This window comes from Akebia trifoliata, chromosome 8 (genome assembly GCF_017979445.1).
Source record: "Akebia trifoliata isolate Shusen 1 chromosome 8, ASM1797944v1, whole genome shotgun sequence".
Classification (NCBI taxonomy): Eukaryota; Viridiplantae; Streptophyta; class Magnoliopsida; order Ranunculales; family Lardizabalaceae; genus Akebia; species Akebia trifoliata.
In genome coordinates this window covers 4,809,116-4,862,220 of record NC_141382.1, presented here as the reverse complement: position 1 = coordinate 4,862,220, position 53,105 = coordinate 4,809,116, and the positions used below count along the sequence as shown (strand labels likewise).

Sequence of the window (53,105 nt, the reverse complement as noted above, 5' to 3'; positions counted from 1 at the left end):
GGACATGTATCATAATCAAATCCATATCCCAAATATCTGGGATTGGCTGAATGAATTCCATTCTTCCTACAAATATTAAATTTGTATACTCTGAATTTCCATAACCAAATACACAATAGAGCTAGATTCATAACCTTAAGTTTCTCCACCCTCAGGAGCAAACATATTCCATTCCATGTCACCAAGTGATAATTATGATATTTTTTGCCATTATTTCAGTCTCTAATAAATTTTTCTAGACTTTCTATCAACGTGTTAAATAGCATATGCCATGGTGTGTGCCATGCGCATATGCGGCGATGGCATAATAGGAAGAAAAGTTTTTTTTAATAAAGAAAAATAAGGAAAAAAATACAAATATTATAACAATCATAGAAAAATATTCTTATAAGCTTTTATTCCCAATGTGATTGTAATTTACATTGGCATATATATAACAAGTATTCAAGTGGTGAGCCTTTGAGTGTATGTGTGTGATTTGGAGGGTATTAGAGAGAAAATGTGTGCCTTTAGATGCTTAGAGATTATAGGAAAGGGGGAGGAGGGAATGGGGTGTTTATAGCAGTGTTTGAAGAAGAAAACATAAAAATAAAAGTTAAAAATAGTGCCCAACAATCAGATTTTGACTATTGGATAAGTAAGCTATCAGATACTGCATATGCGATTGCATATTGCAGTATGCGATCACATATTACAATATGCGATAGCATATGTGTCTATGGCATGTTTTCCGCATAAGCCATGATGGCATGTGCAAAAAAAGTTTTGTCGATGGCATATGTGACCGCATTTGACAACAATGCTTTCTAGAATGGGCATTAGTATGGAGAAAACAAGAACATGAAATAGAACACAAATACTGTAGTGTATTCATAATACACACAATCTTCCCACCTTTGGAAAAGTAATGGGTCTTCATAGGAAGCCAGACTATGCCCTAATTTGTCTAGGATGGTATTCCAAATAGCTTTGGTTCTCTACTTAGACCCTTAATTATTGGGAGATCCTATTGGATTACAGGAGATGTGTAAACCTTTAATGAGACAATAATATATTTTTCTACATCAAACAAAATATTGGAAAATCTTTCCTCTTACACCTCTCATACACAAATTCAAAAGTAATTGTTAGTAAACAAGAAAAATTAAACATGAATTTCAAAACTACCCATCAAAAAAGAAAAAAGAAAAAAAGAAAAAAAGAAGGGTTTTGTTTGTTAATCATGAAAGATAAAACATGGGTATTGTTAGTTTGATCGAGTGAGATAAAGTGAACAACGATGGTTACCAGAAACGAGAGGTGCAGACAAGAACAGCCCAGTTGTTGGTGTGTGTGGTCGATGAAGACGATGAGAAAGAAGAAGAACTTAAAGCATTCGTTTTGCTGAGATGGATCGAAGCCAAAATCACAAACATCAACAATAACACTTGGTGATCGAAGAACCATTGCCTGTGTTTTGATGAACCCATCTTCAGACCCATTTTGCTTTCTTCGTTTACGCTCTGTTTGGATTGAGAGAAGAGAAGAAAAATAGAGGGAAGAGAAGGGAAATTTATTTTCGTTCTCTCCAAAAGTGGAGAGACGAGGAGGGAAGAGAAGAGAAAGAAATTTTCGTTCCAAGTTTGTCCTCGTTAATTTCAAAGTTTCCAAAAAGAGTTAATATTGACAGGTCTGCTATTGCTACTTACACCCCAAGTAAACAGAAATTTATTTTCATTCTTCATCTTCACACCTCAGAGAACTCAAGATCTTAGCAACTATTTCACTCATCTCCTTCAATCTCACCCTCAGATATCTTCAATCAAACAAATTCATGCTCGAATCCGCATCGAAGGATATTCTAAGAATAGTTTCACAGCAACCCATCTCGTAAAATACTACGCCAAGGAAGGAAATATCGACGTAGCTCGTCTAGTGTTCGAATCTGTGCACAGGAAGAGAGTGATTCTCTGGAATTCAATTATAAGGGCATGTAGTCTAAACGATTTTTGGTTGGAAATTTCCGAACAGGAGAATGGAAGAACAAGATGTTGAACTTGATAATTACACTCTACCCTTTGTAATCAAGGCGTTTTCGATTCTGTGTTATGTTGAAGAAGGGAAACGAATTCATAATCTTGTGAATCGAGTCGGGTTGATTAGAAATGTTTATGTAGCAACAGCTTTGATTGAAATGTATGTAGAGTTTGATGAAATTGAAGTATTTGATAGAATGCCTGAACGAGAAGCCGTGGCTTGGACTTCAATGATATCGGGTTATTTTATTTTCCCATTGAGGCAGAACCTAAACTTATGTTCAAGAGATAGTTGTCCATACCTGATAAGGGATGTATGGGTTCTTGAGAAGAGAGAAGCTGTGGTGTACTTGATGTTAGCTCGCTGATTGGTTACGAGTTTGTTGCACATTGGACTCTTCCTTATCTCCAGCATCATGTGCTTCTTTACTCCCCCTCATGCTGAGGTGAGAAGGATGAATACCCACTTTGAATCGAAGATCACAAAAACATCTCCTGGAAGCGGTTTGGTTAAAATATCAACAAGTTGATGTTGGGAGCGAACAAAACGAGTAGTGAGTAAACCTAGTGCCACCTTTTCATGAACAAAGTGGTAATCAAGCTCAATATGTTTCGTTCGAGCATGAAACACATGATTGATTGACATGTACAAGCACTGACATTATCACAGAATAAGGTAGGTAGTTGAAGAAGAGGAATACCAATACCTTAAGTAAAAAATGACTACCATGTGATCTCCGCAACAGCATCAGCCATAGAGCGGTATTCAACCTCGGCACTAGAACAAGCCACAATAGGTTGCTTCTTAGCCCGTCCAAGATATCAGTGTAGATCCAAGAAATACACAATCCGGTCGTTGAACACCTAGTAGTAGGACAACCAGCCCAATCTGCGTTGGAGAAAGCATACAAGTCAAAAGAGTTATGACGATGAATATAAATCCCAAGATCCAAGGTACCGCGGATATCATCAGAAGAAGCTTCACAAGCTGCATGTGAACTAGTGTGGGGGCATGCATATACTGACTGACGAGGTTCATCGCATGGGTTATGTTTGGGCAAGTAATGGTTAGATATTGTAAAGCACCAACCAAACTACGATAAAACTTAGTATCTGGGAAATGAGCACTTTATTGAGCACACTCAAACTTAGTGACAAGAGGAGTAGAGATTGGTTTACAACCAAGCATTTCAGCGCGTGTGAGAATAGTATGAGCAAACTTCCCTTGAGTAAGAAGTAAACCAGTAGATGTGGGTTGAACTTCAATTCCTAAAAAAAATGTTAATTCCCCAAATCCGTCATGGCAAATTCTTGTCCAATGCTTTGAATAAAAGAATCCAAGAGAGAAGAGTTGCTACCCATTAGGATGATATCATCGACATAAAGTAGCAAGATAATCACACCTTGAGAATTATGAAGTTTGAACAATGATGGATCATGTATGCTGCAGTGAAACCCAGAATGAAGTAGATATTGACTAAAGTGGTCGAACCAAGCTCTAGGAGCCTATTTGAGGCCATAAAGATCACATCGAAGTTTGCAAACATAATGTAGTTTGACAGGATCAATGAGACCAGGTGGTTGTTCCATAAACAGACTCTTTCAGAAAACCATGAAGGAAGGCATTTTTGACGTCTAATTGCTTGATATGCCATTGCTTGGTAAGGGCGATGGAGAGGATAAGACGAATAGTCTATGGTTTAGTAACCGGACTAAAGGTTTCATCAAAATCAACACCGGGTACTTGATCAAAACCCTTAGCAACAAGATGAGCCTTGAGTCTTTCCAAACTACCATAACATTTTAACTTGATTTTAAAAGCCCAACGACAACCTACAACATTCATATCAGGGAGTCGTGGTACCAAGTCCCATGTCAAGTTATCATACAAAGCTTGTATTTCCTCATGCATGGTGGAGAGCCATCTTGAATGAGTAATTGCAGACTCAATAGTGGTTGGCTCAACTGGAATTGAGATGAAAAGGAATGAAGAAGACCAGCATGAGCCTTTCCTCGAGTATTCATACAGTGGGTGTTAACCCTCAAATGATGACCAGGATCCTTGGGTTGAACGATGGCTGGACGTTTTTGACGTAAAGGCCTACAAGTCTCAAGAGTGATTGTAGCAGAATCTTGTGGTGCAGAGTCCATTATAGGTCTAAGATCAATAGCAAGTCGATTTTCATCATATGGACAAGAGGTAGAAGGGGTGATAGTGTTGTGGTTGTAGTGTCTTCCATAGAAGAAGATGATGTACCTGGAGAGATGGCTTTGGCAAGCAAGTTTGTAGAAGCAACTATTGATGGATTTGATGCTCCTGATGAGGCATGATTAGTGAGATCATAAGTACTTTCATTGTTGTAGTTGTCTTGTTCCATAGGAAAAAGTACACATGGAGTAACAATAGGTCGTGCATCATCATCAGAAGGTGTGGCTCTAGTGTAGAGATCATTTGCCCATTCAGAGTAAGTAGAGAAAATAACATGTTCCCCCTGTAAAGAATCACCACTCGTATTCGTAGAATCATTAGAGAAAAGGAGAGTCGTTTCATCAAATATGACATGCCTTGAAATATAGACTCTTCCTGTCTCGAGAAAGAGACATTTGTATCCTCTGTGAAGAATACTATATCCGATGAAAACACATGAAGAGATTTTGGGGAAAATTTATTTTTTCTGTATTCTCGCAAATATGGATAACAACGACATCCAAACACGCGGAGAGATGTGTAATCTGGATGCTTTCCTAATAAAAGCTTAAATGGTGAATCCATGTTCAACTTTCAAGATGGCAATCGGTTGATGAGAAAAACAGCTGTATGAAAAGCCTCTACCCAATATTTCTTAGAAAGACCACAATGAAACAGCATTGATAGTCCTAGCTCAACCATATTTTTATGTTTGTGTTCAACAACACCATTCTGCTCAGGTGTTTTAGGACACAAAAGTTGTCTCACAATGCCATTGAAATCTTTTTATCTTTGCAAGAAATTGAATTTCAATCATATTCTTAAAATTAATAAAGCACTCAAGGAAGTCAGACCTCAGCTTCAAAGGAAACATCCAAATGTATATTGAACAGTCATCCACAAAAGATACATAGTAACGAAAACCTTGAACAGAAGGAATAAGTGCATTATCCCAGAGATCACAATGTATTTTCTAAAATAACTTGTCTGAGCGAACATGAATAGTAACAAAAGGAAGTTTACTAATTTTTCAAAGCTGACAGCTAGAAAAAACTGAACCACTCTTATTCCATTCAGTTACTGAAACAAAATTCTTAGAGTTTAGAAGACAGATCACTTTCAACCGTGGATGACCTAACCGTTGATGCCAAACATCTTTCGAAGTTTTCCTTTGCCTTGACGAATAAAGCGCCTTATTTGTTGCATTCCTTTCTAAAGTATACAGTCATTAGGGACCTACAAATATTTGAGTACCTATATGCACCAAATTTTTTTTTTTTTCCAATCGTAAGCTGGGGTTGATGGGTCCTCCCTTTTAACTTAGAAGGAATAGACCTTTCATCCTCAGTACTAAAAAAACACATACACACACACACACAGTGATAGTCCCACATCGCTTGGGTATCATAACCTTGGGCTTCTTCATGATATCAGAGTGGGCATTTTTCTTCTCTTTGTCACTCAGCTCATATCTCCACGTGTTTGGGCCCAGTCTGACCCATACTTGTGGGGCTGCGTTGAGTTTAGTCCCACATCCAACAGTCATTGCGTTGTCACTCTCCTTATAAGCTCCTGGGCCTCTCCAGTCATTGCCAATTGGTTTTGAGTTTGACCCTCAAATTTATCACAATCTTTACCTTATTAATTGATTTAAGATGTATTTTATACAAGTTCAATGAATCATTCAGTGGTCCACAAGGCTATAGCACACATGAGAATAGAAAGAAAAAGTCAATAAAGGACCACTGGGTTCAGGAACCGAGAAGGCAAGACATTAGGCATCATGGGCTCAAGGGAAAAAAAATAGCTGCAAACCCAACTACCAGTTATCACCTCTCATCCCCCACCCCACCCCACCCCACCCCACCCCACCTACCATATTAAGTCCTACATTAACAATAACCACACCTAAACGAATGGTTTTTTGCTCACAGAATCCTCAGCGCTTGCCACGTCAAGCATACCGGGGTAGTTTTGTAACTAACAATGGTACTTTTGTAAATTAGGAATGCCATTCAATACACGTGGGTACTAGTCATTGGTTGATCCCAGATTTCTGTGAGCAAATTTTTTTTTTTCCCACTTAAACTAACTCAAACACCCAAAAATTTAACAGTAAATGTGCCTTGAACTTGCCCATGAGAACATACTATGAGTGTTAGAATTGAAAGAAGTTCAATTTGTTGATTGCCCTTCCGAATCTCTTCAAATCAGGCTTAAATATTTCATCATTCATGCATACGGATTATTAAGTTTTTAGAAGGAGAAAGGCCGCTTAATTTGTCATCAGGTGGGATAGAGAAACAAACATTAAGCACTCGATCATTTCTTCACATTTTTTACTTATCCCTTGTTAAAGTATAGGACAAACAAATTTCCTGAGATCCCAATCGATGGCCTTATAATACAAGACATGAATTAAACAAAGGGAAAATTACACTTTGACCCCCTAATGTTTTGATAATTGCACTTACCTCCCTTATAGTAATCTAAGGGATTCATTTACCCCCTTCCATCAAATTGCCGTCAACTTATCAGTTAAATTCTTCTTATAAAGACCATTTTACCCTTTTTAAAATGTTATTCTTTTTTATAAATAAAAATATGTCTGAAAAAATGAGTTCAATGCATGCCTTGTGTGTGTGTGTGTGTGTGCGCGTGCGCGTGGGGGGGGGGGGGAGGGGGATTTTAATTATTGTTTTTATAAAAAATATTTAATAAAAAATAACATAAAATAAGAGGGGGAGGGATTTTAATTATTGTTTTTAAAAAAGAATTTTTTTTAAAAAATAACATAAAATAAGAGGATAAAATAGTAAAATAACATCTAAATTTCAACCGTCAGTGAAAGGGGAGATAAGTGCAATTATCAAAATGTTAGGGGGCCAAAGTGTAATTTACCCTTAAACAAAACTTAGTCGCATGACATGGCAAATATGGATGATCTGGAAGGGATGACGTCATAAACGGCAGTAACAATAAGGCACAGTAGAGTCCTTCACACTTCAACTTCTACTAATTGCTCACTTGTCCTTACAAAATTCACATTTAATTAGTAATTAAATGTCCTTAAACTTGTTGCTAAATGTCTATCACTTGCTAAAATTGATGGAACAGCTGTCCAACACCTAATCACCATTGGATTAAGATCGACGTTTAAAATGTATCTACGCTGATCACAGGGGCGGAGCCAAGATTTTATTGTGGGGGGGGGGGGGGGGGGGGGTTGAACCATAATTAATGGTACAGTTGAAAAGCTTGAATATGAATAGTTTTGAAGAGAAATTCAAAGATTTTTTATTGGAAATTGAAGAAAAGGCTATTTAAGTCTTTTCCAATTAGTCCATGAGAGAAGGCCCGATCAAGAGACAATGTCATCTTCAAAAACAGTAAGGGGGCTGGGGGGAAAAAATTGGAGGGAGATGATGGGTAAGGGAAAATAAGGAGGGAGATGAGGGAGTGGGGGCAAGTGAGGCATGTATTTAGTTGAAAATATAGGACTGTCTCAAAGTTCCTTGGGGGCAATTGCCCCGACAAGCTCCTTACTAGCTCCGCCCCTGCTGATCAGGTATATATGGTGTAAGATATTTTCATTTAATTTATCTTATTATTCTAATTGGATTTAGGTGGGTAAGTTGAACAAAAACCCTTGACTCACAATATGTCCACATTTTGATCATGACCATCAAATGAGATAGTACCTAATCATATATTAATATTCAATTAGTAATAGAGACTTAATGGATAATATATCCCATGCAATGAAACTTACATGTTTGCCTTTTCTTAGGATAAAGTTTAATATGGGTAAGGTTCTCATGAGGTGTATGGTTATTAATTACTTTGATAAAGACATGAACAATTATATAAGAGTTAGGATCTAATACGGTGTCCCGTTTGTATAAAAATGACTAGGTGCCTACATGACACGTTTTAGTTGGTATTTAAAACACCTTGGCTCCTTAATCAAGCCGTTCACACAGCCCAATGTGTTTATTTCCTAATCAAATTGTGTCACGTAGACACCGTTCGTATATATAGAAATGGGACACCGTGTGGGATCTCGACACATTATATAATAACTGACCTCTTAATTAATTATCTAGAGAATTGGAGGAAGATACCTTACCAAGTCCCACTTTAAGAAGCTGACAAGGGTGAAAGAAGACTCATGTGGGAACTCTAGTAAAATGAAATTTGAGGAAAGTGTGTGTGAATGTGTGTGTGTGTGTGTGTGAGAGAGAGAGAGAGAGAGAGAGAGAGAGAGAGAGAGAGAGATGGAGTACTAGTTTTCTTTCTCACTAAGTTTCTTAATTTCCTATCCTTCTTAGAATATTTGTCTCACTCTATGATCTATTTAGATTAAAATTTATATAAATTCCCATTACATCTCTCAACAAAAGACACTAAACACAAGTCTTCCTTCTTCATCATCACATCAATATGATGCAATCTCAGCCTCTTCAACCCTCCTGGCCATACTATAATAACATCACAAACTCATCTTTTGATGAAGCTTGTCTACATGGTTTAGATATGGATTTCCAAATGGGTGACTGTGATTTCTCTTCTTCATTCACCACCACCGAAGACTCCTCCGATGGCGTTTCTTCCATCCTTTATTTTCCTACCATGAATCCTGATGAGTTACTCAATCTGCCAATTTACACTGATCATGATTTATCACCCATGTTTCCTCTAGAACAATATTCACCAAATTTCGAGGATTTGTGTCCTATTTCGAATTACCAAGTACTATGTGATGATGTTATTGAAGAGGAATATGAAGGAAGCCTAAGGTCATCATCGATGGAATATAACGACACGTGGCAGGACATAGCAACGGTACAACAAGTGCTAGTCTTGCCAAGCGACGAGATGGAGATGGATAACAAATTGAGCATTTTTCATCTGCTAAAGGCATATGGTGAGGCAATGGAGAACAGCGAGGCAAAGCTGGTAGATGTGATCTTGAAGAAGATAAAGGAGAAAGTTAGTCCAAGAGGAGAAACCTTGGAGCGTCTCGGGTATTACTTATTTCAAGCCATGGACAAGCAAGCTGACTACCTAGAACAAGAATCAAGCAAGAACTATGAGGCAGCGTTCAGGGCCTTCTATGAAATATTCCCATACGGAAGGTTCGCTCACTTCACCGCAAACTTGGCAATCCTCGAAGCCATTCCAAAGGATGCTGAGATGATACATATCATAGATTTCGATATGGGTGAAGGTGTTCAGTGGCCTCCACTGATTGAGGCCATAGGGGGACGAAAATCGGTGAGGCTGACATCGATAAAGTGGAAGGACACTGATTGTGGTAGCGTAACAACTCCTCAATGGAGTTTCGAGGAGACAAGGAGGCGACTTTACGATCATGCACACTCTTTAGGTCTAAATTTGGAGGTTGAAGAGATGGACATGGAGGAGTTGATGAGGGAGAAATTGAATATGAAGAAATTGGGTAGAGGAAGAGAATGGATGGCGTTCAATTGCATGGTGGGTCTCCCACACATGAGGAGTGGGAGTAGAAGAGATGTAAAAGAATTTCTAAAGGTAGCTAAGGATTTGATCAATAACTCTATTAGTAATAGAGGTATTATTACTTTTGGAGATGGAGAAGATTTGGAGGAGAGAATGAGAAATTGTAGTGGGTTTGGTTCTTTCTTTGATGGGTATTTACTACACTTCCATGCTTTGTTTGAATCAATGGAGTGGAATTTTCCTACCCATCTTATAGAAGCAAGAATGGCCATGGAGTGTCTCTTTGTGGCACCTTATGTATCTTCTCTTGCATGCTTTGATAGTTGGGAGGAGAGTAGTGAAGGATTTGCTCTTCAATCAGGAAATTTTTTAGAGGGTTTGAGATTTAGCAAAGATAACTTGATGCAAGCTAAAGAAATGGTGAAAGAAGGGGAGAGCCTATATGGAGTGAGGGTCGAAGGAGATAATATGAATGTGATGGCCTTGGAATGGAGGGGTACTCCTTTAGTGAGAGTTTCTACATGGAGATGAAAGAGAAACCCACAAACAAAGTATAGAGAAAACTGTGATGTACATCTAGTTAGCTAATTCAATACATATATGCACACACACTTTTGCTTTAATTGATTATGTAAATATTATACAAGGGAATGAACAATGGGTATTAGGCATTTTTTGTGGATTAATTGTTATTCGTTACACTTACATACACCTTATAAATTATCCTACTTGATTGTTGAAATAGATCATATGTATATTAAAATTTTCAAAGAGTATCTTGGATTGTTTCAAACCAGACAACAAGATTTTTCTCCTATCCGAGGCAATGCCTTGAGATGAGATTTCAAGGCTAATTACGAATCGATTCATTAGATCTAGCTAATATTCAATAGTTGAAAGAAAAAGGGCATTAAGCACATCAAACATGGAGAAATATCGGGTGGGTATGGATGAATGTTTTAACAATGTCACATCGAGGAGGCACCTTCTCCAACTAAAGGGCCCTGATTGATTAACTTCTAGGCCGCTTGTGTGGTTTGGTGGGTGGTGTAACTTGAGGATGATATATATTTTCATAATGCATTGTTTCTGTCCTAAAGTATAGGTGCTGGTCCAGCCAATCCCCTTCACATGCATCCAACGTTGGTAGCATTGAAAGTCATCTCACATGAAACAGGGGAAGTAAGAACAGAGATAGGAGTTCAAATTTTTTGAGAATTCGATTATCTTAACCATGTAAATATGTTATTTTCGGCTAAGAAACAAACCCAATTCTAAAAAGGGTGCAAGAGATTGAGAGAAACTGGAAATAGTGCACACTACTTTATGTGGTCTGATGAACATCACTGCGAGAGGAGGTTATAGGTATTTTATTGGCCTCACAAATGATTTTTCCACTTATCATTATACCATCATAAGTTTGATTCTTTTTTAAAAATATCAAATAATTCAGGTTCGAGGTGAAGAAACTGATTGGAAAATCCGTCAAGACAATTCAATCTTGGAATATTTGAAAGATAATGGGATTGTCTCGTAATGGACCACTTCTAGAGAACCACAATAGAATGATTGATCAAAAGTGGCCAAACTTGTTTCTAAACACCTATCACTAGCTAGCTAAAATTGATCATATGGATGTCAAAAAACTAATGAACACTTGATTAAGTTCTCACAATGATCTACACTGAAATATGGTGTAAAAAGTTTTTATTACACGTATCTTATTATTGAATTTGGCCTTTGGGTTATAAGTTGGACAAGAATCCATGACTCACAAACATTTTGGTCATGACCCATTGAAAGAAATTATTTACATTAGGGAAGGTCATGTCATAATATTCAAATAGCAATAGAGATTTAATGAATAATACATCTCATGTAATCTAACTAATTATGTATTGGCCTTTTCTTAGGATTAAGAAAATGTGGTCAAACTTGCGCCTAACGCAACTTATGTTATTATTCTATTTTCTTTTGATAGATAAGTTAGACAAGAACCCATGACACACAATATGTCAACATTTTGGTCATTGCCATTAAATAATATTAGGATCTAATCATATCTTAATATTCGATTACTAATAGAGACTTAATGGATTATATATCTCATGTAATGAAACTAATGTATAATATGGGTAAGGTAGATGTATGATTATTAATTACATTGACAAAGACATGAACAATTATCAATAACTATTGATTAATCTAGAGAATTGGCATGAAGACACCTTGCAATCTCCCACTCTAGGAAGCTGCCAAGGTAGAAAGAAGACTCAGGTGGGAACTGTAATAGAATGGAAATTTGGAGAAAGTGTGTGAGAGAGATGGAGAACTAGTACTCTACCTTACCCATTTTATTTGCTAACTCCTTAGAATATTAGTCTTACTCATTTAGATCAAAATTTATATATATTCCCATTACATCTCTCAACAAAACACTAAACACAAGTTTTCCCTTCTTCATCACATCAAGAAATATGATGCAGTCTCAGCCTCTTCAACCCTCCTGGCCATACTATAACATCACAAACTCATCTTTTCTACATGGTTTAGATATGGATTTCCAAATGGGTGACTGCGATTTTTCTTCTTCATTCACCACCACTGAAGTCTCCTCCGATGGCATTTCTTCAGTCCTTTATCTCCCTACCATGAACCCTGATGAGTTATTCAATTTGCCAATTTACACTGATCATGATTTATCACCCATGTTTCCTCTAGAACAATATTCACCAAATTTTGAGAATTTGGTCCCTATATTGAATTCCCGAGTACTATGTGATGATGATATTGAGGATGTACAAAACTTAATTAAAGAAGAATATGAAGGAAGCCTAAGGTCATCATTGATGGAATACAGTGACACATCGCAAGACTTAACATTGGTACAACAATTGCTAGTCTTGCCAAGCGATGAGATGGAGATGGAAAAAAATTTGAGCATTTTTCATCTACTTAAGGCATATAGTAAGGCAATGGGGAACTACGAGGCAAATCTGGTTGACGTGATCTTAAAGCGGATAAGGGAGAAAGTTAGTCCAAGAGGAGGAACCTTGGAGCGTCTTGGGTATTACTTATTTCAAGCCATGGACAAGCAAGCTGAGTACCTAAAGCAAGAATCAATCAAGAACTACAGGGCTGCGTTCAGGACCTTCTACGAAATATTCCCATATGGAAGGTTCGCTCACTTTACTGCAAACTCGGCAATCCTCGAAGCCATTCCAAAGGATGCCGAGATCATACATATTGTAGATTTCGATATGGGCGAAGGTGTTCAGTGGCCTCCATTGATTGAGGCCATAGGGAGACAAAAATTAGTGAGGCTGACATCGATAAAGTGGAAGGATTGTGGTAGTGTTAACCCTCCTCAATGGAGTTTCGAGGAAACAAGGAGGCGACTTTACGATCTCGCACACTCTTTAGGTCTAAATTTGGAGGTAGAAGAGATGGAGATGGAGGAGTTGGTGAGGGAGAAATTGAAGATGAAGAAACTGGGTAAAGGAAAAGAATGGTTGGCTTTCAATTGCATGGTGGGTCTCCCACACATGAGGAGAGGGAGTAAAAGAAATGTAAAAGAATTTCTAGAGGTAGCTAAGGGTTTGATCAATAGCTCTATTAGTAGTAATAGTAATAAAGGTATTATTACTTTTGGAGATGGAGAAGATTTGGAGGAGAGAGAATGAGAAATTGTAGTGGGTTTGGTTCTTTCTTTGATGGGTATTTACTACACTTCCACACTCTACTTGAATCAATGGAGTGGAATTTTCCTACCCATCTTATAGAAGCAAGAGTGGCCATGGAGTGTCTCTTTGTTGCACCTTATCTATCTTCTTTTGCTTGCTTTGACAATTGTGAGGACAGTAATGAAGGTTTTAATCTTCAATCAGGATATGGGTTGGAGGGTTGGAGAATTAGCAAAGATAACTTAATGCAAGCTAAAGAAATGGTGAAAGAAGGGGAGAGCCTATATGGAGTGAGGGTTGAAGGAGATAACATGAATGTGATGGCGTTGGAATGGAGGGGTACTCCATTAGTGAGAGTTTCTACATGGAGATGAAAGTGAAATCCACAAAGAAAATATAGAGAAAACTGTGATGTACATCTAGTTAGCTAATTCAATACGTATATGCACATACACTTTTGCTTCAATTGATTATGTAAATATTGTACAAAGGAATGAACAATGGGTATTAGGCATTTTTTGTGGATTAATAGTCAGAAAAAAAGGGTGTTAAGCACATTGAACACAGAAAACTATCTGGTGGGTATGGATGACTGTTTTAACAATGTCACATCAAGGAGGCATGTCATCAACTAAAGGGCCCTGATTTATGTGCTTTGGTGGGTGCATGTGTGCATTGTTTCTTTCCTAATGTATGGGTGGTTGTCGCAGCCAATTCCCTTCACATGCATCCAATGTCAGTAGCATTGAAAGTCCCACATGAAACAGGGGAAGTAAGAACAATTTGAGAATTCGATTATCTCAACCAAGTAAACACAATGTTATGTATCTAAAATGAGAAACTAAACTCAATTGGACTTGGTTCATTCGATTTTACATTGAGCACTTGTTCTAACATACTTGTGGGAACATGCATTAATAAGCATGACCATTTACACTCTAAACTGAATTCTATTGAAGTTAATACTAGTGGTTCATTGTAAGTCGTGGACCAATCATAGGCCTAATTTACTATAATCGAGGATATGTGATCTTCTTTTGTGCATGCTAACAAGATATTACTCGATTAGTTGGAATCTTAGATTTTATTTTTTGTCTGTTTGATATCCCAAAGAAACAAATAAGGGTATTATTTGGGAAATGTAAGCAATGATCGTAATTTCTGAATTCTTATACGTAATTAATCCAGTTAAAAAGCACTCAATGACTGATCAAAAGTGGTCAAACTTGTTGCTAAACACCCATCACTAGCTAAAACTGATCATATAGCAGTCGAAAAACTAACAGCCATTTGATTAAGGTTGGAGGATCTCATAAGGATCTACATTGCGACCACTTGATTAAAGATCGAACGTTTTGAAAATGAATCTACATTAAAATATATTGAAAGCGATTTAATTTAAATTTATCTTATATTCTAATCGGCTTTAGGTAAGTAAGTTGAACCAGAACTCTCAGACTCACAATATGTCCACATTTTTTGGTCATGACCATTGAATGAGATTAGGACCTAATCATATCTTAATATTCAATCGATAATAGAGACTTAATGGATTATCTATCTCATGTAATGAAACTTACTCTTAGGATAAAGTATAATATGTGTAAGGTTCTCATGAGATGTATGGTTGTTAATTACTTTGACAAAGACATGACCAATTATATAATAACCTCTTAATTAATTATCTAGAAAAGTGGAGGAAGAAACCTTACTACCTCCCACCCTAAGAAGCTGACAAGAGAGAAAGAAGACTCAGTCGGGAACTTTAGTAAAATGAAATATTGAGGAAATTAAGTATGTGTGAGAGAGAGGGAGTACTAGTATTCTTTCTCACCAAGTTTCTCAATTTCCTATCCTACTTTGAATATTTGTCTCACTCTATGGTCTATTTAGATTAAAATTTATATAAATTCCCATTACATCTCTCAACAAGACACTAAACACAAGTCTTCCCTTCTTCATCACATCAAGATATATGATGCAGTCTCAGTCTCTTCAACCCTCCTGGCCATACTATAACATCACAAACTCATCTTTTCTAGATATGGATTTCCAAATGAGTGATTGTGATTTCTCTTCTTCACTCACCACCACTGAAGACTCCTCCGATGGTGTTTCTTCAGTCCTTTATCTCCCTACCATGAACCCCAATGAGTTACTCAATCTGCCAATTTACATTGATGATGATTTATCACCCATGTTTCCTCTAGAACAATATTCACCAAATTTTGAAGCTTCGGCTTCTATTTCGAATTATCAAGTACTATGTGAGGATTTTGAAGGTTTGGCGTTTCCTTTAGTAAACTTAATTGAAGAAGAATCTGAAGGAAGCCTAAGGTCAACATTGATGGAATATAGCAACACGTCACAATACATAACATCATTGAGCATTTTTCATCTACTCAAGGCATATGGTGAGACAATGGAGAAAAGCGAGGCAAATCTAGTAGACGTGATCTTAAAGCGGATAAGGGAGAAAGTTAGTCCAAGAGGAGGAACCTTGGAGCGTCTCGGGTATTACTTATTTCAAGCCATGGAGGACAAGCAAGCTGACTACCTAAAACACGAATCAAGCAAGAACTACGAGATGGCATTCAGGGCCTTGTACGAAATATTGCCATACGGAAGGTTCGCTCACTTCACTGCTAACTTGGCAATCCTCGAAACCATTCCAAAGGATGCCGAGATAGTACATATTGTAGTTTTGATATGGGCGAAGGTGTTCAGTGGCCTCCATTGATCGAAAGACACAGATTGTGGTAGCATTATAACTCCTCAATGGAGTTTCGAGGAGACAAGGAGGCGACTTTACGATCACGCACACTCTTTAGGTCTAAATTTGGAGGTAGAAGAGGTGGAGGTGGAGAAGTTGGTGAGGGAGAAATTGAAGATGAAGAAATTGGGTAAAGGAAGAGAATGGTTGGTTTTCAATTGCATGGTGGGTCTCCCACACATGAAGAGAGGGAGTAGAAGAAATGTAAAAAAATTTCAAAAGGTAGTTAGGGATTTGATCAACAGCTCTATTAGTGGTAATAGTAATAGAGGTATTATTACTCTTGGAGATGGAGAAGATTTGGAGGAGAGAATGAGAAATTGTTGTGGGTTTGGTTCTTTCTTTGATAGTTATTTATTACACTACCATGCTTTGTTTGAATCAATGGAGTGGAATTTTCCTACCCATCTTGTAGAAGCAAGAATGGCCATGGAGTGTCTCTTTGTGGGACCTTATCAATCTTCTTTTGTTTGCTTTGATAGTTGGGAGGAGAGTGATGAAGGTTTTGATCTTCAATCAGGATATGGGTTCTGGGTTTGAGATTTAGCAAAGATAGCTTGATACAAGCTAAGGAAATGGTGAAAGAAGGGGAGAGCCTATATGGAGTGAGAGTTGAAGGAGACAATCTGAATGTGAGGGCCTTGGAATGGAGGGGTTCTCCATTGGTGAGAGTCTCCACTTGGAGAAGAAAGGCAAACCCACAAAAGAAATAAGGAGAAACTAAGAGATACATATCTTATTGTATAATTCAATACATACTCATACAGATACTTATGTTTCTTTTTAGTGATTTTGTGAATGTTGTACAAATGGAAGAACAATGGGTATTAGACATTTTTTGGATTAGTGATTTGGTTTTGTTATTGGTATTCCTTATTAACTTATAGATAATTCATAAATTACATTATTTGTGTGTTAAAATAGATCATATCTACATTGAATGTGTGGGGGATTATCTTGGATTGTTTTGGTCTAGACTGTCCCAATTTTTTCCGAATAGATATAAAAATTCGGCGAATAAGGGTGTACTTGATCAATCTCATACTTGCTTACCTATGGATATAAAGATCATAACCATCAATACATAGTTAAAGAAAGGTGATGGTCCCACCAATCTCTCTCTCTCTCTCTCTCTCTCTCTTGCATATCCCATGTTAATAGCAATGAAAGACCCACTGAAACAGGGGAGGTACTTTGAACAGAGTAATATCAGATTTCAATTATTTAAATCATTTGAATGCAGGCCATTTTCAGTTAATACAGACCATGGTCTGATGTCTCGTATTGGCCTTTTCTTTTAGAGTTGTGATTTTTTGACATACAACCCTGACATGGCATGTGCCAGAACCATTGATTTTTTTTTCATCTGGACACACAACTTCACATCCCCATAAATATGTGCAGTTCTATATCCCGAGGAAAAAATTTATGGCTCTAACATGTTCCACATTAGGGGTGAATGTCAGACGGGGGTGTCAGTTTATCATTATTTGTTCTTTAATTTTGGAATCCAAACTTACTTGAATTGTCAAAACTGTGAAGTTCTATGGGCCATATAAAAAATGTGGTCTAATAGAATTGTAATAAAGCCTGGACTCTGGACATTGTCTTCACCATTGTGCCTTAGATAGGTTTAGCCCACCATCTTCATAGAAGAATAATGCATGAAAACAAATATTCAATAGACATCCTAAAAGAAAAAAGAATCATACAATCTCTCAAAGTAGAAGAAGTGAAAGGAGAAAATATCAATGAAGAAGAAAAAGAAAAGTAAATAGATGAAGAAAAAGAGCTTTTTGAAGAACCATGTGTAAATAATTAGGAGGCAAAATCATTGTAAGCACAAGAGAATTCTTCGGAGAGAAGGGACAATGTGGTACATATGGGAGTTGGTCCTCTATAGTGTTTTTTTCATGTAGCTCATTGTATTAATTTTCAACGAATGAGAAAATGCCACATTGACAACATAACTAAATTCAATCGTTTAAATTTGAGAATTTAGTGGCCATTGAATTTCAATGCTGTCGATTTGACCTAAAAGAGGTCTTTTTTATTTGACTAATGATAATTTGACCCCCCCCTTTTCGTATACTATTTGTACGTTCACTGCTTGACAGTTCACAGAGCCATAAATCATTTTTTTCTTGTGTATCTCAAAGCAAAGGATCTATGGTTCTGTGAAGGGAGTGTGAGAATCTCTTTGTATTTCTCGAAAAATTCAGCCTCCTTTTTAGAAGTTCTTCTTCTCTAATATCTATTCACAACTTGGACTTTGAACACCTATAAAATAAAGGAAAAATTACTTAAAAGACTCTGACAGAGGGATTTCTTTTTAGATACTCCTTAAGTTTTGGGCGATAACTTGATAGTCCATTTAGTAAACTCTTTATTTCCTAATAATCCCTCATTATTGTCGATCTCACCAGTTATTATTGTTGAGTTCACCTCTTTTTATTGTTGAGTTCGACATTTTTTATTGTTGAATTCGACAATTTTAAAAAAAATGTCAAATTCGACAATAAAAATTAGTGAAGTTGATATTGGTAAAATCCACATGTTTTCATTTTTTCAAGTTTTTTCAACTAAATTACATGGAAAAGATCGACTAAAAATTTGACATAACGACATGTCTAGATGATTTCAAACCAAAAGAACCATCCTTGATCGATTCTCATTAAAAAACGAAGCAAGAAAATTGAAAAAATCCTAATTTTTTACATACGTATTCAAAATGCTTGAAAATGACTTTTTCTTCCTTCTCAAATCCTTTACATCATAATAGAATCTTTGAAACTTGATTGTGATGCTGAAAATCCAATTTTTTTGGATGAAAAAGGTGAATTAGAACAGTTAGGGCACATTCGACATTTCAATAGCAAGAAATGTAGGGAGTAATGTTCATGGAGTGATTAGAAAGAAAAAGTTTTACTAAATGAATTATTAAGAAAAGCCATAGAACTTAGGGACTAAATAGAAAGAAATCCCTTTGCCAAGGTCATTTAAGTAGTTTTTCTTGAAATAAAATTAAATCAATTAGACTCATGAAAGTTCATTAGTATTAAATAATAAAAATTAATTGAGGAGAATTATCACAACTTCATGGACCGATCAGTACTCTACTTTTTAGCAAAAAAAAAAAAAATTCTTTCATGCCTTTCTCTTCCTTATTTTAGGCCTGTAGCTGCTGCCTCTTTCAATCTTTCTTCTTTAATATATCATTTGCTTACCTAGCATGGTTGTCAAACTTGGTTTCGAGTCTCATCTTGTCCTGGTTGATACCGAGTTGTCTCGGACGAGTTTTCTGATACGTTTAAGACATCTCATTTAAAAAATAAAAAAAATTGAACTTGAGTCCTAAATCTCAATAAAAAAAGTGACATTGTGTGTTGTTCTCATTCAACTCCGATGCCGAGTTAACTCAGGCAATGCGTCTCGGTCTCGGACGAGTTTTAAAACCATGTTACCTAGCCAAATAAATAAATAAAAAAAATTAATTAGAAAGTAGCTTATAAGAGGAAACTTAAAGGCTGGGCCAAGCCATGGCTTGGCAATTTGCGAGCTTGGTTTGGATTAGGAATTTAAGGCCTGATGAAAAACACCAATCCAGTTATGGCCCCAACTAAACCCCATAATGGGCCCCAAGGACGTAAAGGATTTCTCAAGCCCCAAATTAAGTTTTGGATAAAAAGCCCAAGTCTGAATATGTCAAGGTGATCTAGATTAGGCTCTTGGCCCACAAACTAACTAAGACATGTGGGTCCATAATCGGGTCTACAGCTAGACCCATCGGAAATGGGTCAGGCCTAGAACCAAATAGTATGCTCATTGGCTCCACATTCAAGGGGATGGGTGGGTTCCACCAACAGTAGTCCTTAAAAGAACTAAATTGAAATGAGACTAATAGGACTCTTAAACCAATTAGCAATACCATCCAATTATAGGGGTATAATTGGAAATTTTACCTCACCTAGGTTTATAAATACCAAAGACAAGGTCATTAGAGATAATTTTCCCCTAAGACAAGCTTAGAATACCTTCTTAAATCCGAACTTCATTTTCTTAGGAAGCTAATTGACATATCCCTTCTTTAGATCTTTGCTCATTTTCTTAGAAGACAACATAATAGGATCTTCTTTATATCGTGTATAATTTTTCTCACAATGATTTGGACTTCTATTCTAGAAAAGTTCAATTAATGAGTTATACTCTAAAAATAAAACATCATCTAAAAAATATCATGCTCATAAGAGCAACTCTAACACAAATAGGCATATTTTCTAGGCATTTTATTGTGCATAGTGATGTTGCATGTTCAAGGGATCTTCATTTCAACTATTTCAACCGTACTAACCAAAATGACTCTCCACAAATTGAGTTATAGTAGAATATATTACAACTACCATCGTTTTTTATTGTCAAGACGTAAAGTCTCTCTCCAAAATATTTCAAACTAGAAAGCCAGAGCCTGAGTGTGTTGGAGTGCTTTCGGAGGGCTTTAATTCTGTAAAATGACAATTGGGAGAAAATATAGAGCTCAAGCCTTAATGCGTTGGAGTTGCTCTAAGTCTTTCACTAGACAGAAAACCACCTTCTCATTTGATAAAACATGAAGTGTAAAAAATCAAATTACATTAAATGCACAAAGCCTTTAGAGAAGGTTATGCTTAATTGCAGCTCTTCTCTATAAGCAACTCATTTTGCCAATTGAGATATCAAGGAGTATAGAGGGAAGAAAAGCAACACAAAACCTTTGTTTGGCTACTCTTAATGCCTTTAACTGCTACTTCATCCCACATCATTCTAGTCTCTAGTAGGGGTGTCAACGGTACCCATTTAACCGAAATCGAATTGGAATAAAAACCCCCTATTCCAGATCCCTTTTTATTGGAATTGATTAGAGCTGAATTTAAAATGGAGCCAAATCAATTAGAATCGGAACTGTTAGGTTCTATCCAACGGGTACCTGGAATTGATTTATTTTGTCATTTTTTTCCATGCTATAGATGATTTAAGAATTTGTTTTTTTATTTAAAAATAAATGAATCTTATATAAAATTCTTCAAATTTTCATATAAATTATCAATTAGATTTTAAAATGAGCTGCTCTTCTAAAAATTTATTACTTTTAACAAAGATAAATTTTTATTTTTGAAAAAAATCATTAATTTGTATATTTAATATAACAAATTATAACAAAGTTGATAATTTTGTTGATAATATGTTAATTTTTTTTTGTAATGATTTGAAATGCTTTTGTTCTCATTTGATTCCTAAAAATCAGAATCGATGGGTACCTGTGATTTTTAGCGGTTCCGATTCTATTTATTTTGGAATCGGACCTGGAACTGAAATAAATATCTTGGTTGTGGTTCTAAATTCCTTAGGAATCGAACAAAAACCAACCCATTGACACCCCAACTAGTTTTTAGCCTTTAATTACTCTCATTATGTAAGTTATCATATTTTTAAAACCCACCAATTAGATTCAAAACTCAATCGAGGTGATTCAACCCTAAAACTTTCTTGAATCAAATCTTCAAGCAAACTCAACAGCATAAATGAGTCAACTTAGAGAAGTACCGTGTCACTTAGAAACTCAACCAAGTTATGCAGCTGTATCTAAATTTTTTCTAGAAAATGACAAATAAATACTAAAAATATTTTTAAAAAATATTCCATAAATGTAATATACATATTTTTACAATCCAAGTCGACTCATGAGTTGTGGGTTAACTCGACTAGGTGGACATATAGATTCGAGGTTTTGGATTTTAAAATTGTATATTATATATATAAAACCCCTCATTGAATTCTAAATGGTAGACTTACCTTATTGGGAGTTATTAAATTGTCTTTATTAATAAATAAAGAAGATCAAAATCAATATAATATGGGCAAAATGACATAATGAGCAAAACAAAGGAATCTACATTACTGAAAGAAGACAACTTTGCTTAGAGGAAGGAAGAATACTTAAAAACCTTATTTTCAAAGGAAAGGATATGAGAATATCTGCTATGGATTATTGAGGAAGATTTAACTTGTACTTACACTTGATGGAAGTGTTTTCAGTGTGGGGTCCTTTAACTCCAACTTATCAATAATAATAAAAAAATTATCTGCCATATATACCTGGTTTCTTTTCACCTTTTCTCCTAATATATATTATAATATATATAGATGAGCTTCGGGGTGTAGCTTATAATACAGTATTTTCCATGGCTAGTGGCAAACTGCCATCTTGCCACGTGGGTTGATCTAGACCATCCAATCAAAGGGCCTTTAGAATTGGGTATCTTGGAGAAATAAATCTGAGATTAATTATCTTATCCCATGGATCTGTGGAACGTATTTCTTAAATTAAAATGTGCAATTTTTCATAAATAACCCTTTAATTTTCGAAAAACAAAATATTATATAAATTTAAAATGTTAAATAAGGGAAATGTTCGTCATCTTATTATTTGCCATACGTATTTTGTCCTATGTGGGTTACAAGTTTTGGAATGAGCTGAATTTTGATGAGGATGATCTCTATGGCGAGGAAATCATCCTCACCAAAAATCAGTCTGTGCTGAAACTTCTAGCCCCATGTTTACAAGTTGAAGAATTGTGGATCATTCATTTTTTGTAAATCACTTTTGATGGGGTTAGAAGTTTCGGAATAGTCTGATTTTTGGTGAGGATGATCTCCTCATTAAAAATCAGCCAATTCCAAAACTTTTAAACCATGTAGGAAAAAACACGTAGGGCAAAGCGTAGGATAAATAGTAGAGTGCCAAACATGACTGGTTAATTATGCATAAACCTTTTTTTTTTCCTAGTTTACATTTAAGAAGTGTGTGGAATTACTATCATTTTCTTAAATGGCAAAATTGGGATGTCATGATTCTTTAGAACGCCTATCGTGAACATGTAGTTTGGGTCACTTTTAAACCATTACTTCATTTTCTTTCCTAAGCAACTAAAGAGATGCATTCAAAAGAAAGCTGGTGGAAAACTCCGAGATGGAATATATATATATATATTTTTTGCTAAGTAATCAAGAATAATATTTTAATGAAAAGATGAGGGGGCACCTTGCCCTTAGTTTACGAGCCTTAGAGTAGGCAATGATAGAAGATCTCCCTTAAGGATTTTTTAACAGAGAAGGGAACATCATTTACATTATCGAAGACAAAAGATTTTCTCACTGAAACTAAATAATTATCCAAGTCATTTGCCACTGTATTTAACTCTGCCCAGACATGATGCGGGGCCCATTGACAATTCTTTAGTAGATCTCACGCCTTACAAATCCAATGATCCAACCTTCTGTTAGAGTATATGATAATATATGGTACATGAGATACATTGAATCAAATTACATGTATCTCGTTCATAATGGAAGTTGTGATGTATAAAAGGTTGTGGTAGAGACTAGGAATAATATTTAGAAGATTAGGTATAGATTTATTCTATATTTGACTTTTATAATTTTTTATATAAATTCATCTCATGTTAATGTATTATCATCTAAGAATTATCAATTAAATCATTTTCTAAACGTTCAAGGTAGGTTTCTTCCAAATGCAATTGGCAATAATCAGGGAGTCAACTTAAATCACAATCTTTAAACCCGCAATATTGATAAGTTGTAAGACCTTAGTAAGGCCAAAAAAAAAAAAAAAAACAATTATGATGGGCATTAGGTAAAGTAATAAACATGAAAAATAGTAAGTTTTTCTTAGCTGAAGATATCAGGAGAATATGGGTTTTGTGGAGAGACGTCTTCTGTCAAACTATCTCGATGTTCCCCCATTTTTGGGTACGTCCAATTACTAGGAGACTGTCAATTGTGGTAATGTAGTAAGGAAAATTTGCTTACGGATAACTCTATTGGAACATGTCTTAAGCTCTATCTCAATCTATTTTGTATCACTTTTGCGATTCAAAAGTTTATTGTTTTGGATTTGCGGAAAACATTTGCCAATCCAATATTCTGGGGTGAGGGAGATTTGGTAACAAGTTTCATCTTGTTAGATGGATCCGGATAACTCGACTATGGATATCGAGAACGATGGTTTGGGAGTTAGAAAGTTACTGGATATTCATGAAGTAGACATGATTGAGCTCTATTTGGAGTGTTCAAGCTGAAGATAGCTCATGGTGCAACGTGAAAAAAGTTCATATTCGATGGACTAAGGCATCAAATTTTTCATTGTTGATTTTTTTTCTTCGACAGGACAAAATAGTCAAATAAATAGAGGATGGGAGAAATTTGACGGTTCTAAGCCATCGAAACTGGGGAATATAAAAAATTTCAATGGCAATAGGCCGTCGAAATTAAGTTTCTAAAGTTCATGACCCATCAAATTTTCTTGTTGAATATTCCAATTTTCATGTAGTGTGGTTGGAATTTGGAACGAATGCTAAATTCTGTGTAATGGATTCAATCCTTATTGATTAGGAGATATGCCCCCAGTGATTTAAAATTTTACAAAGAACAGGGGCATGCCTCGAAAGAATATATCCGAGATCATACTTCTTAAAGCTCGCATTTATCTATCTTTTCAATACGGGGAATCTTTGTTCCAACATTCTTAGATTTTAATTCCTCCTGTTGATGGATTAATCCAGACCATCCAACTCGGGAGTATTGGAATTAGTTGATGCTGGTTCCACATGATCAAATATAAAATTGGGATTCATCATTCAAGGTATTTATGAACCATATGAGCATATCGACTATAGTAAAATAATAATTAACAATAATAATGTGAACATATCTTAAAATAAAGGAAATTGGATGCAATGCTGAAGTGGGCTCACATGTTAATTAGTCAAGATAGGTGGGATGTAACATATGTGGGACACATAAAATGCTTGAAAAGGAGACAATAAATACCTTTGAAACCAATATAAAATCATGGTCATTACTTTAATCATATTCTCTTCAAACCATGCAGACGTTAATTTTCATTTTTTATTTTATTATTATTATTATATCTGTGCCTCTATATGGGGACCTCATCCCTCATGCAGACGTATTGATTTAAAGATCAATATTATTCGACCATAAAAAATAAACAAATAATTTATGGGTGACCATTCATATAGTTACATAAATATAAACCAAAGACCACAACATGAATATATAATATATGAACCCACCTTCCAATGAGACTTTCGTGCCTAGTGGAATTTTTTTTTCCTATTAAGTCCTTAGATAATGATTCATAATCGATGTACCTCCCTCTATTTTTTTTTTTTTTCAAGTTCCCTCGACCATTTGATGTACATAAGTCAATGAAAGAGTCTTGATTTTTTTTCTCTTTGTTTTTTTAATGAATTATTAAGTCTGCTTGGCCCACATTGACATAGATCAGTACTTAGAAATTATTCTGTAATGCAATTATGAATCTCATGGACAACTCAATCCTAACTTAAGATGAATGTTGGAAATGTGTTTAACACATGCAAATCATTCTGCATATAATGCAAACAATTAATCTCGAGGACAATTCAATCTTGTCTCAAGATGCATATTGGAAATTAAACCGGGTCAAAAATAAAATAAAATGAAATTACCATGAACTTTTAATGACTTGGGGGCTGAGAAGAAAATCATATTTATTAAAATTATGGTGAAACCTTCAAAATCTAATAAAATGAAAGAAAAATTTGAAATCTTCATTCTTGACTTCAGTATGCATAGAAGTATCACAATTTGAGGACAAATTGACCTTTGGTAAATTTTGAATTTCTATTTGGTTCAATTTAAATGATAAGTTGATGCAATTTACTATTGTGCAAGAACCCACTTCAAAATGCATGCCTTTTATGTTTAAACAAAAATTCGGTTCTTTGCCTAAGAAAACGGCAAAACAACCTCTTTTCCATGCAAACTATAGTTCTATAAGTTTTGTATGATGAGAAAGCAAAACAATGTGTCATTTAAAGTTGCAAATAAAGAAATTAAGAGTAAGAATTTACCATACCACAGTTTCTCCGATGTGTAGAGTCCACACCTACTAAATCAAATTTTGGAATTCACTACTTTGTCACTTTCATGAATGATCTTTTAAGAAAATTATGAATCTTCATAAGGAAAAAAATCTGAGGTCTTTGCCAGGTTTATGAATGAAAAGTCAAAGTAGAAAATCAAATGGAGAGAAAGATCAAATACATGAGAAACAAGGGGTGAGCAAAAAGATTGCAAGTTCATGATGAAATTTTGCAAAAAAGAAAGCATGACAAGGCATTTCATATTGAATTTGTTTTTCCAACAAAATGGTGTGGTCTAGAGGGTGTCTAGAACTCTCATGAAAAATGAAAGATACATGAGACTACACACCAAGTTGTCCGAATCATTTTGCATGGAATCAATTAACCATGGTTGCTATTTGGTTAATTGACCAACATCAAAGTTACTTGAATTTAACTACGTTGAAGAAGGCGTGGAGAGAAAAGAAACAAACTGCCCATATAAAGTGTTTGAATGCAATGCATATGTTCTCATTTTAGTAATGGAAAAAAAAGTTGCAATCAAAGTTACTTTAGTGAATTTTTCTCAAATTTGAGAAGGGAGTGAAGTGATTTAATTTTTGACATTCAATGAACAAGAAGAAAATCCTTAATAGAGATGTGGCTTTTTATAAAAATTATATACCAAAAAGAATGATGGTGAGAAACCAATTGTTGGTTAGAAGATAATTATTATCAAAGTTCATATTTACATGAAGAAGACTGGAAAAGAAAAATCTCAAATTCAATTTGGGAAGTTAACATATCTAGTGAGGAAGAACAATAATAAGAGAGGGTTCATGATAAGCCTATTAACATAGAACAAAGAAGGCCAACAAAGACCATTGAACTGCCTTAAAGGTTTGGATAGAAGATGGGTTGCATTTTGCACTAATGGTAAGCGAAGGAGATCTAACTACATTTCAAGAACCTATTAGAAATAATGAAATGGAAGGTTGGATAAGCGGTATGACGGAAGAGATAAATTGTTTTCACAAAAACTCTATTTTAGAATTGGTTCCTAAGCCCATTACAAAGTACAAGTTCGAGCATTGCTTGAATGTGCAAATTTCATTGCTTGTTGAGATTGGAAGGCACCTCCTCACTTGAGGTGTATGAAGATGAGAGGTTCTCATCAAGTTGGGGGTGTTATAAACACATCGAAATCTAAATGTTTCTAAGGATTGAAGAGTTTTTTTGCCAAGGTGGAGATTGTTGAAGATATAACTTAAAAACATTAGCCTGGTGTAAGTATGTTTGTTTTTAGACCAATCCATGATAGTTTGGGTTTGGCTTGTAACTCATATAAGTGACTTACTTTCGATGCTTCTAAAAAGGATTTGTTTTCTTTTTTGTTTAGCTCTTTCCTATAAGCATTAAAAAAGAGTAAAGAAAAAGAGAAAACTCTAAAGGAGAAGTTAGGGAAGTTTAGGAAGATTGAGATCTAGAAGAAGAATATGAAGTTAAGTGATAGAGGTAATCCCTTATATTGATTTGCCCCATTCTCTTCATAGTGAAATCGAACTCCAATGCTCATACCTCTGTGGACATAGACTTTGGGTGAATCAAATAAATTGTCTTTTAGGCATTGTATTTTGTTCTTTTCTTTGTGTGCATGTGATTATTTTATTTGCGATTATTATTAGAGTTTATCCTTTATTAACATTATCAAACAAGATCATGAAAGTATAAGAGTTTTATGTCACAATGTCCACTACGAGAAAAATGGGTAACACTATGTAAAAACTGGAAAATTCAACATAAAAAATTGATGGGTCAAGGCTCATGAATTTTAGAAACTGAAACTTGATGGTTTAGGACCGTCGAAATTCTTGATGTTCCCAGATTTGACAGCTTAGAACTATTGAATTTTTTTTATACTTCATGAATTTGACAATTTTGACCTGTTGAAAAAAAAAATTGATAATGAAAAATTCAACGTCAATTCGACCTCTTGGTCCGTCGAATTTTATGAAATTTGATGGCTCAAGATCGTCAAATTTAGGCTTTTTTCACATTGTGTAAATTTGATGTTAAGGTCCATCGAATTTAACCATTTTTTCATGTAGTGGTCCAAGAAGTATTTGATCAAATTACCAAGTGAAGTATTCACATACACAATAAACTAGAGAGGGGGCGGTAAAAATTGACAGGATACGTTGGGCGTAGGTAATTAATTTATTGAGAAAAACATTGCAAATACACCTCTTCAATGAGACTATATCCTTGGTAATTAATTAATTTAGATTTCTTTATTTTTATTTATTTATTTATTTTTTTAAGGTAATCAAGGGGTTAATGGTCAGAAGAGGTGAAGGTGGGTTCAATGAAGTTAAAAAACCCTCATGATCTACATTTTATTTTCCGGATTTTTTTTCTCCAAGCCCATGCATATACCATACCAAGCTTAGATGCTTTTTCTATTTAATAATTAACAATGCTTATGAAAACTTCCTTAAAATTCTTTATTTGAATACCCCCACTGCACCTAGTGATGAAGCAGTTTTGAAAATTCCATTAAAAGGGGTCAATGGAAGGTATTATAATCTATCATTTCATCCATCACACATGACAAGGGCATGACATGTGCATGACACGGCATGGCATGACATGTGTATGAAAAAGCATGACATGACATGTCATCATGTATGGATGATGCATGGTGGGGGAACGTGCAGAAAAGGACAGACATACTCATTCTCAAATAATAGTAGATCCGCATTAATAGGTTCACGTATTCTCATGCAATAATAAAACAAAAAGTTGGAAAAAGAAAAACAAAGGTAGTGTTGGGGGAGGGTTGACTTCACAGGTTGGGTGTTGGAGTCTGTGGTGAATCTTTCAGAACAATCTGAGTTTTAAAATCCTCACACGCTAGAAGCCAACACCAGCCTACCATTATAAATTACAACCAACCTTTCACAACTACATGGAATTTTGATCACAAAATTATACACTTTGTTCCCATTCTTTTAGAATAGAGGGTGATTCAGTAGATCTTGTTCTACCATATTAAATGTCTTGCAAGTTTTAAATGATTAGATCCGGGCACATTGATCTTCCTAATCGTCTTGATTAAACTACCACCGCATATCCTTATATTGCTTGATACTGGCATTGGAAATAATATGATGAAGATCAAGGTTATCATCTTTCAAAAATCGTCGATCAAATCATAAATGAAGCACCATCAGCTAATCTATCCTACAATTTCAAATCATGGTAGCTAGCGATCTGTTATGGGCTTGATCACGACTTCAAGAGATGATGTAGCATTTTTTGACAAATGAGATGATGGAACTGCATCTATATTTTGATGATTTTCAAAGGATGATCAACTTGATCTTCATCATCATAATGGGACCAATTACAATGGTAGGTCAAGATGTATTGTATGTTCTCACTTTAGAACAGCATAAAGACCCTTTTTCAGGTTCTTGGATTGCTCCCAAGATGCCCGTGGGTTCTAACGGAGAAACTATGTGGTTGATCTTCTATGGACTACATTTACCTTCCCTATTAGGTATTTCTATACACGTGGAGGGAATATAAAGTTTCATGTTGTTGTTATCTTTGGTCAAAGTCAACAAAAGGGTTTATCGCTTCTTCTATCATTTTCTTTTAGTGTTTTAGGAGAGACTTGATAATCAATCCTACAAATTTTGATAAATATCAGCCAATCAGAATCTTGTCCCCATATTATGATCATAATAATATGGGGACCATAAGTAGGATTAATTGCATCTCTATCTATGCATTGGCTTTGTCCAAGTTCATAAGTTAAGAATTGATTAGATACTGAAGAAGATGCGTGGGGCTTGCGAAGTGATGACATCAGATGCATTACAGGTGACATATTGTATTAAACAGAAATATTGCTGAAATTCATTCTGATAACTAACTTTATCGTTGGAGTATAGCGTATAAGGTGACACCCCAAATAAGTTAGGATGTTATAGGGCAAGGAACAAATCAAGGAAAAAAAAAAAAAACCCACATGTACCGTTGATAAATTGGTTTGGTATCCCTCTCCAAAGGGCTTTTCTCATCCAGTTTAGCTTGGAAAATGGTTTGTGAGTCAGTTTATAAAATATGGGATGGGGTATGGCAAGCAATAATTCCTTCTAAATTCAAGTTATTGAGCTGGAGGATTCTTCATCTTGCTGTTCAAGTAGATGTGCTAAAGAAGGAAAAAAGAGCTCATACCCACTTTTTTTAATGCTCTTTTACTTATAAAAAATAATAAAAAATAAATAAATTATAGATTCTCATCAATAGAATTTTAAAATTAGTCCTGGAGAAACGAGGCAGAATATCTTGGTTTGAGTGATTGTTAGGAAGTGATGTTCTTATTTGAAGGAAAACTCAAGTTGCTTTATATGTTGGATCACGCGGCCTCTTAGGTAGTCCTATGGGAGATTCAGTTAATTAGCTCAACATGCAAAGATTTTTGAAGATAGCAGGTGTTTGTTTGGGGTGGTGCAGTTCAAAAGTCTCTCTTGGCTTAGGGATATCGATTTGATATTGGTGCCGAAATATATGATTCTCTTGGATGACGAATATTTACCATAAGGAAAATCCTGAGGGACTTTGTTTTTCACTGTGATTCTCACTGCGTTGATGTGATAGCCACAGATGTGTTGCCTCCAGCTATGAATAAAAGCATTTACGATTATGTGCACACCACCATGTTAGAAATGTGAGAATCACAGTAAATCGCAATGTCACCCCAGCATAGCCTGCACCTAAATAATATCAAAATAAGAGTGAACTCATTAAAAACAGGCTCACTGATGTTTTTATCTAAAGTATTTTAGAAACACCTCCAGTAAAATTAATGATATTAGGTTTACCCTCTTGCAAAATGCAAGATTAAGCTTACCCTTTGACTGTAAGTCAATGTTGCATTTTCTTGATGATTTAGTGGTGAAATTTTAAATTTTTTTTTCTAACATATTCTTTAAATACTTAATTTACTAGATTAAAATTTGGAAAATATCAAAATTTCACTATTAAATATTTGAGAAAAAACAACGTTGATTAACAATCAAGGGGGGAAACCTAATATCACCAATTTATAGCGTGGTGTTTCTAAAATATCCAAAATAAAACTCTCAATCAAAATGTAAAAGAAATAAGATCGAAAGAAAACACAAAAACAATTAAATCAAATGTCTCACAACAACGCCAGCATCCATCAACATGATTAGACTGATTTACTATATTGGACAAAAAAATTTACAAGCAAACTAAAATGAGAAAATTCCAAAACCATGCTCAACTTTTGACAAAATTCCCATTCCAGCTCACTATTCATTTTAATTCCCAAAACATGAACAACGATGTTGCAGAAATTTTAAAGTGAGAACTCACCAATAAAGTTAGTGAGATTTATCGGTGAGATCGTTGATTTTTAATTAAAAAGTGATGATCTAGCTATCTTTTATCAAGGAGATTGTCACTTTAAAATCCATGCGATCTCGTTGTTAATGTTTTGGGAATTAAAATGAACAGTACGCCAAGTGAGAATTTTGTTATATCCAAACACACGAAATGGTAATTTATCCAATTAAAATTTCTCCATCAAACCTCCATAAGCTTGAAAGCTTTACATTCTCTTATAACTCTCAAACAATATGGGGAATACTAATGTCCATGGCTTCATTGGGATGTTTTCGTCGTCCACAACCTTCATTTTTCAAATATGGCACTCTTAATCATTATTTTAGTGAAAAAATAAAAATATTTCAGTATTTGTACAATAATATTCCGTAAATACCAAAAATCTTAATCGCAAATTTTATAAGTATTTATAATATTTATTTTCCAAGAATTTATTATAGTAATATTTTTATAAAACATTCATTTATATTCAAAGACAAAAATATTTTTATTATTTTTTAACTAAATTAGATGATAAATATTAAATAAAAATCAAAGGCAGTTTTTTTTTTCTTTTTTAAAAAAAATTGGAAGTCAAGATAGATACTTACTTCCCCAATGAAACATTGGACATTAAGATTTAAAACATAATGTGTCCAAAACCTAATGCAAAAATTACCCCTAATCTTGAATTAAGATTATGTTCATTAGCGTAAATCAATTTCCTGATGATTATGTTAGATGTACATTATAAATCACTTCCATACAAATTTACATCTATGACAACATCAATTGAATCCAATCCCGGTACGAATTAGTACCGTGCAATATTAACTTTGTTACCAAACAAAGGGGTTGGAATCTTCAAGTTAGGAGGCTGAGGTCGTTGAGGGCTTAATTATCATTGACGTGGCGATCGTAAGTTCCAACAATGGACAAATCCGTGATTCTCGATGGGGAAAGACAGTGGCATTTTTTCCTAGTTTTTAGTCAGTATCAGAGACAGTCGGCATCAATGCCTCATCAACTTGATACAGCACACACATGCACAGACTTCCTGCTCTCTCTCATACTTGCTTCCCCTCCACAAGCCCAAACTTTCTGAATAACTTTCTATGACAGTCCATACATACATACATATAAACATGCATGCATATATATTAAAAAATTTAGATAAGTAATTTTATATATGTTCAAGAAGAGAGAGAGAGAGAGAGAGAGAGAGAGAGAGAGAGAGAGAGAGAGAGAGAGAGAGAGAGAGAGGTGACTCTTCATCCAGTGTTAGGGTCTTAACAATTCAGCATAAAAAAAAAAGTGTTAGGGTCTTAACAATTCAGCATAAAAAAAAAGTGTTAGGGTCTTAACCCATCTCTTGTTCCTGGTTCTTTAGTACATCATCTTTAATTTGTCAAGATCAATTTAACCAAATTCCGCGTAATTTAGGTATATGATCTACGCATAAATATGTAGACTTTTTCTACATAATTCATCACTATCCTTTTCACATTCTAGAGGAAGATTTTTTAATCTTAGATTATCTAGAAATCCCTTATTTATAATTATTTCTTCAGTTCTCTTTGATTATGGAGATTTTCTAACCATGACTTCAATTAGGCTTGTAAATTAATGGTGGTGCCTTTTGTATTTTAATCTTTCGTTCAATACATCTTTTGCTTATTTAGCCAAATTTTTTTTATAATTAAGACTTTATTCTAGCCTTCCCTTTCTCTTACCATATTATTAATTTGGATCCCAAAAAACAGAAGAGAGAGAGATGAAGGAAAGTAGTTCAAGTGAAGATTCCAAGAATAACCCTTGTCATGATAAGAATGCAAGTGATGATGAGGATGAGGTAGTAGATGAAGAAGGAAAGCCTAGAAATGGAGTGAGTTCGAGCAACAGCACAGTTGAGGAGAACGAGAGAAAGACAAGCTCTGGTGGGGTACGACCATATGTTCGATCAAAGACACCGAGGCTTCGTTGGACACCAGATCTACATCTATGTTTCATTCGTGCTGTCGAAAGACTTGGTGGACAAGAAAGTGAGTAATCCAATCTCTTCATTCTCCTATGATTTTCTAGCAATTAAGGGTGAAATTAAGTCCCTTACGGTCATCTACTTTGATTGGCGCAGGAGCAACACCTAAGCTAGTGCTTCAGATGATGAACATCAAAGGCCTTAGCATCGCCCATGTCAAGAGCCATCTACAAGTAATTTGATCACTAAAACCCATAAAACACATTACACTTTCTTGTTCTAATTGATTTATTTTACTGATTACATAATCTTTGTTTCCTCCTTTTTCCATTGGATTCGTTATTAAATTAGATGTACAGGAGCAAGAAGATAGATGATCCAGACCAAGGTACACCATTTTTTCTGAATATTTCATTGATAAAATATGCAATTAAGGTTAGTGATTTAGCTCCCAAGATATATTTCTGATCACAATTTCTATGTTAGCTATAACCAATCAACGGCACCTTATGGAAAGTGGAGATCGCCATATCTACAACCTTAGCCAACTTCCAATTCCACAAGGTTTCAATCAAAAGCCTATTTCAAGTCTAAGGTATGGAAGTTAACACTTCAACATATTTTTTTTTTCCTTCCTTTTGATGATCTCAAGCTCATTATAAGATCTTTTTCAGATCAAGCTATGGTGATGTTTCTTGGAGTAGTCATGGGAACTGGATGACTAGCCATTGCACGAGTGGGGCTGCGAACGATAGGGGGAGACCTGTATTTTATGGTTCGGTAACAGAAAGGATCTTTGCACACAACACACCTAATTGGGATTTCAACATAGGTACTTCAATTTCAAATGAACAGACAAGAAAGATATTCCATAATCCCCAAGGTGAATTTCGATTGTTGAATGATCTTGAATCCTGGAAAACCCAACTCAGAATGCGCTCAACCGAACCTAGATTCACTCAATCACGAGAAATGGGAAGAGAGAACTTGAATTCTTTGAACAATAGACGAACCCACGAAGCAGACTGGAGGACAAGTCAACAAGAGAGAAACGTGGTGAAAAGGAAGGCTTCCGATTGTGAAATTGATCTGAATCTATCCTTAAAGATATCATCAAGACATGGTGATTTCCAGAAAGGGTTGGAGGATGATGGAGTTGATAGTGATTTATCTCTTTCTTTGTTCTCACCTTCATCCTCAAAGCTTAGCAGATTGAAGAAGGGAGATAATACTAGGGATTAGGGAGCATGAATGATTGGCAAGTACTCTAGATCTGACTATATGAATGGGTTCATTCTAAGTGAGATCTTGAGGTACTCGTTCATCAAGAGAATATATTGATCGTTGTCATTTGCAACCTACAAGGTAATAACACTACTTGTTTCACTTTTGTTGTTTTTTTCGTTTTTCATGCATTTGTAAGCTATAGAACTTTAATTGGTGTCAAAGAAGTAAATGTTGTAGATGTGACATTCTAATATTTTTGGCACCTCATCTAAATATTTGGTGTTTAACATCCATGCACCCTCATATCGTACTACTGTCTTAAGGGACTAGATGTACCCATAGAATGAGAAACAATAGTTAATGCATGCTAGCCCGATTAATCTTGCTTAGATAAGATGAATTGTTGTTTTAAAACATTTCTCTTGTTAATAATTTGTATGATTTATGGGTACCTAAATGAGAGCAAGGAAGGCAGACTATCTGTATATTTTATAATGGCTCCCACTCAATGTTCCAGAGTTCATTTTCTTAGAAGAATAAGGAAGAATTCAATGTATTTGAAATCAATCCAATTATCCCATTGATAGAGAAGAGTGTGGGACATTAAGGGTAGTGATGAACATTTCTTGCCTATTAGCAAAAGAATGTGGCACTGCCTGAGTATAGCAAGCGCCGTGTTAACAACTTTCCTCTTGGAAAACTTAGGTGTATCATGTGACATTCTAAGATTTTCCCAAACAAGTGGAGATAGCGATTTTTCATAAGTTCTTTGAAGAAAATTAGAAACTTTTGGGGTAATTCTATAGGAAAAAATTAACATATTATTTTGTACTTATTTTAAGAGTTCCTTTGAGCATTTTACTTGTCAGGGACCATTTTTAATCTTTAAGAATTTTTTTCTTATTATGAAGTATTAGTGTTTGATGAGGGGATCCAATGGCACAAGATGAGAAAATTTTCTGATTATGGAGAATTTGATCATAGAAATTTACGAAGATTGACATTTTACCCTTTAGAGGCGTTGGGGCTGAAAATTATTATTTTGCTTTCATAACTGATATCATAGCTTGCTAGGCCTACATTCAAATATTGGGCTTTATTGATTTACAAGTTCTGGTATTGTAGTTTGATCTGTCTGCGTTTGTGAAGAGGATAAAGACTGTGAATAGACTAAATTGTTGGAGAGAAGAGATTGTCTTATGTTTGTTCACTTGGTGAGCTAAATCATTGAAGCATTTATTTTAGATATTCATTCATCATAATTTCAATAGGAAAAGAATGATCATTAGAGGGGAAACTTTTGCAGATAGAACTTTAGGTTTGCATGTTATATGCAAAAAACAGAAAAAAAAAAAAAAAAAAAAAATGCGCTTTAGTATTAATGGTGCTCCTCCTCTTTATTATAAGATTTTTTTATTTTTTTTAGTAGCTGCTCGGCAAGCAAGTGGTTAGTGGTTAATAGAGATGAAGGTGGGTTCAACCAGATTCGAGCCCAGGTCATGGGATGAACTCTCCTGAAGCCTTTACCACTTAGCTAAGTGGCACATTCATATAGTTCAAGGAACTTTCATGTCTGTAATCCATAAAAGAAGTGGCATCCTTTTCTGTATTTGTAGAGTACTAAGGAAGTCTTATAATATTTCTTTAATTATGCTCCAATTTGTTGAAATATGCATGGATAACAAATCTTTAGTCTGGAAATAATTTTCATGTCTTATCTGTTACTTGGTTGTTATATAAAAAAACCAAAAATATAGAAATAAAAATCAATGAAAAATAAACATTTATTGTGTGTTTCACATTTACATCCTGATCGAAAGTATCTAATTTATAACAAAATTTTTGCATGCCCAACAGTATAATCCAAGTAGCAGAACCAACACAATGAAGTTATACTTCTAAGATTGTCCATCATATTTGATCTGTAATGCTACTGGTGGTGGAATAATGGCAGCAGAGGGGTGGCATTATCGTGGTGAATATGATCAATGGCTGTAGTGGCAAAACTGCCAACATAGAAGTTGTGATGTGGTGGTTGTAGCATTGACGTGGTGGTGATGGTGGAGGTAACAATGGCATTGCACGTGGGCAGATTTGACATGTCCCCAATAAAAAAACTCATATCTCACTCAAATTAAGAAGAGTTTTGATAGATCATACCAATTCAGAAAGAGGACTCGACCACCCACTCAAAAAAAAAAAAAAAAATCCTTTTACAAGAAGTAGTTGGTTTGGTATTTCAAAAATATAGAATAAGATTGTTGGGCGTTCCTTTTGATTGGAATTCAACAAACAAAAGTCTGGCTTCGAGAATTTCTACCCTATTGGTTATGTATCAAAATGATTCGAACTTCAACTCTATAGAAAGCTAAAGAAGTGTTCACTTAGGGAAAATCCTAAAACAATGTTATACTGATGGCTTGGTTCTTTAAAAGAGTGAATAATAAGGACTGTACTGAAGCCATTTTCTGTTTGTCCGCACCGATAGATCACAAGGTAAATATTACTATAAATTACATATAGATTGATAGGACACGAGACCAATTTCTAATGGAAGTCAACTTCTAAGATTTTGTTCCATATAAAAATGATAGTTAAGTTCAAAGGGAGACTTAATGCAATTATTGCTACAACACAGTATCTCAGATTTCTAGTTCAAGAAAGCTAAAGAAGGAACTTTGCGCATTAATTGGATTTAAAGCTATTATCACTTTTTCATATATATCTTTACTTAGCAAAAAAAAAACTTACACTTAATTATAATATTAACAAAATCATACTTCACATCAACACACACAACATCATTAGATTCTATAATTATCATCATTCTTTTGCAACAAAGATCTGATGTGCTACTGCTGTATTATAGGAGATCAATCCAGAAAAATAAGAGAAAAAGAAGAAAGAAGATAGAAATTGGCCTATTCGAGGTGGCTTGGAACCCTCCTAATTCCCATAGGAAGAATGGTAATCCTTTTATTGACTTCCCTCAACAGATTACAACTTATTTATAGCTTCTACTTGCTATTTTGAGAAGAAAATCAGAAAATGAAACAAACTTACTAACCTAAACATTAACTTCTAATAGAAACTCCTACCATCTAATTGAGAACGGAAAACTTCTAATTATTTTACTTTCTAATTAAAGAAAATCAGTTGGGAGATCTCCTATTGTAGTTATGTGGTTCACATCAAGATCATGATTCAACTATGATATATATGTAGATATGCATGGATTACTTCTTTCCTATAATAATTAAATTACACTAAGGGGGTCAAATCCTAACTTGATTAGCAATAGTGTCCTCTACTTAGCCTCTTGATCTTCTCCGACTCAATTTTTCTGCCCAAGTTCTTTTTGAAAATTTCTTGACCTTTCTCCAATGGAATCTTCCCTTCTAGTTCTTCAAAGATAAAGGAATTTTGTTAGTGCACACAAGGGAAGGATGAAGAAGCTGAGTCTGGGGGTAAGATCCCATTTTAGATCTTAAGATCCTAAAACAATGAAATTTGTTAAACCTAAATAGGGTCCCCCATGCTCCCACGATTTAGGTGTTTAAAAACCAAATTTTTCTCAGGGTTCCAGGTTGAAAAAAGCTTCCTAAATGATCTCTCTCTCTCTCTCCCTCTAACTAGGAAGTTTGACCTTTTCAAAATCTCCTACCCACAATTTTTCCTTAGTTCTTAGGGAACCTTCAGGGTTTCCAAAAACTCCCATGCAAGGAAAAGACTAAAAGAACCCCCAAAAAGCTTCCAACGAATCGCATGGTGGGTCCCCATCGAGTTAATTCTTTGATTTGATTTTATTTTTGTTTTTTTTGCCAAAATTGATTGTGTTTCAAATTTAATAACAATTTAGTTAAATTACTAAATAGAAATTCTCCAACATTCCATACTCTTTTTACCACACGACAGCTCCACATTAGCACAAAACTTTAATTATTATAATCATGGGGTTGTCGCATAAGAAATCTAACTAAATTAAATTAGGTTTTGTTAAGATGTGCCCTAAGAGCTCACATTAAAGTGAAATAAATATACATTAGGAGTAAGCATATGAGGGTGTTATCGCACTGAAAATGTCCTTAGATTTTTTTTACCAAAATGCCCTTGGAGGCTTGTTACCAAAGTGTATTTACTGCACTTTAACGTGTGCCCTTACACGTTAACAAAACCTTATACTTGATGGGAAGGAAGCGGATCCTCTCTAGCACACAGTTCCTATAGCACCCAATAGCATAGATCCAATGGTTGAAAGCACGCCACTTCAGCCATACACTTAGATCCCACACTTCAAATATTGGGTGTTTAATAGCCGTTCATTTTCAAATACATGATGGATATAGAGGAAGAAAAACTGTTGTTTTTATATTATTATTATTTTTTAAAATCAGATCTAAATCATGACCACAAAAGGTTGAAATGTTAATTATTTTTTTCCAAGATAACTCTCTCTCACCTATTGGATCTGTGCTATAGGGTGTTATAAGAACCGAGTGCCAAGAGAATCCATTCCCCCATGAGAACCATAGTAATTAATAAAAATATTAAATAACCATCATGCAAGTAGCCTGAATCAATCGCCCATGCTAAGCTAGAAAGTTTTGTAAAATATTAAATAAATTAAGAGAAATACGAACTTCTTACTTTACAAGCATAGAATCGAAAATTTAGAAGATATATAAGATCTCATACCGACCTGCAAATTCGATATTTGACCTTGTCGTACAAATATTCAACAGAATATAGATCCCATAAATTCACCATTGTAAGTTACTATATTTAGAAACTGCAGAAAAAATTATTAATATAATAGAAAGAGAAATTTCATGTTCAATAAAGTAGGGCAAACTAATAATTTAAGACATGTTGTCTAATTCATGTTCTCACACATGAAAGTCTCAAGCACTTTTAAGTTTCAAATAAACAACCAAACAAACAAAATGATTATTGAATAATCTATCACATGAAGAAGTTGGAAGAAATCGGGTTGAAGATTTGTGGTTCATTGTTGTCATAACCAGTGATCCGTTCTCTCTGGATCTGTTGGCCGTGCTGCGGCTGCAGTTGGAGATTCAACAATATTTCTCTCTCTTGCTTCAACTGTTCAATTTGAGCTACAATATTCAACCCATCAACTTTTTCAGTCTCAGTAAAACTTTTTATAATTTCATTTGTTCATAAAGATGAATCTATAAAAAATGGGAACTTTGTTTTTTGACATTAAGGACTCGACATAAACGGGTCTAAAACTAAAATTTTAATGACAAAAAATCTGAGATTAGCTATATTTTATGGATCTCAATATTGACCTACCAAGGAAAAACATATAAGAATGATCATAAGTTGGCCATTAAAGCATGACACAATAGAAAGTTGATGAAAATAACCATGAAAAACACAACAAAAGACCAATGATGTGAGAAATGGTACTATGGCAAATGTGAAATAGTAATATGTAGAAACAATGGCCATGTTTGGATACTAGGAGCTGAACAAATGTGTCAAAGAGCAGGAGTAACTCAACGTAGGAGTTAATTATCCAAACGTATCCAAACGACTTCTAACCCCCCACAAGAGTTAGAAGTAGCCAAGGAGTTCTATCCAAACACCTACATAGATTTTGAAACACCTAATGAATCCATGAAGATTACTTAAGGGAATGTTTCAATGCGTATGTCTTCGTTATAGAGATTGTCATGACAAGAACAGGTCATTTAAAATTTTTAATCCATTTAAAAGTAAACTACATATGACTTGATAATTAAATTTAAGTTGTCTATTTTGAGCCTACTTTATTAAAATCTGAACTTAAGAAGGATAGGAATTTTATAATAGAGGGATGACTAACCTGATTTACCCTCCCAGAAAGCTAGTGTTTAATCTCCCATGACAATCATTATAGTGAAAGTTAAGTCCTTTAACAATCCTGCAAATAGACCTTTTTTTTTTTCTCCCTAAACTAGAAAGTTTTGTATAGTTTTGTAAAATAGTACATAAATTCAGAGAAATGCCTCTTAATTCACAAGCTAAGAATAAAATTTTGCAAGATCCATAAGATCTCTCTTATATCATCACAAAATAATTTTAAGTAATGAAATATCATCTATAAATATTGCAGCATGTTTTTTTGCACCATACACCAGATAAATCAAAGCATCTTTTATAAATATTTCTTAACATGTAATTTTAGTTATTTCTCAATAATTTTGAATTAAAAAAATGAAGTTATATCTAACAATGATCGATCAAAGAATTACCATCTTTAATTGCTATCTCATTTGTTAGACGGCATATCGTTTCCTTCATTACTCGATTTTCAGTCTTTACTATCATCCACTGGGTATCATAGTGATTAATCCTTTGCGTAGTGAGGGAGTCTACCTCTACCTGTACACCAAATTAAGAAAACAAATAAATAAATATGTTTTTAGTTTCGCATCAACTAAGTAACCATGGAAAATATTTTTGGGAAATGGAGAAAGATCTAAATAAGAATCCTCCCTCCCCAGGGAGGGGACGTCCTTTTTCATAGATAGTAGCTCACCATGACAATGGCCAAAACCCTTTGGGTGAAAGCAATCTCCAACCATTCAAGAGCTCTTCAATTCGTTTTCGAGAACTAGTTTAATGAAATTAGAGAGGTTCGTACGAGCATAGAACCCAATCCAAATTCAATTTTTTAGAATTCATAGTTGGTTAGAGACTCCTACGATTTGGGAGGACTATCTGATGAGCCTCTCGTTCCGTAGGATGAAGGAAGTTTCACTAATAGTGAAGAGGATGAGTTGACTTTAGATTGTATTTTGTATTTGGATATTCAGGTTAGGGGAAGGAAGAAAGCTAGAATACTGGAAATGTTAGTCCAATTTGGGATCGTCCAAAATGACAATATCTCTTGATGATTTTTTACAATCATCAGTATCACAAGGAATGTCAGATTTATTTTGAATACCTCAACTCAATCTCGATTGAAGAAGATAATGAAGGAGAATCATCCGTTGTTCATTGAAATTCAAAAGCTAATATCTAAGAAGCCGATTAATTTCAAAAAAAATTATCAAATTATGTAGGAGCCTCTGTTGGTTTTTCCAATGATGGGGTTTCAACTAGTGGTTCACTATGGTTTTAGTGGTTCGGTTCTCCCTCTCAAATAAAGCTTCTATTCCTGGGCTCATCCTTACAGGACTATGTTCTCTTTTTCTTGGATTGATTCTTTTGGGACCCCTTCGATTCAACACGTAGGACTTTCTGAGGGCGCGGTGCATGTGACTGAGGATACCCACGATAAACACACAAAAAAATAACAAAAAAGTGCTGAATAAAATTTCAGTTGAGGGGCTGTGCCTATTTTCAGGGAAGGAAATACTACCGCTGATGTTCTTACGAAGATGGGAGCTGAGATATGGCAATAACTCATTTAATTTATCTAATTTTAGATCATTCATGTATGGTTGATCCCTTGTCTTTGCCTTTAATTAGGCTTGTATTTTAAGGAATTTATTCCTTTGTAAGATTTCCCAAGTTTTTAATACAATTAGCCAAAATAAATAAATATATAAATAACCATGGAAAATAAAGTGGTTGATTTACCTTCAACTCGTTTACTTTTCTTTCCAGTTCAGTGATACGCTCTTGCTTTCTGATCCTCGACCTCCGTGCAGATTCGCGATTTGATAGGATCCTTCAAGCAAATAAATAAGGGGAAAAAAAAAAAAAAACTAAGAGTTCATTCATTTAAATAAGTAGGAATTAACTTTTAATTCATATTATTTATTTTTTATGTACGAAGAAAGTTGAAAGTTGGTAGAATTGTTCAAAGGAACATGCATGGGTCCACCTTTTCATTCGTTTAGGATCCACACTAGATCCAGCATTGATGCGATTCTGAGCCATATTATCCAACTGTGGTGAAATGTTCTCAGTTGTATTGATTATACTCCCAATGGGTTCCGATATCACACGATGACTAGGAAGATATTGATTGCCAACCGGTGTATCGATGGAAGTGGACGAACCACCCACATTAATGCAGTTGTCATGCTTTTGACTTAATGGATCATCGGCCGAATTCATTTCATGTGTAGATTGCAAAACGGAGTTCATCGTTTTTGTGGTATCTTCCATTAATTCTTAGCACTGTAATACCTGTAAAATAAAGTAATAAAAAGTGTAAAAACACTTGAGGAAATAAAAGGAAAATCACAGTACTAGCTAGTAATATCGTTGCAAGGTCAAAATCATTGGTTGGTCCTCAAAATCTGTGGAATGAGAATCTCAAAGAACATCAATGCTTTGTAGTTTAGAACAAAGTAGGACAGGTAGAAGACTTCTACACTTCATCTGTGTCCTCATGGATATAAATGGAGGGAAAGGAGGAGAGAAAATATGTTAAGTAAAACAAAAAATAAATTTTAATTCACTCCAAGTTACATGTTTAAAACCAGACACATAATATAGTTAATTTCTCTTACAAAATCCTTCTTATTTTTTTTATAGATTAGTTTAGTTATAATGAATTTATTATAAATACCAAAATTATGGAGTTACCTAAAAATGAACAATGACTAACACAGAGCACAAGGTGGTTCCATTACCTAAAAATGTTAAACGCTTTCAAGGAACAAAAACTAGAGTGTGTCTAATGAGTGAGCCTCAGCTTTTAATTATTCAAATTTTAGGCTATGTATTTTCCCTCCATCTTATGGATGGCGTGGGAAATTTAATTGTCATTCCCTGGCAAACCATTCCCATGGTGATCAAAGGTTGCTTCCTCGTTTGATTCGTAATTTTATCGTATGTGTCCATTTTACATTGATTTTTTTTTTACAAATTGAATTGAATAATTAGCGGAAAAAAAAATCATTGTAAAAACCATTCTCTCTACATTTGAGAAGTAATAATTTTCATAGTGGATATATGTAGCTAGGACCAAATTAATCATATAAAAAATCCACCTACAATCATTCCTATAAATATTTCTTCTTCTTTTTCTTCTTTTTTCATTTTTTCTTTTTATAAGCATCCTGATATATAAAATATCTTAAAATTAATGGATTAAGTCGTTTCGTTTGGTTAGATAATAATTAGGGTTTGTAAATTTTTAACATCTTTGAATGTTTCCTCATCAATTAGATAGCTATTATTTTCTTCATGCCATTATATTCACTTGTTGTATCTAGTAGACGTAAATGATCTCGTGCATTGGTTCTTAACAACTAAATAGAAGATGTAGTTGAGACTAAGAAACATGAATAAATAAACAATTATTGAGGTATCAAATGAGTTTAAAAAAAAAAAAAGGAGAAGAAAATAATCCTTACTCTATGTCCAGTTATACGGAATTTGTTGCAGCTTTTTTTGCCTAGACTTCTATGCAGACAATCTGGTTACAAGGATTATTCAAGCAAATACACAAAACAATTAGAATTTTATTATTTAAATTTGAAAAAAAAAAATACTCTTCTCTTCAGTTATAATCATAGTTTTAACACTCAAAAACTCTGAATAGTCCACCTGAGTTTTAAAAGTATGACTATTTTTTTTTTTAAAAGGTCAACAGAGTTAAGGCAGACCCAAACCAATTACAACCTCAAAAAAGGAAAACCCCTACGATATCAATTAAAAGTATGACCATATTTTATAGGGAAGGACATTTTAACCGAACCAAAACCAAAGCTAGCTCGAATCGAGCCTAGATCAACCCATTTATTTTGGTTAGAATTTGGTTCACCTATAAGAAACCAGATCAAACCAGAACCCTAAATCGATCGAATCTTGTAAAAAAATTAAATCCCCCCTCCCAACTATCATTAAGATTTCTCTCCAAAATTTTAACATTTTCTAAACATTTAATATTCTTTAAGAATTGTTTTAATCTAATACCAAAATTTCATATTCGATTCAATTCCAGATGGGCACTTGACTGCTCAGTCTGAATCAAACCCGAAATCGAAATTTTCGATTTGATTTTGGGTGAACACTTTTTGTTCAATTGGATTTGATTCGAGCCACTGGAATGTAACTCCCTAATACCTAAAAAACAAAAAAAAAACTAAAATGAGAAATTTATACCAAGGTCGATCACACTATCCTAAGCCTTCAAGGTTCCATGTGAATAGGGAGAAAATGGGTCACCCGGGTCAGATCTAAATCTATCCATAATCTGATGCATTTTTTTATTCAGACCTGGATCCAAATCAGGATCCGATCAAATTGGATTGGATCCTATGCACTAAGATCATATCCCAATACTTTTGTATTCACGACCACAAGACCTGACCAGATCCGCATTGCTTCATGCAGGTCGGGTCGGGTTTTAGTGAGCCATTTGCCCTCCCCCTAAATAATTTACAATTATAACCCTTTTATTTTATTCTATTTTATTTGAATCTATGTTTTAGAGAGGTAGTCAAAAAGGATATTTTGAGATATATACAAATTTAGTTCTCAAAGCAATATATCATTTGGATCGGGTCAGGTCTAAGTATCGGTTCTTATCCAACCCTGATCCAAATTAAGTTTAGGGACATTAAGATAAATCATATTTCACCCATTTTTTATTTGGATCTACCCCAAGGATCCAAATCAGCTAACTTGGATTTTTGGATCGGTTAAGTCTGATCCATTTTATGCCCTAATTGTGAGGGTCTATTTTATAGGTCCCATTTGTCCTAAGAGTTAACCTAAGCCCCAGTTTTCATTTAAGACACCCATTGTTCATTGTCTGGTCAAGCATTCTTTTCCACTGGTGGGGATAAGTTCTCCTTGTCAAGATCATCAGATGGCTTCAAATCAATGTTATTCCACCACCTCTTACTATGACCAGTGATTTGATTATTAAGCTGTCAAGATCCATACGATGTACTTACCTTGGTGGATCAGTCTAACACTAGACCAAGTAGATCAGATGCCTAGAGAGAGTTCCCTAACAATCACACTTACAAGCAAAGGATAACAAATTTAAAAATACCCAACTTAGGAAATCAAAAGGAGACATATTATAATCGATCAACTTAGGAAATCTCTAGAGATTGAGTTAACTAGCTAGAGTCATCTCGTCTCACATGACAAAAATCATTTTACTTAATTTATAATTATTTATTATTATATATTTATATTAAAATATAATATCTTAAGAAAGAAGCCGATCAAATTCTTAGTCACAAGATCATATTTCTATTTTGATAATAAATAAAATTAAATATAAAAAAAATCAAATCAACTTGTACGAGACTTACTGACTCCACCAATATTTTCAAAAGATTTGACAAGTCAAATCAGATCTCATACGAGTCAATGTGAAGATGATACAAATTGTAACTCAGATGAATCATCTTGATTTGGGAAGATACATGAAACCAAGGCCCCCACCAAGTAAACCCATGGAACATGGGACGATGAAATAATGTTGCTAAAGTATGGGGATGATATTACGTTGGTCAATAGAACCCTAAAACATAAAGAAAGTGAGCAGAGAAAAAGGAAGCTATTACCTCGGTCAGTAGACCACTATATATCTTGCAATGAAAATTAGAAATAAAATCTGAGAGAGAGAGAGAGAGAGAGACTGCATATATGCGTCCGTGCTTGGCTTCTCAGTGCTTAAATAGACGAGCTCTGTGTAAGAAAACCGTCTATTACCGGTCTTCTGCCCTCAGGTTTTAACACGTGTCAATCTTTCTCATTGAAAACCTGAAGTAGCCGGTTATTTGTAAAGAACGTGCTCAAATAGACCTGAACGCAAAACTAGGGTTTTGTGGGGGCTTGGGTCATATCTGTTATACAAAATTTTACACACGCGCATCTCGATGAATTGTAAGGATGACAAAGGCCCCCAAAACCTAAGTGCTCGCATAAGATAAGGTAAGAAGAAATATTTAGTTACATCGGAAAATATCCATTGATTTCTTCCTTGAATGTATTATGTTTTTAGGATAGTTTAGTCATTATAATTAAACCTCTTCATTCCTTTTTTGCTCTGACTACGTGGCATATCTTCTTTGTGGGCCTCGTCTTAAGCCAGCTTGGTTTATTAAAGTGGGAGGATTTTGTGAATAAATCATATTTAATATAGAGGGAAAAAATAGTCTTGCCGGGATGACATTTTGGGGTGACAAAATTGACATTTTGACGTGGTGAGATGCATATAATTGTAGATGCTTTTTGCTCGCATCTCAAGGAAAAGCATTTACGTGTATGTGCGCGCCACCATGTTAAAATGTCATTTTTGTCACCTAATTCAAAATGTCACTCCAACATTAGTGGGGAAAAAAAACCTGACATATAGAGGTAGCCAATGAAATTGAATGAAGATACCTTCGTCTAGTAACACTTTTAAAAAAAGTAATATCTATACCAAACCATTAAGAGTAGTGATAATAAGACTCCCCCATCACAGAACCATAGATCATTTGCCTTGGGATGTGCAAAATCATAAATCTTTTTTTGTGTATCCCAAGGCAAATGATCTATGGTTCTGTGATGTGGGCGTAGGGGGCGTTTGTCAGAGGAGAGCGTCATATTACCATGGTTCAACCATTAGCGAAGGGCAAACAAAGAACGGTCAAATTTACACACATCAAGTATATTTTGATGTAGAGTCGTGAAGAATGACACGGCAAGGATACCGAACCACACATTTGTTTCTTGTGTATCCCGATGAAAATGAATATGATTATGTGCCCTTGCCACATCAGCCGTGTACCCAAACGCGTACCAAGACCGCATGCATTCATCATTATTCTTTGATGTATAGTCCTACCTGTATGATGTAGATAAAATTTAACCATTGATCAATTATCGATCAAAAGAAGTAGATGCATTGGTTGTTAAAGATGGTATATCCTAACATACTATTCAATGATGGAGTCAAAATTTAGTCTTCGATAGATTATAGATCGAAATAGTAGATGCATTCATTACTAGTGATGAGATAACCTTATGTACATTGTATGTGATGAGTAAAAAATTAGCCGTTGATTGATTATCGATCAAAAAACGTAGACATGCATTACTAACGATAAGAAATCCTAACATAATGTTCTTTGATGGAGTAAAAATTTAACCGATGATCGGCTATCAATTGGAAAAGTAAATGCATTGATAACTAACAATGAGATATCCTGACATACCATTCTCTGATGGAGTCAAAATTTAGACATCAATTGATTCTCTATCAAAAAAGCATTGATTACTAACGATGAGAAATCTTCATATACCGTTCTATGATAGAGTCAAAATTTAGCCATCGATTGATTATATATATATATGGGGGCGGTTCAAGGAACATATGTAAAAACAATGGTTTTTCAAAATATGGGTTAGAGGTTTTGGATTGAGCTGATTTTTTGCGAGGATGGTCACTGTGATGAGAAAATCATCCTCACCAAAAATCAGCTCAATCTGAAACTTCTAAATCCATCAAAAGTGATTTACAAATTATAGACAAAAATTGACAAAAAATCGACAATCCACATTTTAAATCACTTTGAATGAGATTAGAAGTTTTAGATTGAACTGATTTTTTTTTTTAGATGATCTTCCCATCATAGAGATCATCCTCACAAAAAATCAGCTCAATACGAAATTTCTACTTATATTTTGAAAACTTATTAATGTTTTATTGTTTTTACATATGTTTTTTCATATGTCCCTTGATCTTAACCCTATATATATATATATATATATATATATATATATATATGGGGGAGGTTCAAGGGCCATATGTAAAAACATATGAAAAAACAATGGTTTTTCAAAATATGGGTTAGAGGTTTTGGATTGAGTTGATTTTTTGCGAGGATCACTACGTCATATTGCGATTTTGGCGACTCCTCAATTGCGCTAAAAACGACTGCTAAAGGCAGTCGTTAATTGCAACAGTTGTGAACCGTCGTTTAAGCGTCGTTTCAACAAAATAAGTAAAATTTGGGGTGCCAATAGCCACTCTAACAAAAAAAATTTATTTTTATTTTCAGACCGTCTCTCGCTCGGTTCTCTCTCTCTCTCTGCTTGTATCTCACTCTCATTCTCGCTCTCTCTGTCGAATCCGTCGCTCTTCTCACTCTCTCTCGAATCTGTCTGTTACTCTCTCTCTCTCTCTCAAATCTATCTCTCTCTTACTCGACGCTATCCCGATTTCAATAAGTTTGAAGTCGTCTTCTTCTAAGATTCGATCTAAAAGGTAAATCGATTGGAGTTTGATTGAAAGACCTGCGCTCGATTTCTCACTACAGAATCTGTGATTTTGATCAAAGATTTTAGTGATTTAGAGCAGAATCGATCGGAGTTTGATCGAAGGTTTTAGTGATTTGTTCGATCTCCCTCCCTTTGCTTGGTTTGTGATCGAATCTTCAGGTATGTTAAAGTTTTTTATTGAATCTCTCATTTTTCTTGATTAATTTAGGGTTTCAAATATTTTCTTCAATGTTAAAGCATGTTTTAGGGTTTGGTTATGAAGTTTTATATCATGATCTAGCTGTTATATCTCTTTAATTTCAGTTTTGAACATGAGTTCTTGCCTTTCTTACCCTTCTTTAAGCTCAATTTTATATCTGATTATCTTTCATATTCATCAATTTGAGATCGGAATATGCCTCTTTTTCTAAAAAGTTTAGAAGATCCATTACTTTTTTCAATTTTGTGAGAATAAATCGAATTTGATCTGCATTTGTTTCAGGCTCAAGAAAATGTCTTTGATTTGCAAGTATTCTTGTTTTGATGACTTGTGTGATTTTATTTTATTTTTTTTCGTTGAAGGAGGTCCTTTGTGTTTATAGAAGCTAAGGACCCTGGACTCCTTTTCTTGAAGAACATGAGTTTTTTTTGTAAGCAACCTGATTAATGACACTGCAACACTAGATATTGATGGTCAAACTTCTCTATTAATAACTAATGTAGGGAATTCTACCACTAACTTAAATGTGTGACCGCTTTGTATAACTTCTAATCTCAATGTTATATTGTGTTGTTTTCTGCTGGAATGATTCATCAGAAATAACAGAGATCGCTATTAATGAAATATTACCAAAGATTAATGGCACAGTAAGACACATAAAATTCTTTACCTAGCCCCAGCCTCATAGCTATTTTATTATCAGCTGAATGATTTTGCTGTTATGAACCACTCTGTCAAGATTGTGTGTATATCTATTCATTTATACCTTTAGTAATGAATGTTAGGCGTAAGAGTCAAAGTTAACATCCGAGTATCTCACATTGATCGGAATCACTATAAATCAAATGGATGTAGTGAAAAACTAGAATTGGGGTGCTATTAAGATGTCAAGTTAAGGAGGGATCTAGTTGTTTTTTACGAGTACCACTGGTAAGGACGAAGGAGGTCTCTGGATAAAGAGGAATATAAATAAAAACCGTCAATTAGTTTTTGCATCAGTAACGATACGAATTGGTGCCAACCTGGCTGAGAAGCTTACTTTGAAGAAGCACAACTTTTTGTATAATTTGATTCAACTTGGCCAAAATTCTCACATGATCAAATAGTATTGCTGCCACTTGACAATGATGAACCGGCCAAGTAGCATCTGAGCCAAAATTTAAAATCCTGTTGAAGAACAAAAGTTTGTCTTAGATATGGCATGTATTCTTAACTTCCATGTATGCTATTTGATTTCTTTGATGTATTTGGCTTGTACTTCTTGTACTAGATGCTCTCAGTCATTTAGGCTAGTGTCCACACGTAATATTACACCATGTGTATTTGCTCTATTATGTTGTCCAAGGTTGGTGAACCTTTCACCGACAGTTTATACATGTCGTTGCTTGTGTAGTTGCATCAAGTTATGGAGCTTGGTGTATAGATCAAGTTATGGGCTTCTTTGTTAGATATAGTTTTATAGATAAACAAATAGATGCAAATTTGTGCTTCTTTATTCATATTCAGTGTTTGGATTCTGGTGTGACAATAGACCACTACAACTTCATTTTACTAGCTTATTTAGTTCATCAGTATATGACCTACCCTAAGATTTCAGGAACTTCAACCTACCATAAGCCTATATGGTCAAACCAGCAATTACCAAGGCCAGAGATGGAGCAATCATAGTGCCATTCCTTGCACAATGTAGGCTAATTTGGAGTTAAGGCAGGACATAGGAAGGTGGTTTACATAGTCTAGTACAGATGCACACACACTATATATATGGGACCATCTAATGCTCTTTGGCAAATGATAAACCTTCATCATAATGGTAAGGATTGGCATACTGCTGTCTGAATGTTGCTTATTTTCAATTCTTCTTTGGGAATCATACATCAATGCTATCTTGGGGACAACAATAAAGGTTCCAACAGTGGACGGACGCTGTGGTCGATTTAAAGATTCTAGCTGGTACACAGCAGGGCACTATGCAAGTGAAGGCAAAAAAGGAAAAAAAAAAAAAAAAAAGGTTTGCCACTATTAAATAAAAGCAACCTGAGGGCAATCAGTTGGTGCGAGTGCAAGTTGATGTCCCAAAGAGGCTGAGCAGTGAAGAGAGAAAGCTGATTGAAGATCTTGCCAATCTTGCAGGACATTGCTGCAGAGGCTGTAAAGAAGAGGCGTCGTGCCATTAAGAAGCCTTATTCAAGGTCCATCGTGGGTGCTACCTTGGAGGTGATCCAGAAGAAAAGAACTGAGAAGGCAGAGGTTCGAGATGCTGCTCGTGAGGCCGCTCTACGGTATTGTTGCTTTACAATTTCAATGTTTGTTTGGTGTATATAAACCTCACTTAATGAAAATATTTGTTTTCTTCAGTGAAATTAAGGATAGAATCAAGAAAACCAAGGATGAAAAGAAGGCTAAGAAAGTTGAGGTGATGAGCAAATCGCAGAAGTCTCAGAGCAAGGGTAACATGCCCAAGGGTGCTGCACCAAAGGGTCCCAAACTTGGAGGTGGTGGTGGAAAGCGTTAAGCTGCCTATTGGGTATTGCTTTTTCTTTCTTTTTTATCTTATGAGAAAAATCAAAGTTACGTGACATCTTGTTCATGTAGGGTCTGGATTATCAAGCTCGGCTGCTTTTGTTTGCTCTTCTACCATCGTTATAATGGCTGCTTTTGATGCAAATTTCCCAAAGGTGTTCAGCCTTTCCTTTTAAGTTCTACAAAAGTATTTTAGTCCGTTGTTTGGCTGTATTAAGTTTACAAATTTATGATTCAAAATGACCAATAACAGACCCCCACTTGCATATGGATTTCATGCAGCCAAATCCATGTGAATTTAGTAAGATTTACTTCATTACATTTCTAGATTTCAGAAATAAATTTTTAGCATATTTGCAGCTTATATTTTATTTGAATAGCAGAAATTTCCATTTGCAAGACGATAGCTTCTTGTAGATTGAGAGAAGGAAAGTAGAGCTTGGATTTAAAGATGGTAATGACCTAAATTATAGATGAACATATTTATAGGAAAAGTTGAGCTGATCTATTTTTTGAACTCTTTTCTAGATTTAAGTTGAGCTGTCTTGTAATGACACGAGTCACTTAAGTTCAATGATCCCAACTCCTTCCACCAATAACACCACGTGTAATTAAGAGAGACTTTTTTGCCTTTATTTCGTGTGACTCATTTTTTTTTCCTCGTAGTCCTCACAGACTCCTCAGTGTTTGCCACGTCAAATATAGAAAGTTTTGTTTTGCAACTAAGAAGTCTACTTGTATAAATTAGAAATGTCATTCAATTATTATGGATCCCAGATTTCTCTGAACTCTGCTGAGCAAATTTTTATTTTTATTTTTTAAAACATGATCGAAGGTTTTGGAAGTTGAATGGCTATCTTACTTTCAGCTATTGTAGTTTTTGTACCGTATTCTGATTCCAGTTACAATGTGGTTCCTGAACATTTCTGCAGATTGTGCTTGGTATAAAGCTGGGAATGAAACTAGAGGAGGCAATTTCCAAAGTGAAAACTCTCTCTGATGTTGAGGGTTTATGTGTATCTTTTGTGAGTAATCGTGGCTCTTCTGATCCTGTCCTGGCTGTTAAGGTATTTCTCTTGCAGAACTTGAATATTTCTCTTGTATTTTTTTTTCAACTTAAAGAGTTCCATATCACGGTTCAATGACACTGTAAGTGACCATTCATAAATTTTTACTTCCAACGAGTTACCTTATAAGGCACCAGTCATTACATAGTCAGGAATCGGGATTCTATGATGGCATGTTGTTAGTTTTTTAACTAATTGATTATGCTGCTTAAATTTTTTTTATTAGTGTGATCATGTTCGATAAATTTGTGTTAAAAGGGAAGAAGAAAAAACAAGAACTTCACACTTTTTAACCATTTAGTGTATGCATATATTTTAAATCTAGATGGCATTACACCATACATCAAGTTATCACTTTTCTATATGTTACAGGAATTTTTGAATGA

At 34.8% G+C, this 53,105-nt stretch overlaps 7 protein-coding genes across 9 annotated transcripts in view; 5 read left to right on the top strand and 2 right to left on the bottom strand.

Moving 5' to 3' along the window:
* Window positions 1-1,575, bottom strand: part of LOC147395628 (Peptidase C13 family) — a 6,887-nt gene extending 5,312 nt beyond the window's left edge. The window contains exon 1 of one of the 2 annotated variants that reach the window (XM_086450343.1): window positions 1,288-1,575. In XM_086450343.1, the coding sequence (XP_086306469.1) occupies window positions 1,288-1,481 (194 nt within the window). In that variant the 5' untranslated portion in view covers window positions 1,482-1,575. The remainder of the gene's footprint in view (window positions 1-1,287) is intronic. The other variant, XM_086450344.1, reaches the window with a different exon arrangement.
* Window positions 1,576-8,581: 7,006 nt separating this feature from the next.
* LOC147395627 (protein NODULATION SIGNALING PATHWAY 2-like) lies at window positions 8,582-10,370 on the top strand. Its single transcript, XM_086451310.1, has one exon. It carries the CDS (start codon window positions 8,647-8,649, stop codon window positions 10,213-10,215), a length of 1,569 nt encoding a protein of 522 aa, XP_086307436.1. The 5' UTR covers window positions 8,582-8,646; the 3' UTR covers window positions 10,216-10,370.
* A 1,791-nt stretch (window positions 10,371-12,161) lies between these two features.
* LOC147395626 (protein NODULATION SIGNALING PATHWAY 2-like) lies at window positions 12,162-13,367 on the top strand. The gene has a single exon (XM_086452876.1). The coding sequence runs from the start codon at window positions 12,162-12,164 to the stop codon at window positions 13,365-13,367; it is 1,206 nt and encodes a 401-aa protein (XP_086309002.1).
* Window positions 13,368-15,411: 2,044 nt separating this feature from the next.
* Window positions 15,412-16,107, top strand: LOC147395625 (DELLA protein RGL2-like). The gene has a single exon (XM_086452862.1). It carries the CDS (start codon window positions 15,412-15,414, stop codon window positions 16,105-16,107), a length of 696 nt encoding a protein of 231 aa, XP_086308988.1.
* Window positions 16,108-32,777: 16,670 nt separating this feature from the next.
* Window positions 32,778-35,115, top strand: LOC147395624 (uncharacterized). The gene is made up of 5 exons (XM_086451107.1): window positions 32,778-33,568; window positions 33,661-33,737; window positions 33,856-33,892; window positions 33,991-34,099; window positions 34,179-35,115. The coding sequence occupies exons 1-5, from the start codon at window positions 33,301-33,303 to the stop codon at window positions 34,744-34,746; spliced, it is 1,059 nt and encodes a 352-aa protein (XP_086307233.1). The 5' UTR covers window positions 32,778-33,300; the 3' UTR covers window positions 34,747-35,115.
* Window positions 35,116-39,581: 4,466 nt separating this feature from the next.
* Window positions 39,582-46,323, bottom strand: LOC147395623 (uncharacterized). Of its 2 annotated transcripts, none has more exons than XM_086452642.1 (6): window positions 46,227-46,323; window positions 44,055-44,116; window positions 42,572-42,879; window positions 42,325-42,415; window positions 40,992-41,121; window positions 39,582-39,848 (listed from the first exon to the last, which is right to left on the bottom strand). In XM_086452642.1, the coding sequence occupies exons 3-6, from the start codon at window positions 42,856-42,858 to the stop codon at window positions 39,694-39,696; spliced, it is 663 nt and encodes a 220-aa protein (XP_086308768.1). In that variant the 5' UTR covers window positions 42,859-42,879; window positions 44,055-44,116; window positions 46,227-46,323; the 3' UTR covers window positions 39,582-39,693. The 2 variants fall into 2 exon arrangements, with proteins under 2 accessions (XP_086308768.1, XP_086308767.1); XM_086452641.1 differs by lacking the exon at window positions 46,227-46,323 and adding an exon at window positions 45,603-45,671.
* A 4,616-nt stretch (window positions 46,324-50,939) lies between these two features.
* LOC147395622 (large ribosomal subunit protein eL24-like) lies at window positions 50,940-51,648 on the top strand. The gene is made up of 3 exons (XM_086452853.1): window positions 50,940-51,101; window positions 51,245-51,411; window positions 51,488-51,648. The coding sequence occupies exons 1-3, from the start codon at window positions 50,940-50,942 to the stop codon at window positions 51,642-51,644; spliced, it is 486 nt and encodes a 161-aa protein (XP_086308979.1). The 3' UTR covers window positions 51,645-51,648.
* Window positions 51,649-53,105: the final 1,457 nt, after the last annotated feature.

Bases quoted from the DNA above. Each gene is read 5' to 3' on its own strand.
- LOC147395623 (XM_086452642.1), bottom strand. From the start codon at position 42,858: ATGGAAGATACCACAAAAACGATGAACTCCGTTTTGCAATCTACACAT. The intron at 41,122-42,324 runs GTAAATCAACCA...TTTGGTGTACAG, and splicing joins GAAAAGTAAACGAGTTGAAG to GTAGAGGTAGACTCCCTCAC. The intron at 39,849-40,991 runs GTAATTCTTTGA...TGAATATTGTAG, and splicing joins TGAGATAGCAATTAAAGATG to CTCAAATTGAACAGTTGAAG.
- LOC147395625 (XM_086452862.1), top strand. From the start codon at position 15,412: ATGGATTTCCAAATGAGTGATTGTGATTTCTCTTCTTCACTCACCACC.
- LOC147395624 (XM_086451107.1), top strand. From the start codon at position 33,301: ATGAAGGAAAGTAGTTCAAGTGAAGATTCCAAGAATAACCCTTGTCAT. The intron at 33,569-33,660 runs GTGAGTAATCCA...TGATTGGCGCAG, and splicing joins AAGACTTGGTGGACAAGAAA to GAGCAACACCTAAGCTAGTG. The intron at 34,100-34,178 runs GTATGGAAGTTA...GATCTTTTTCAG, and splicing joins AAGCCTATTTCAAGTCTAAG to ATCAAGCTATGGTGATGTTT.
- LOC147395622 (XM_086452853.1), top strand. From the start codon at position 50,940: ATGGTAAGGATTGGCATACTGCTGTCTGAATGTTGCTTATTTTCAATT. The intron at 51,102-51,244 runs GCAAGTGAAGGC...AGCTGATTGAAG, and splicing joins GGTACACAGCAGGGCACTAT to ATCTTGCCAATCTTGCAGGA. The intron at 51,412-51,487 runs GTATTGTTGCTT...TGTTTTCTTCAG, and splicing joins GCTCGTGAGGCCGCTCTACG to TGAAATTAAGGATAGAATCA.
- LOC147395627 (XM_086451310.1), top strand. From the start codon at position 8,647: ATGATGCAATCTCAGCCTCTTCAACCCTCCTGGCCATACTATAATAAC.
- LOC147395626 (XM_086452876.1), top strand. From the start codon at position 12,162: ATGATGCAGTCTCAGCCTCTTCAACCCTCCTGGCCATACTATAACATC.